General features: G+C 39.6%; 2 long non-coding RNA genes across 4 annotated transcripts; both read left to right on the top strand.

Moving 5' to 3' along the window:
• The first annotated feature begins 12,368 nt into the window (after positions 1-12,368).
• On the top strand, positions 12,369-23,663 carry LOC108531159 (POTE ankyrin domain family member A). Its single transcript, XR_014485089.1, has 7 exons — positions 12,369-12,669; positions 17,001-17,115; positions 17,277-17,450; positions 18,404-18,510; positions 21,297-21,434; positions 22,680-22,730; positions 23,588-23,663. It is a non-coding gene; the product is annotated as a POTE ankyrin domain family member A (long non-coding RNA).
• A 2,327-nt stretch (positions 23,664-25,990) lies between these two features.
• On the top strand, positions 25,991-49,547 carry LOC108531171 (uncharacterized). Of its 3 annotated transcripts, none has more exons than XR_001886073.1 (6): positions 25,991-26,073; positions 35,084-35,232; positions 37,987-38,059; positions 42,009-42,129; positions 42,413-42,474; positions 49,068-49,547. It is a non-coding gene; the product is annotated as an uncharacterized LOC108531171 (long non-coding RNA). The 3 variants fall into 3 exon arrangements; XR_001886075.1 differs by lacking the exon at positions 35,084-35,232 and adding an exon at positions 34,874-34,904 and having other exon boundaries at positions 25,993-26,073; XR_001886074.1 differs by lacking the exon at positions 35,084-35,232.
• The last annotated feature ends 22,542 nt before the right edge of the window (positions 49,548-72,089 follow it).

Genomic DNA, 72,089 nt, shown 5'->3' with positions numbered 1-72,089 from the left:
TATATGTGCAGCTTTAGTCACATGTGTGTATTTTCAGCTATGCCTTTACTTGTGTCTGTATGTGAACCACTGCATAGTGACAGACAGCAATGTGTGAATGTGTCTGTGGTTTTTATTTATAGATAGTATTTATATATATTTTCTACATACATATTTTATTTACAGGTATTACATGTATATGCATACATGTAATCATATATGTATAATATGTTTTATTTCTGAATATATATAATATGCCTACACTAATGGGTGTCTATCGATCTGTATGTTTTCTTCTCACCTGCCTGAATAAAACTGCTCTAGACTGGCAAACAGCACTGCAAGTTCATATATACATATTTTAAGTACATTTTTACCTATTTGTAGATGTGTGTAAGTTAATGTTATATATTCCTTTACATATTTAAAGTACACAGCTGTGTTCATGTGTGTAGTTATAGTTTTAGTTATATCTTTACTTGTGTCTGTATGTGTGAAGTACTCCAGAGTGACAGTGCTACACTGTTTCTGCAGAGCAGCAATTCTAAAACTCTGAGACCCCAAAGAGATTTGTCCCACTGATCTAGTGTGAGGGCGCAGAAGTTCATTGGAATCTTGATTGCTGAGCCATTTGTTTTCTCAGTGTTTCAGTGCTGTCTAGCTCCAACTCTAGGAGAAAGCAGGGGACATTTGGGGGGTGTTTGAGGACAAATAAGGTCTCCTGAGCCTAACAGACTCAGTGACAACAAGTGGCCTTTCACTCAAATTCTATCTAATTGCAACCTCTCTGAGCTTTTAAGTAGAGAAGAAATGTGGCTGTATTTTCTAGTGATGTCATACACTTTTCAGCTTGGGTTGGAGACCAAAAGTCCTGGTCTATAGATCACAGTGCCTCTGGCCCAAGGCCAGATGGCTGACCCAGGGTCTCATGGTACCTTTTAGTTCTGTCACCTGCACAAACACTGACTCTATTTTCCAAGAGAAAATAGCGGCCTCCTTCCCAGGTTTGTGGTTCATCACTAGTGTCAGTTCTCTGACGTGAAATCTAGTAGGAGGTTCTGCATAGTTACAGTATGACTGGTATCTCTTTAGTGTTAGAACATTAACATTGACTAGAAAGTAAGTGATACCTGAAGACTTCCCTTCAGTCTTGACACTGAGAGAGATTTTCCCAGGGTGAAGGCTTACATGTGCCATCACTATTGCTCTAAAAATAAAAGATTTCTCATAATGTTTTGAATAACTTTTCAACTAAGAAATATTTGATATTTATCAAGAGGTTCCTAGTAAGACTTTCCTCTGATTTCCTGTTTAACATGGGATTCCTTAATAAGTTTTATTGTGCACAAGAAGGCTGGTGCTTGGCTGAACGTTTGTTTAAAGTGATTCTAGACCTAGATGTTCTACCAAGTGGAGTTTTTCTCATGTTGCTGAAAAATGAATTATAAATAAAGACACTGTCATACTGATGATAGAACCGAAGGTTCTCCCTCCTGATTCCCTAGTGTGTTTGCAGTTTTGATTTGTTGCTAAAGACTCACATTCATGACATTCGCAGTTTGCATTTTCTCATGTCATTTATGATCCGACCACTTGTGTTAGTCTATTCTCACATTGCTATCAAGAACCATGTGAGACTGGGTAATTTATAAAAAGTAAAGTTTTGCTTGGCTCTGGGTTCCACAGGCTGTACAGAAAGCATGGCTGGGGAGACCTCATGAAACTTACAATCATGGCGGATGGCAAGGATGAAGGAGCCACGTCTTACATGGCTGGAAAAGGAGGAAGAGACAGAGAAAGAGAGAGTGGGGGAGGTGCTGCACACTTCTAAACAGCTAGGTCTCATGAGAACTCACTCACTGTCACAGGAAGAAATCTGCCCCTGTGATCTAATCACCTCCCATGAGGTCCCTTCTCTAACATTGGAGATTACAATTTAACATGAAATTTTGGTGGGGACACAGATCCAAACCACATCATCACTTAATAAAGGCTTTGGTGCACAGTTATAAGTGTAGATGAATGTGTTTATGTCAACTCAGGAGTAGGGATAACTGAAAAAATTTCCACACTGACTGTAGACAGTGTTTCTTCAATGTTGTGGTATTCCACTGTGGTTAACTATTAAAACTATGGCCGAATTTTCATCCACACTAATTACATTTCTAACGCTGTGTCATTGAAGTTCAGAATATTTTCTGAAGATATTTCTAATTGTCTCTTTGGTGTTGAGTTCTCTCATGCCATCTAAGGAAAGAATGGTGACTGAAGGATTTTCCACATAGATGACATCTACAAGGCTGCTCTCCAGTGTGAATTCTCTCATGTCATTCCAGGACCCAACTTTCACTGAAGCCTTTCCCACATAGCTTAATTCATATGGTTTCTCTCCTGTGTGAGTTTGCTCATGTTGTGTAAGATGAGAACATTGAATGAAGGTTTTCCCACGTGGAAGGTGTTCGTATGGTTTCTCTCCTGTGTGAGTTCTCTCAGGTTGCCTAATAACAACACTCTGACTAAAGCCTTTCCCATATTGTTGACATTCATATGGTTTTCTCCAGTGTGAATTTCAGTGTGGTTTCTAAGAACAAAACTGTGACTGGAGGCTTTCCTACATAGATGCCATTCATATGGTTTCACCCTGGTGAGATTTCTCTCATGGCCTCTGAAATAAGAATGACTAAAGGCTTTCTCACATAGAAGGCATGAATGTTATATCACTCCAGTGTGAATTGTCTTGTGCTTTCTAAGGCCAGAGTGTGACTACAGAATTTTCCACATTAATGGAATTCATGAAATGTATCTCGAGTGAGTTATTTCTTCTTGCCTAAGGTTAGAATGTTGACTAAAGGCTTTTCCACACAGATACCATTGACATAATTGAACTTTAGTGTGAATTTGCTTATATTTATTGAAATGATTGGCTACTATAAGAATTTCCACTCTCTTTTCTGATACAAGCTTTCCTTCCTACCTTCCCTCCCTCCCTCCCTCCTCCTTCCTTCCCTCCTCCCTCCTTCCTTTGCTCCTTCCTTCCTTCCTTCCTTCCTTCCTTCCTTCCTTCCTTCCTTCCTTTCTTCCTTCCTTTCTCTCTCTCTCTCTCTCTCTCTTTCTCTCTCTCTCTCTCTTTCTCTCTCTTTCTTTCTTTCTTTCTTTCTTTCTTTCTTTCTTTCTTTCTCTCTTTCTCTCTCTCTCTCTCTCTCTCTCTCTTTCTTTCTCTCTCTCTCTTTCTTGTGTTAATAAAGTTTGAGTCAATATGGAGCTGTGAGTAAAATCTTCTCTCAAATCACAGCCTACAAAAGAATACTTTATGTGTGGTATTTCTGGTTTTGCATAGAGAGTGAAAAGTTATGAATGGTTTGCACACCTACATTCCATACATTCGTTTATCTACATATGAGTTCTAGAGTCATCATTCAGTGACATGGCACAGTCAAAATTTTTTTCATGTTACTTGCAAATACATGTTGTGCTACTCTTTCGTAGTCATGGAGATGTTCTCTTTTGTAGCATGCCAACTACAGAGGTAGCAGATTAATTGGGAGGCCTTCAATACATTTCAAAGACTAGGAATATAAACAATGTTTACAGAATTCTCCCTTTTTTAAGATCGTAGGTTATAGTTTTGAGCACAGGTTAGTTTCTTCACTAAATTTAAACTGTGAAAAACTGTTGTTCAGAAAGCTCTTAATCCCAGCATAGTAAAGCTTAAGCCATGTGCTCAATTCCTAACTTCTTCTATTCCCAAGTCTTTAATTTGGATAACCAGTGTTCATTCCTATACAGCTTACCACTAGCATGATGGTGGATGAGTCTTTCCTGCTGATATGATACATGAATATAATTCCTTGTTTTTAAGCATATTTTCCCTTCCCAAAATTGAAAAAAACATGAATAGTTAGAATGGCAACATGGAGATAAAAATGTTTGAAAAGCACCAAGGACTTTGTAGGTATATTTCAAAAATTACACTTAGATGTGGCAAGGGTGTTAAATGAAGGAATACTTTAGGTGGAAACAGGTTATATACTTAATAATTAGAAGAGATTTTCAAGATTTTAACATAACAAAAATTCACTGAGGATAATTGTCTTCAGCTCTGTCTATGTTGCTGCAAAGGACATGATTTTGTTCTCTTCATGGCTGCATGCTATTCCACAGTGTATATGTATTAATACTATATTTTCTTTATACAGTCCACCATTGATGGACTTCCAGGTTGATTCTATGACTTTGCTATAGTGAATAGCGCTATAATGATCATACATGTGTATGTCTTTTCAGTAGAACAATCTCGATTCCTTTGAGTATACCCAGTAATAGGAACGCTGGGTTAAATGGTAGCTCTATTGCTTAAGTACTCTGAAAAATCTCCAAACTGGTTTTCACAGTGGCTAAACTAACTTACATTCCCACGAACAGTGTATATGTGCTTCCTTTTCTCTGCAACCTTGCCAGTATCTGCTATTTTCTGAGTTTTTAATAATAACTATTCTGACTGCTGTGAGATGGTATTTCATTGTTGTTTTGATTTGCATTTCTCTAATGATGAGTGATGTTGAACATTTTTTCATATGCTTCTTGGCCATGTGTATGTCTTCTTTTGAGAAGTGTCTGTTCATGTCCTTTGCCCTTTTTAAAAAATGGGATTTTTTTTGCTTGTTGATTTAAGTTTCTTAGATTCTGGATATTAGACTTTTGTTGGATGCATGGCTTGCAAATATTTTTTCTCATGTGTAGATTGTCTGTTTACACTGTTGAGAGTTTCTTTTGCTATGCAGAAGCTGTTTAGTTTAATGCAGGAACAGAAAACCAAATATTGCATATTCTCATGTATAAGTGGTAGTGAAACACTGAGTATCCATGGGCACAAAGAAGGAAACGACAGACACTGGGGCCTTCTTGGGGGTGGAGGGTGGGAGGAGGGTGAGGATTAAAAACTACCAATTGGGTACTACACTCATTACCTGGGTAACAAAATAGTCTGTACACCAACCCTCTGCAACATGCAGTTTACCCGTGTAACCTGCGCATGTACCCCCTGAACCTAGAACAAAAGTTTGAAAGAAAAAAAGCTAGATCAATATAATAAAATCTTATGCACATAAAAATTTAAAAATAAGATGAAGGCAATATTTCAAATTAATAGGAAAAGAATGTAATGTTCAATAAATGATGTAAGAATTAGTTGGATTTTGGAAAATTTAATAAACATTTCTGCCACATACAATGTACAAAATATTCCAGGTTGATTAGAAATTTTAATATTAAAATAAAATATAAAATAGTCTAAACAAAGAAAAAAATTAAAATGGAGATGATGTGTTGGGTAGGAGAAGCGAAGGAAAATATCCAATGGGAAGATCTGGATGAGAGGTAACTATGTGTTAGTTTAACTTCAATGGGTACAGGAATATTTTATTTTCCAAAGCCAAAGCCAATGGCAAGAAGATACATAAAGATCAGCATATCAATAGAATAGTGATCACATTTCAAAAATTTTGATTGAATATTCTCTTATATGTTAGAAATTGTCTTACTTAAAATCATGAGTTAATATTTTTAAGAACATGCTCATTCACTGACAAAGTACCTCCTTGCATTGAAGCACGTGTCTCTTTTGTTTATCTAGAATGTAGCCTTGAGAAACCCTATTTCTTCCCTCCCAAGCTCTTCCCTTTGCACCAACTGCAAATTCACATTTATTTGCATAAGTGGCACCATGTTTATGGAAAAAAGATATGTGGATTTTGAGTTCACTGTTAATAAATGTCTATCATCATCAAATCTAGGGCAATGAAGAATAAAAGAATTGTAGGTTAGCCCGGGCAAAAACACCTAGAACAAAGAAAACATTGGAGATCTGTCTTCAGACTAGAAGCAAATCCAGACCAAAGATCCCTCCTCAGATCAGGAATAAATCCCTTAAAGAAACAGCGAGAACCTATGGATGCTGATGTTAATAACCAATTTCAAAAGAGAATGCAGAATTCAGTCTTTTCAAATAGAAATGTCTTCTCAGTATCTTTAATACAATTTTCAAAAGAAATGAATAAACATAAGCTTCCCAACAATAATCCATGGTCTATGTGGACCAAGTCATGTCTATTATTTTTACTAATTTGGTCTCAGTCTTAGCATAGTGGCTATAGTAAAATAGTTATTCAGAAAGTACTTTATTTTATACACTGAAAATATGAATTACCTTCCCAGCTTTGCTCTGTGTCAGAGATTGAGTAGCAAAGAAAATATGAAAATATTGTTACCTGTGGGTGTCATCTGTATTGTGGATGTCCCATCAGTATTGTGGGTGTCCCCCCGGTCTTGTTGGTGTCACAGATGTCTTGTGAGTGTCACATCTGTGTTGCAGGTGTCACATTTGTATTGGGGTGTCACATCTGTATTGCAGGTGTTCTATCAGTCTTTGGATGTCATATCAGTATTGTGGGCATCATATCAGTCTTATGGGTGTCATATCAGTAGTACAGTATGTCATGATATGTCACAGCAGTATGATACCTCTTCTGAAAACACCCTCACAGACATACCCAGACATAGTGCTTTAACAGCTCTCTATGTATCCTTTATCCAGTCATGTTGACACCTAGACTTAACTATCACAGTAATTCATGGCAAAAATTTTAGAATTTAAAAAAATTGTATAATGAAATCTGGGCAACATAGCCAGACACTGTCCCTACAAAAATATTTTTAACAATTAGCTGGTTGTAGTGGCACGCATTTGTAGTTCCAGTTACTCTGGAGGCTGAGGTGGGTGGATCTTTGGAGCCCTGGAGATTGAGGCTGCAGAGCTAGGATCGTGCCAGTGCATTCCAGCCTGGGCAACAGTGTGAGGCTCTCTCAGAAAACAATCAGCAATACTAATATTCTTAGGAATAAATGTAACCAAGGTACAAGGCTTGAACATGGCAAATGTCAAAACATTGCTGAAATAAATTCAAGAAAGCATAAATAAATGGAAAGACACCTCATGTTCATCAACTAGAAGACTTAATTTTTAAGATGGCAGTACTACACAAAGCAACCTACAAATTTATTGCAATTCCTGTTAAAACCCCAAAGTCCTTTTGGCAGAAATCCACAAGCTGATCTTAACATTTGTATGGAATTTCAAGGGATCCAGAATAGTCAAAATAATGTCAGAAAAATGACCAACTCAGAGGCTCACATTTGCAAATTTCAAATCTTACTACAAAGCAACAGCAATAAAAACAGCATGATGCTGGCATAAGGACACATGTATAGATCAATGGAACCAAATGTTGAGTCCAGAAATAAACCCATACTGATTTTTTTTTTTTTGAGGCGGGGAGACTCACTCTGTCTCCCAGGCTGGAGTACAGTGGCACGTTTATGGCTCACTGCAGCCTCTGTCTCCTGGGCTCAAGTGATCCTCCTGCCTCAGCCTACCAAGTAGCTGGGACTACAGGTATGCACCACCACATGTGGCCAATTTTTTTATTTTTTTGTAGAGGTAGAGTCTTTCTATCTTGCCTAGGCTGGCCTCAAACTCCTGGCCTCAAGTGATCCTCCTCTCTTGGCCTCCCAAAGCATTGAGATGATGGGTGTTCTGGCCCGTTGATTTTTAAAAGTGGATTTTTTCTTTCTTTTCCTCTCCTTCTCCTCTCCTCTCCTCTTTTTTTTTTTTTTTTTTTTGAGGGCAGGGATTCACTCTGTTGCCCAGGTTGGAGTGCAGTGGTGTGAACACGGCTTACTGCAGCCTCGACCTCCCAGGCTCAAGCGATCCTAACCTCCTCTGTCTCCCAAGTAACTAGTACTACAGACATGAACCACCACACTCAGCTAATTTTTAAATTATTTGTACAGACAGGGTTTTCTTGAGTTGCCCTGACTGGCCTCAAACTCCTGGGTTCAAGCAAGCCTCCAGCCTCAGCCTCTCAAAGTGCTGGGATTACAGGCATGAGTTACCACCTCCAGCCGGGAATTGTTTCCATAATTACATTCTTATGTTTGTTGCTAGTGTCTAGAAATACAACAGATTACCGTGTGTTGACATTTTGTGCTGTAACTTGGCTGAATTTATTCACTGGTTTAAATAATATTTTGGACGTTCCTCATGATTTTCTGTACATAAGATAGATTGTGTGGTCTGTGAATGGACAGTTTTACTGCTTCCTTACAGGTATGAATGCTCTTTACTTCTTTTTCTCTCCTATTTGTTCTGGATGGAACTTCCAGTACAGTGTTGAATGCAGTGATGAAAATGAACATTGGTGCCCTGTTCCTGATCTCAGGAGTAAGGCATTGGGCCCTAACAATGGAGCTGGTGCTAGCTATGGGTTTGGCACAAAGGCCGATTGCTGTGTTAAGAAAATTCCTATCCCTAGTTTGTCAGGTGTTTTTATGATGAAATGATGTTGACTTTGTTGAAAGTACTTCCTGCATCTATGGAGATGAGTATGTGGGTTTCTTCATTCTGTTTATTTGGTGTTTATTTGCAGGGATGGCTTTAGTATGCAAAACAAGCTTGATTTTCTGAGAAAAGTATTTAGTGATCATGGTGTGTAATTCTTTAAATATGTGCTAGTATCGATTACAGTTATTTTGTTGAGCATTATTAATTGTATAATTATACCAGACATTGATCTATACTTTTCTGCTCTTGTGATGTCATGTCCTAGTGTGATGTAGTCTTAAATTGGGATGAGATTGAAAATGGGTTGGTTTAGTATTTAGAGTATTAAGGGTTAGAAGTTTGCAAGATAAAATTTAGCAGAAATGGGACGTACCTAACGGATTGTGGGGAAGCGTGGGATGAGGTCAGGGTCAGAGTCTGGATGTAGGGGTGGGTAGCAAGACAGTGCCTGTAGCCTGCACCAACAGTAAATTGCAGCAGTCCTTTTTAATCTTGCAAATCAGGCAGGCACAGATGTTGCAGTGTTGTTTTAATTGTCACCTCCTTGAGTTTCTTACTGAGGCTCAAACTCAACAGGAGTGCCTGGGAAGAAATTAGCATGCAAGAAGTGCGAAGACTGGAGTGCAACTTTGTGACAGTGCACCAGCCAGTGTCTGAACTGCAGGGGTTCCCAGCTTATCTTAACTTTAGAGGAAAAATAACATCTTGTATACTGTTATCACACAAATAAGCTGGAGTTTTTCAAATTTATATGGCTAATTTTATATACTTTCGTTATTATATCATGTAACGAAAAGTTGTTTTTTTTTTTTTCCTGCTTGGGAAGTTGGCAGAGGGCATGTCTTTGCCGGCGAGTCTGCTCCATGTAAGACTTTCTGTATACTTTTTCATTCTTGTTTGATTTTAAGATTTTTACATAAATGCTGCTTCTTAGTGTCCTAAGATGTCATAAAATTATCTCACATAAAATTTGAAGAAACAGAGTTGTTAGAGGATTATGTAGAAGGCAAAAAGAATGTCGTTATTGAAAAGATTTTATAAAACATTCATTTCTAAAAAGTGAGATGTTACTACTAGGCTATGCTTCTAACTATCCCTAATCATAAATTTTGTTTTATCCACTTTTGTTCACTCTGAAAATCAATTATATTATTAACATTATATTTAAGAAGTTACATGTGATACCAATGCAATATTTTGAATTTCTGTTTAACTTTGAGGAAATATATCTTAAACCAAAATAGGTAAAACTGATTTGGTCTGAGTTTGACCTGAATCATAAAACAGTGGAAAAAAAATTTTTACCAGGACTTTCAAACTGTCTCCTATTTCCTGGGTGCCTAAGTACATGAATTCATGCACATAATGGGTAAACTTGATGCCCTGTAAGGTGGTGAGAATATGAAGGTCCCATTGAATTAAATTATGACACAGAACTGAAAAGCAAATGTCTTGAGGCAAGATGGTGAAGTTGAAGTGTTGTCCTTATCAAATAAGAGTAGAAAGTTTGTGGTACTTATGGTTGCTTTGTGAACTGATTATATTCTTTGATCATGTATCAGTTCTTTTATTGTAAAAATACATGAGTGTTTTATTATTTATGTATGTTAATAAGTTTTCCAATAAGGTCAGTATATCAATATTGTCTTTTGTAATTTCTGTTGTTTTCTTTGAAGAATCTTCTACCACTTATCCATAAATGTTAATCTATATTTTCTTCTGAAATGTTTATTTGTATAATGGTTTCATTTAAAGGACTGAACACTTTTGTTAGTCTAAAGTGCTTTTTTCCAGAAGTTAGTTTATGTTAACACTGATTTACAAATGAGAAACCAAAACAGTGAAATTCAGAAATATCACAAATCTGTTAAGAGGTGGAATAGGCTTTGGTCTCAGTCAATATACCTTTAGTCCCAGGCTGTGTTCTTAGACATGAGGCTTAGCCCCAATAATCTTTTTATTTGTGAAGTTAACAGAGCTGCACTGCAGAATTTTTAAAAATTTTTTTAGACTTAATTTTAAGTTCAGAGGCACATGTGCAGGTTTGTTATGTAGGTAAACTCATGTCATGGATATTCATTGTACACACTGCAGAATTTCAGTCTTCAAACTTCAGTTCATTTGAAATAGGGCCTGCATACTATGACTATAAAACTATTATAAAACAAGACTTTTGTGGCTTAAGTTACAGATGCTATATATTTTCGGGTACATTTTCAGTGACAGAGTAGACAACAATATTAAGGCTTAATATATAACATTAGGACCAGACATTCATTTTATTTTTCCTCTTTACTGAGACTTTACCAATATTCCTGCGCCAGAGAGCATAGCACAGTAAGAAATCAGAGCTGTGAAATTCCAGAGTCCTTAGATATTCATCCTAAAACATTCCTGCTCAGCTATTTTACTATCTCTTTTGGAGTTTATTTTGGTGTATGTGTTGTGACGTGTGTAGTCATGCCTTCTTCTTAGTTGATTTTTTCCTGAGCCATTTGTTTAATAATTCCTGTTGTATCTCATTGGTTTGTATAGCTTCTGCTATGTTAGTAAGTTCTCGGTCTCCACATTGTTTTCCGTTGTTACCTAGTCTGTTGGCAACCTGTGAAACCATGGAGATCTTCTGCGGCCAGGGATGTACAGCGATCAACAGGGGGATAAGGAGATAGAGCGAGACTGCGTCTCCAAAAAAAATAAAATAACATGGAGTCTCGCTCTGTCGCACAGGCTGGAGTGCAGTGGCTCAGTCTCGTCTCACTTCAACCTCTGCCTCCCGGGTTCAAGCGACTCTCTTGCCTCAGATTCCTGAGTAGCTGGGGACTACAGGCGTCTGCTACCACACGCAGCTATTTTGTATTTTTAGTAGAAACGGGGTTTCACCATGTTGCTCAGGCTGGTCTCGAACTCCGGACCTCAAATGATCCGCCCGCCTTGGCCTCCCAAAGGGTTGAGATGACAGGCGTGAGCCACGGCGCCCGGCCCCACTTTCCACTCTTAGACCAAAGCGCCCACAGTCCGGGTGAAGCAGCCTCCGGGGGCGGCGTGGCCAGGAGGGTGGCGGCCCCGCTGTGGGTCCTGCGCCTCATCACCGTCCGCAGCGGGGAGCCGGGTGTGGCCTCGCAGCACTGGCAGAGTTCCGGGTCCCAGAACCTCCGCACCCGGGCGCCTTCTTCCTGTCGCCTCCTGCAGCTGCTCCTCGGAGCTCACCGGTGCCTGCTTACAGGCTGGGCGGCAACCCCGCCGCTATCGCGCGCACGGAGCGCAGACCCCGGGCCGAAGCCCAGGCCGTGGCCGAGCCAGGTGGCGGCACGAGGCGGGAACCAACCGCCCAGCCCCGACTTGGTGACCTCCGAGCGCCCGGCGCCCACGACCCCTGTGGTCTGGGCGGGGACCAAGCAAGAGCGGGCCCTTAGGCCGGGCGGGCTGCGCACCCGACTCTGAGGCTGACCGAGGCGAGCCCTGCCCGCCAGTGACGCGGCAATTGCAGCCTCGCCGGCACGCAGAGCCACCGCCAGGATGTCTGGGTCTTTCTCCAGAGGAGGCCTCGGCATTCTCAAGTTCCAGCCGCTCTCGCCCCGTCCTGCGTCAAGACAGCTTTCCCACGCGCCGCCTGTCCTTCTCCATGGCCCGAACGCTGGGCCGGCTCCCACGAGGTTTGGCGGAACGCAGGGCCGGTGACAAGCTGTCGCGGACACGGGTGGCGCTAGAGCCTCGCGCGGGCACGCTCAGCTGCCGTTGACCGGCTCCGAGAGCCGCTGAGCACCGGAAGTTGCTGCCACGTGCAGCGAGGCCCCCAGCGCTGCGCACGCCACTCGCTTGTAACTGCTGGGTTTGGCGTTCCTCGCTCGGCGAGGGCTTGCTCCGCTGGCGCTGGCTTGGCCTTCCTCGCTTGGTTTGGAGCTACTCTTCGGCCAGTTTGGAAACTGCGTTTCCTGCTTGGAGGTGGTGGCTGAGGTGATCCGTTCGGTAGGAGGCTCCCGAGGCTGGGAAAAGCAGATGGGGACTGAGGTTTCCCAGAAGCCGACAACATCTGCCTTGAAGGCCTCTGGCTTTGGGAGCAACGTGGGCAGGTGGTGCTGCCGCTGCTTCCCCTGCTGCGGGAGCTGCAGGCAGGACGGCGGGGGCTGCGGAGTAGAGCACTGTGACAGCGCCTTCCTGGAGCCTGGGTACCACGTCTGTCCGGAAGATCTAGGCGATCTCCACAGAGCTGCCTGGTGGGGCGCAGTCCCCAGAGTGGAGCTCATCCTCATGCTCAGGGACCCTGGCTTGGACAGGAGAGACAAGAAGAAGAGGTAAGGGGCCGGGCGGGGGCTGGGAGGGTGGGGAACTGGGAGAAGCCCCTCCCCTGGGGATGGGATGGGGCGAGCCCTCCTGTCACCGGCCCAGCTTTCTCTCCTCCGCCTCTGCAGGCCCCGCAGCACCTGGGATGTGGGAGCCTTGGAGGGGTCAGGGTCCAGGCCTCTTCATGAGCCCCAAAATGAAAACCACACGCTGTCATGATTTCCCTAGAATGCACTTCAGAGACAACTTTAAAGTGATTTAACTTCCAAAATTAAGTCTATGTATTTTATTTTTTGTTTATTTTTTGAGACAGAATCTGGCTTTTGTCACCCAGGCTGGAGTGCAGTGGCCTGATTTCGGCCTCCTGGATTCAAGCGATTCTCGTGCCTCAGCCTCCCAAGTACCTGGGACTACAGGTGCGCACCAACATGACTGACTTTTTCCTGTTTTTAGAAGAGACGGGGTTTCGCCATGTTCGCCAGGCTGGTCTCGAACTCCTGACCTTCAGATGATCCCCGGCCCCCACCCTCAGCCTCCTAACGTGCGGGGATTACAGGCGCACACCAACACGCCTGGCTAACTTTTTCCTGCTTTTAGTAGAGACGGGGTTTCACCATGTTAGCCAGGCTGGTCTCGAGCTCCTGACCTTCAGATGATCCGCTCCCCCTCGGCCTCCCAAAGTGCTGGGATTACAGGCGTGAGCCATCGCACCCGGCCCGATATTTTATTTTTAAAGTGCACACTTTAAAACATGTTATTCACATTATAGAAAAGTGTATGTAATGAGAGAAATAGTTCCCATAATATATTAGCTTCTGGGCTAAAAATTCTTTGGATAAAATCCAATATCCATTTTATATCCATGTACCCCTATGTAAATATATACTTTACTGAGGAACCTTAGAAGGAAACATTAAAGTGGGAAGATGGTTCGTGTTCTTGAATAGGAAGAATTATTTCTTTCAAGATGGGAGCTCTGTCTGTGTTTATCAATGTCACCTACCCCAAATAAAAACACCAAAGTTTTAACATTTAAAAATTGCACATGCTATATTTTATTGTTATGATGACATTAAAATTTTTTTGTAATGCATTGAAAACCAGTTTGCCTTCGTAGATATCAAAATGTGCTTTTAATTTCTACAAATGGTTTACTAACAGCTGGAAGACGTACATGAATGGAATAGAATACAAAATCCAGAAACACCCAAATACAAAAAAGAATATAGCACTTGATAATGGTGGCATTTCATATTAGTAGAAAAAGATGAATTATTTATAAATGGAGTGCCTGCTGTTTGGAGAAAGCTAGCTAAATATGTCACAAAAATAGGTTCCGGATGGAATATAGATTAAAAAATTTTAATATACAAAAAGAAAACTACCAGAAGAAAACACAAGTACCTGTTTACACAGACACATTTTTATGTTGACAAAGACCTTCCTAAGGAGCTCACAAGCAAGCATTTTGAAGGTTGGTTTAGCAAAATAGAAATGGAAACATGCCATATATAAGAAAAAAATTGATAAAACACAACATATTTGCAATGTATTTACAACATACATGTATATACACATATCAGATAAACCATGTATTTTCATTTTACAGAGAATTCTTTGAAATCAACAAGGAAATAAGCTTAAAATTGGGCAAAGTACTTTTTTGCAGCTCTACAGTTGACCTACACACATAGGAAAACACAGCTCTACAGCTGACCTATGCACATATTTAGTGTTTCTGGTAAGAGAAGGAATTTACGTTAAAAGAAGAATAAAATACTGTTTTCTATCTACAAAGTTGTGAGGATGAAGAGCAGTGGTACTTATAAGGCTGAGTAAAAAGCCTTGCTGATGGCTTTTCAAATAGACAGTTTGGTGGTAAGTGCTACATTAAAAATGTATCTGCCCTTTATGCACCAATTCCATGATACTGAAGCATCTTTAGGATATTATTAGATACATCCAATTTGTTTTCCTTAGTACTGCTGAAAATAGCAATGTTTTAAGAAGAACTCATAGAGTGGATTTTATCAACAAATTTCAGTGCACGCACACGATGGAATAATATGTAGCCATCGAAGGTGCCAATAGATGCAGACATAGTGAGGGAGAAGAAAAGGAAGAAATAGATGAACAGTTAAGGCTGGTCCTCAGGAATGCTGTCTGCCTGAAAAATCACAGCTACAGTGCACAGCTGCAAAATAGAGCAGCTTGGAGAAAAACTCAGACTGCAGAAACTGCCTGCCTGCAGAATGACAGCCTGCAGTGCACCTGCACAGATAAGCAGACAAGGCAGGCAAAGTCCCTTTGTTCTTTGTGTGTGAGGTCCCAGGAAAAAGTTTCCTCCACTTTTGAGGCATATACACGGTGGGAACTTGCACAGGGAGGCGGGGTGCCTACCTAAAACAAACCTACAGTTGTACAAACAAAAGAAGCAGTGCTTTATGCTTGTCTAGAGACATACCCACACCTACATAGATGAGGGGGAGTTGTGAAGACAGTTTTATAGTTAAGAAAAGTTACTCAAGCAGTTACAGAAATGAGAGCAGTTTTTTATAAAATCTTTTTAATTCAACTGTAACCTGGTAGTCCACTCAGACACCCCTCTCCACTACAGAGAGCTTTATTCTTTGGCTTATTAAACTTTTGCCCCAACCTCACCCTTTGTGTCCGTGCTCCTTAATTTTCCTGGTCATGGACCATAAGCTCTACTACTGTCAGGACCTTCCATCCTTAAAAACGTTGTGTGTACCTGCCTAGGCTGAGCAAGCTGAAGAGACTTAACATTGCAGTATGAGGACTTCATCCCAATGGAAGCTTTTCCTCCCTCCCTTCATACAAAAGTATTTCTGAAGGTAGAAAATAGTAAAAGAGAACCTTCAATTGCCATTTTGGAAATTTAAATCCTAGTATTAGTCATTGGAAATATCTGATTTACATACATTCTGTAAATCTAAATACCGAATTAAATGAACCGTAAGTATTCATTTGAATCCAGAGTTTCTGTTGGCTTAAATATTTTGAAAATAAAATAAGAATTACTTGTTTAAAAAGTTTGTTGTTGTTTTAACTCCAGCCCTCTTTTGCTATAGTACTTTTTAGAACTAAAATTTATTTAAATGCCCGTCATCTTGGTAGAACTGTCCTAGACCTATTATATATATCATCCTCTACTTAATGTGAGGCACCATGAATTGTATGATGCCCCATTAGTCTTATGTATTATTAATAAGGGAATTTTTAAAGTATTGCCAATTATAGTTATAATAAGTTATGAATTATAAGTGGCATACCAATGTGAGAAATGTTAAAACAGAAAATGAGCATGTTAGAATTACTGACATACAGCGTCAGCTCTAATCTTTAAAACATACCTCAAAGTGTAGGTATAATTGTATTATTTTACTTAATTAAACTGTCTTTGTTAAGTAGTAGTAATGCAGCAGGATGAGTCGCAGACAAAACTCCTCAGACACTGAGTTAAAGAAGGAGGGGGTTTACTCGGCTGGGAGCATTGGTAAGACTCCTGTCTCAAGAGCCAAGCTCCCTGAGTGAGCAATTGCTGTCCCTTTTAAGGGCTCACAACTCTAAGAGGGTCCACGAGAGAGGGTCGTGATCGATTGAGCAAGCAGCGGGTACATGACTGGTGACTGCATGCACTGGTAATCAGATCAGAGCAGAACAGGACAGGGATTTTTACAGTGCTTCTCCATACAATGTGTTGTATTTATAGATAATAGAACCGGTTAGGTCAGGGGTCGATCTTTAACTACTAGGCCCAGGGTGTGGTGCTGGGCTGTCTGCCTGTGGATTTCATTTCTGCCTTTGTAGTTTTTACTTCTTCTTTCTTTGGAGGCAGAAATTGGGCATAAGACAATATGAGGGGTGGTCTCCTCCCTTAGTAATAGCAAAAATTATAATATCTAATAATTATTGAGCTGTTACTTGTGCTGGGAACTGTTCTAAATGCTTTGCATAGAGTCTCATTTAGGCATCATAGTGGTTTTCAATGAGAGAGCTACTATTTTCATTCTCATTTTATTGATGAGGAAATTCAGGCACAAAATAGCTAAGCAATAGCTAGAAAGTGGCAGTGTTTAATTTAAAGTGGGACTGCAGCCCAAAGTGAATGGAATCTGAGGGCCACAATCTTTCTGTTCAAATTGGCTGCTCTTTTATTAATGTAGCGAGTAGTAAAAGCTGATAAATACTGTGTTTTTTTCACAAGAAAATTAAATAGTTGTTTTGAAGACAGAGGAATAGCAAGCTATTCAGTGTTTACAATGAATCACTGTATGTTTTTAGATAATGCACTATGACTAAAAAGTCTTTCCACTCTCAGGACTGCTCTACATTTGGCCTGTGCCAATGGCCATCCAGAAGTGGTAAAACTCCTGCTGCACAGAAAATGTCAACTTCACATCTTGGATGGGGAAAAGAGGACAGCTCTCATAAAGGTATACAGTAGCCAACTATTTCAGCATGAGCGGATTTGAATTCAGTATATAGAATAAAAATGTATTTATCTCATTTGAGTATAACTAGTTGGTCAAACCTGTGGAATGTTTGTTTTCACTTCCTAGAATTTACGATATATTTCTTGGTCTAATACTGACAGGCTGTCCAATGTCAGGAAGAGGAATGTGCAACTATTTTACTAGAACATGGCACTGATCCAAATATCCCAGATGTCTATGGCAACACTACTCTACATTATGCCATCTATAATGAGGATAAATCAATGACAAAAAAACTACTTTCTTATGGTGCAAATATTGAATCAGAAAACAAGGTATAGATCAACTAGTTTTGTTTTCAAAATATGTGAAATGCATTTATTTATTTTTAAACTTTTAATTTCCATAGATTTTCAGGGAACAGGTGGTATTTTGGTTACATGAGTAAGTTCTTAGTAGTGGTGATGTGTGAGATTTTGGTGCACCCATGTCCCGAGCAGTATATACTGAACCCAATTTGTGGTCTTTTATCCCTCACTCCCTTCCCAGCCTTCCCCGCTGAGTCTCCAAAGTCCGTTGTGTCATTCTTATGCCTCTGCATTCTCATAGCTTAGCTCCCATTATGACTGAGAACATAAGATATACGATTTTCCAGTTCTGAGTTACTTCACTAAGAAAATAGTCTGCAATCCCATCCAGGTTGTGGCAAATGCCATTAATTCATTCCTTTTATGGCTGAGTAGTATTTCATTGTGTGTATATATATATATCACAGTTTCTTTATCCACTCATTGATTGGTGGGCATTTCTTTTAACATTGACCTATGTTGAGGGTCAGTTTTACATATTTGGAAGCAAAACCTGAATAAAAATATTTAGAAATAATTAAGATTTTACTTTAAATATTGATATTTTTATTTTATTTATTTATTTTTGTACATGAATAAGTTCTTTAGTGGTGATTTCTGCGATTTTGGTGCAGCCATCACAGCTTAGCTCCTACTTACAAGCTCATAGCTTAGCTCCTACTTGTGAGTGAGAATATGTAATGTTTGGTTTACCATTCCTGAGTTACTTCACTTAGAATAATGCTCTCAAATTCCATCCAGCATGAATGCCTTTATTTCATTCCTTCTTATGGCTAAGTAGCAATCCGTGGTGTGTGTATGTGTAGATATCTGCTTGTTGATTAATGGACATGTGGGCTGGCTTCATATTTGTACAATTGTGAATTGTGCTGATACAAACATGAATGTACAAGTATCTTTTTGTTTCTGCTCTTTCACAGGGTGGACTTACACCATTTTTACTTGCCGTACATGAACAAAAACAGCAAATGGTGGAATTTTTAGTAAAGAAGAAAGCAAATTTAAATGCTGTGGACAACTTTAAAAGGTACACTATGTTGACAAAGAGAGTCAAACTGTAAACTATTTGAAGAAATTTATTCTGAGCCACATGTGAGTGACCATGACATAGCCTTCAGGAGGTCCTGAGAACAGGGGCCCAAGGTGATGGAAGCACAGCTTGGTTTTATACATTTTAGGGAGGTGTGAGCCATCAATCAAATACATTTAAGAAATACATTGGTTTGATCCAGAAAGGCAGAACAATTCAAAGGGCTGGGGGTTCCAGGGTATAGGTAAATTTAAACACTTTCTGGTTGACAATTGGTTAATTGGTTGAGTTTGTCTAAAGACCTGGGAAATGTTCAGGTTAAGATAAAAGATTGTGGAGACCAAGGTTCTTTTGATACCTTATAGTGGTTGCCCTTAGAGACAATAGATGACAAATGTTTCCTATTCAGATCTTTTATTTTTATTTTATTTTTTTATTTTTTATTTTTTGAGACAGAGTCTCACTCTGTTGCCCAGGCTGGAGTGCAGTGGCGCGATCTGGGCTCACTGTGAGCTCCGCCTCCTGGGTTTACGCCATTCTCCTGCCTCAGCCTCCCGAGTAGCTGGGACTACAGGCGCCGCCACCACGCACAGCTAGTTTTTTGTATTTTTAGGAGAGGCGGGGTTTCACTGTGTTTGTCAGGATGGTCTCCATCTCCTGACCTCCTGATCCTCCCACCTCAGCCTCCCAGAGTGCTGGAATTACAGGTGTGAGCCACACCGTGCCCGACCCAGATCTTTAAAAGATTGTAGACTATTAGTTAATCTCTTTAGAGTTGGGAGGGCCTGGAAGAAAAAGATCTTGCTGTGTTAATAGAGATTCTTTACAGATGCAGATTTTCCCCCACAAAGGACAGCTTTGCAGGGCCATTTCAAGGTCTTGCAAAGAAATGTTTTTGGGGATAAAATATTTTGATTTTTTCCCTTGTCTCATAGTGTTATGCCAGAGTCAGGTTGGAAAGTAAGTCCTGATATATAGGGTTCAATAAAACCCATCTGATGAGAATTTATGGTTTGTAAGGCATGACTCACCAGACCCCTTAGATAGGAATTCGGGAAAGAAAAAAAAATCAGAGCTTAGTCCTCAACTAGTTGTTGTTGTTGTTTTTAAACTTGTATTGCTCTAGAGTAGTAACAGTCACTCAAGTCAGAAATAATAAATTAATAAGATTAACTTATTGGGATATAGTAAAAAATACCAACACAAATTATCGGTTAAGTAGCAAGACAATTATTTGGACTGGGGAGTGTAAAGAAGGGCATATATAGGACTCATCTTCCCTTATTATGTTGACTGATGTTTGTTATTTGTGATGTGATGTTTTTGTCATATGAACTTACATTAGCTAAAGGGATTTCATATTAGTTTTGTTAGTTTTCTGAAGTGCAAACTTTTACTTTCTGACTCAGTATTGAACGGATTCATAACCCTTTTATAGTGGCTTTTAACTTCTGCTTCTTATATTCTTTTCCATTAAATATACTCTATTAAACATAAATACGAGTAGAAAATCATTTTGCCTTTTGGAGGACTCTGCTCTAAGTTGCGTTCTTTGAAGAATATTGATGACAAGTTATTTCTACATGACGGTTAATTGCTATTACCAGATACTGTGGGTTCATCTTTTTTTTTTTTCTTTTTTATCTCTAGTGTATTTTGATGTTTTTATTTTTAGTTTGTGTGGGCAGAGGGAGTTAAGATAGTTTTAAGTGGATACACTTTTCCTTTAACGAAGGAAAATTGTAGGTGGGTGATAAAGAGAATAGAGCTAAGCTTTAGATTCTTACAAGACTGGGTTTAATTCCTAGCTTTCCCACTTGCTAGGTATGACGTTGCTGTTTGCATGCTGCTAATAAAGACATACCTGAGACTGTGTACTTTATAAAGGAAAGAGATTTAATTTACTCACCATTCTGCACGGCTAGGGAGGCCTCACAATCATGGTGGAAGGTGAATGAGGAGCAAAGTCTTACATGGCAGCAGGCAAGAGAGCTTGTGCAGGGGAACTTCCACTTATAAAACCATCAGATCTCATGAGACTTACTGTCTACCATGAGACAAGTATAGGGGGAAGTGCCCCCATGATTTAATTATCTCCACCTGGTCCTGCCCTTGACATGTGGAGATTACTACAATTCAAGGTGAGATTTGGGTGGGGACACAGCCAAGCCATATCACCTTGGAAATATTACTTATCACCAAATATGTTGCCCTGTATGAAGAGGATAATAAAGGAGGATAATATATCCTTCATGGGTGGCTGTGTGTAAGAAAGAAAGATTATATATATAGCATTTAATGTGGTTCCTAGCACATGCTAGGTTACTATCATCATTAACTGAAAATCCTATGACTACTATTATTACCATAATTATCAATGTTACTGCTTTCACCTTCCAGACAGCTCTTACTGATAGGTCCCTTAGTTTATTTTTAATTACAACATGTAAGTCCAGGAAAGCAGTGGAGAAATCTTTACTTAAAACTTTGCCTACTTTAGATAAGTGACCACAGCATGGTTTCTTGCCCGTCAAAGGACTTTATTTAGCAACTTCTATTATGTAATAGTTGACTGGGAAAAGAGGCCTCCTCTTTGTCCCTTTCTTTTAGCCTTGGTGGTAATTTACAAAGACAAATGCTTCTGCACCTCTGATGCTTATGTATGTTAACACATGTAAATGTTTAATTCTACATGGACAGGTAAGATATTAAATTGGTAAGGCATACCAAATTAGCTTTTAAAATTTAGAGTCCCTAAGAGAAGTTTATCTCTGTTATTTTAGAACAGCCCTCATACTTGCTGTACGTTGTGGATCAGAAATTATGGTCAGCATTCTTCTTCAGCTAAATATTGATGTATTTTCTCAAGATATATATGGACGAACAGCAGGGGACTATGCTGTTTCTAGGCATTATATTAAGTAAGTGTTTACATTGAAAGGCTATTAACACTAAAATGTTAAGGTTTACAATACTTATAAGTATCAAATCTTGTATGATATTTCTTAGTTCAGTTCAGGAGAGGCAGTGATTTAGTCTACTTCATCAGCCAGAAATCAAGCAAAAGGCTAGACTGGATAGAAGTGGCAATTGATGCAGGATTCTTTATCTCAGGACTTTTAACCTTTATCTTTAGGAATCTCAATGTTGTCCATTTTATTCCAAGAGTAACCCTTGTACAAGGGATACAAATAGTGTAACATTTTTTATTTTTCTAATTAGTTATTTGGGTCTTGAAATGGACAGTTTAGCAGAAAGTCTTGTACTGTCTTCTGTGGGCTATCTCCTATATCCTCCTCTTTGATTTTTTCAAGAACCGAAGGGGTTCCCTAATTCCGAGGTAGAAAATCTTTTTACAAGTCAGAAGGAGGAGAGAAAAAAGACATTCTAGTCAGTCAGTTCTTTCTGTCGATCCTGTTGCTGCATCGATACCATTGAGACTGGTCTTGCAGTCTATTAATGATTGACCTTTGCCACCAGGATGCCCTTACTGGATTCAGAACCCTCAGTCCTCGTGGTGATACATGCATAGACTTCAGAGTTACAGCTGTTTTAGTTCACATACCTAAGCTTATGTGTTCCCATTGTTCCTACAGCATTGTTCCCAAAGCACCAGCACCCTGTTCTGGCAGCTGGGCCTTCCAGCTTTCACCACAAACAGCACAGTGACCCTTCCCCCGACACGTAAAACCTGTGTGGAACCCACAGCTTAGCCTAGACATAGCTAAGACCTTCATGGTATGTTATCCTTTGAAGCCCTTGTTGACCTTTTCTTTAGCGTGAATATTAGTTAGGGTTGTTCTAAACTGTCAGAGAGGTTCAAGCAGAAAGAGATCAGAGTTTCTTTTCTTTGCTACCAGATCTGCATCCTGAATCTCCTTTTTATCCTAATAATGTCTTTTCTTGGGTGGTAAAAAGTCTCATATCACCCTGATGCAGAGCAGTGGGCCCCTCAAGACAGCTGTTTTCCACAATATTGAAAATCTCCCAAACTGCTTGCATCTCTACTTGAAGTTTAAAAAATGTTTTCAAATTCTACCTCATAGGAAGCCATTCAGTAGAATTCTCGGAATCTCAGTAGTTAGTTGGATTTATCGGAGTCAAGGCTGATCTGTGACTCATCACTATGCATATACAGAAGCAGGGCTTTGTGCTTCCTTTGGCAGCACATATCCTAAAATTGGAACAATACAGAGAAAATTTGCATGGCCGCTGCATAAGGATGACACGTAAATTTTGAAAGTGCTACATATCCTGCACAGTCACTGGAAGATCATTTGACTGTTTGCTGGCTAACCCCGAGGAGCCGGTGTGAGTCTTTGCGATTTACACTACAAAAATATTCATGTAAGGTGATCTATGAGATGAGAACGAAGCTGAGTAACACTTGAGATGTTGTGTGGAAATATATTGTGAATACGTCCCTCAGAAATAAGAAGATGTCAACATACATCTCCTTTACAAATACATTTTGTCTTCCATGTCAGTTGGAAATGAATGTGGGGATTATGCATCACTGTAATAAAGGTCTGCTTGTTCAGAGTTTGAGTCTGTAGAGAAGGAATAGTAGTGTAAGCCAGGTTTTGACATTCAGAGTTTCTTTTCTTTGCTACCAGATCTGTACCCTGCAGCTCCTTTTTATCCTTATAATGTCTTTTCTCAGGTGGTAAAAAGTCTCAAGTCTCCCTTATGCAGAGGGTGATATTGAGAATCCCTGAATTACAAGCCACAAAGAATAAGACAACTAATAAGCAAAATTAGGACTCTTATGTTTTTGTAAAATTAGGACTTAAAAACATTTTCTGAAGATCACAATATATGAATATTAGAACCTATGAAAAAACACACATTGGGTTTTATTTGGAATTCCAAGATAGTTTCAGCAATAAAGCTTAAGAACAGATTATTTTATTGCTTCAAATTTTAAAAATGTTAATCTCATTAAATCTCTGTAATCGCCTACCAAAATAAGGCAACAAAATCCTCACTTTTTAGAAGAATTTAATATATTTGGTAAATATTTTATATTGGTATTAAAATATTAATAGTAATTTTATTTATTTTTTATACTTAGAATTTGCCCGAACAACTTTCTGACTACAAAGAAAAAAAATACGCAAGAAACACCTCCAAATAGGCGATCTAGGTAAGACTTCGATATGTGAAATTACTCCTTGGTGGTTATACCAGCAGATAAAAAGTAAGAGAATTTGAGAAATTCCCTTGTAATTGCAGCATCTTAATTTTTTTCCTCCAGTAGATTTCAGAAATATTTTAAGAACTTGCATTGTAGGAAATTTATAATGGCAAAACAGTATTGTCCGAAAAAAATTATTAATTATTGTAATTATGATTTCTAAAATTCTGTATAAAATTTCTGTATAAATAAGAAAAAAATACTTTTAGGATGTTGTGTATTTTCTTTATAGTCATATTATAAATTGAAGTTGTTATAAAATTGAATATTCTATTTAATTTGTAAAATAAGTGGTTTGCATTTAGTAAATGAATATTATAGTTGGTCCTTGAACAGTGTGGGATTTAGGGTTGCCAATCCCTTATGAAGTTGAAAATTTGTGTGTGATTTTTTATTTTCCCCAAAACTTAGCTACTAATAGTCTACTGTTGACCAGAAACCTTGCTGATAACATAGTTAGTTAAGATGTATTCGATATGCTATATATAATACACTGTATTCTTAAGATAAAGTAAACTAGAGAAGATAAACTGTTACTCAGATAATCATATGGAAGAAAAAGTGTCCTATTCATTAAGTGGAAGTGGGTCATGATAAGTCTTTATCCTCATAGTTTTCAAGTTGATCAAGCTGAGGAAAAGGAGAAAGAGCAGTATTGGTCTTGCTGTCTGAGGTGCCAGAAGTGGAAGAAAATCTGTGTATAAGTAGACCCCTACAGTTTAAATTACAAACATTCAACTTCTCCAACACACTAGGTTTTTATTCAGCCACAATTCACCATTCAACCCCTGACTCAAGCCTATTCACAATCTAATATCTAGCTTCACTAGATAGAGACACTATTGAAACTGTGGAAAACAGTGTTTTCTGTCACTAAAAAGGTAACTATCTTTAAAATTGAAAACCCAACAATGCCTTTTTGTTACCATAAACAAATGGCAATAAGAACTGCAAAACTTAGCCAGTGTGCACCAATACCAATAGGAAATTATTTTTCAAAGATACCTGCTGAGTCCAGAAGTCAGAAAAGCAATTCCTTATTAAGAAGCATAGGCCATGTTACATATTCTTCTAGCAACAAGATCACACCATTATTGACTTCATTACTCCTAATTTAAAATTGAATGCCATATATTAACTTTCTTAGAACAAGATGTGTTCTTCTATCTGCTGGTCAATTGTCATGGTAAAAGTAATTTTGTTTGAACAAGATACTGATACCATTAGCCAAAAGATTATCATAATCAGTATTCAAATTGCCCAACTATAGGCTCAATAAATTATAACAAAAGTACAAAAATGTTTCACAATAACAAAAATGCTACTTTGCTATCTGCATGTAACACCTAATACACTGTACAATCTGGACAGTATCAGTACACCTTTAATTTCTTGCATATTTATCAAGGTACTTCTGTAAGTTAGATTTTGCATGTTGCAGAAGACAAAGATGAGGTAGACATAGTTTTGGTTTTTAAGGTGCTCATAATGGAATAGAGCTGTCTCTATTTCATTTGTGTTTTTTCAACAGAATTTCCAAAAATCAGTGTTTTATTCATTTATTGAGCTGTCCACTTAAGAAATAACTGTCAACTGTCTTTCAGATGTTAAGCATTTTTCTAATATCACAGAATACAAACATTTAAAAATACAGTCAGGGCCAGGCATGGTGGCTCACACCTGTAATTCCAGCACTTTGGGAGGCTGATGCAGGTGGATCACTTGAGGCCAGGAGTTTGAGACCAGCCTGGCCAACATGGTGAAATGCCGTCTCTACTGAAAACACAAAAATTAGCCGGGCATGGTGGTCCGTGCCTGTAATCCCAGCTACTTGGGAGGCTGAGGCACAAAAATCATTTGAATCTGGGAGGCAGAGGTTGCCATCCGCTGGGATTACGCCACTGCTCTCCAGCCTGGGTGATAGGGCAAGACTGTTTCAAAACAGAGACAAAAACTACAGGCAGGAGCTTGTTACTATCATTATCATCTACTCATGTTATCAAGTAATCAAGTAATAACTTGCTACTTTATTAAGTGCCTACTGTGTGCTAAGATGCCCTCTGGAAGCTTATAATTGTCCTTTATTACGTATTTATTGTTCAGTATGTGCCAGACACTTTATGTGGTGAGAAATGGGAGCGTTAAGTGAGTAGGATTTAAGGTAAAAGGCAGGGTTAGTTGAAATTTTATAGGTCAGGAAGCAGAGAATGATGTTTAAAGAAGGAACATCTAACAAGACTGTATGGCAGAACTAACATCTAATGAGACTGCACTTTTGGCAGAAGGAACATCTTACGAGATTGTGTGTTTGGCAGAAGGAACATCTGATGAAGTTGTGGCAGAAGGAGCAGCAAGTGCAAAAGGTAATATGCTTAAGTGAACTTTGCAGGGTTTACGAGCACTTCACTTTTGCTAGTGTGAAAAGTGTGAGATGTGAGTGGTTGGGAATAAAGTGAATACCTAGCTAAGGCAAATTTATGACTGCCTTTTTTATACTATAGAAGTGAGTAGATCTTATCCTGTAGACCATGAGAAATTTACCAGGTAGAATGCTTTGGGCTGCAAATACTAGAGAAATTTACCAGGTAGAATACTTTGGGCTGCAAATACTAGACGAGATAAATAAAAGTGGCTAAAACAGTAGGGACCAGAGTTGTTTTGGTGGTTCAGTGATATCATCAGATCCCACTTGTTCCTCTTTCAGCTATGCTGTTGTCCGTGTATTGTTCATGGCCCCTTTCATGATTGGCTAATTAGCAACAGCTCCAAAAATCGTGTTCTCACAATACAATATCCAAAGGCTAGAAGGGCTGATTTTCTTCACATGTTTTTTTGAAATAGAGAGAAATCTCAGAATTATGCAGTGGACTTCCTGCAACATTTTATGGGCTGAGTTACATCACATGTTCTTTCCTAACCAGGCACTGGGAAAGCAAATGGAGTTACTGTGATTAGCTTAGGATAACTGTTTCTCTTTTTGGAGCTGGGGAAGCATATTAGTATGGTAAATATCCCGATACTCTTGTGTTTCTCCAGCAAGAAAGAAAAAGAAATGGCGGTTGAGTAGGGAGCCAGCAATGTTTGCTGTATGGATTTATTGGAGAATTTTGAGCAGGGCAGTCACAAAATTTGATGTGAGTATTAGGGCATTCTGTTCATGGTATAAAGCAGAGATTGGCAAGCTTCTACTGTAAAGAGACAGGTGGGAAATATTTTACATCATGTGGTCTCTGTCATATTTACTTAACCCTGCCGTTGTAGTGTGAAAGCAATCATAGATAATATGTTAGCAAACTGGCATAACTGTGCTCTAATAAAACTTTATTTATAAAAGCATAAGGCAGACCAGATTTGGCCTGTGGGCCAGTAGTTTGCTAACTTCTCATATAGAGGATAGATGGAAGGTACCTATGTAAAGAGACTGGGTGACAAAGGAAGCTTTTGCAGTAATTAGAGCTATAGTTTCTTGTCACCAATTCTTGGACTAGTATCAATCTATTATGAGGTTTTTACCCATCCAGTGTTAGGAAGCTTAGTGTATTAGTCCATTCTCACATTGCTATATAGAAATACTCAAGACTGGGTAATTTATAAAGAAAAGATGTTGAATTGCCTCATGATTCCACAGGCTGTACAGGAAGCATGGCAGCACCTGCTTCTGGGTAGGCCTCAGGGAGCTCTGACTCATGGTGGACCACAAAGCAGGAGCAGGCATCTTCACATGGCTGTAGCAGGAGGAAGAGAGAAGGGAGATGCTGTACACTTTTAAACAACCAGATCTCATGATAACTCCTTCACTTACTATTAAATGAGAACAACACTAAGGGGATGGTGCTAACCAATTCACAAGAACTCTGTCCCCATGATTCAGTCACCTTTCACCAGGCCCCACCTCCAACACTGAGTATGACAGTTGACATGAGATTTGGTGGGGACACAGATCTAAACCATATTATTCCACCCCTCCCCTGGTCCCTCCAAATCTCATGCCCTTCTCACATTGCAAAATACAATCCTCCCTTCTCAGCAGTCCCCCAAGTCTTAACTCATTCCAGCATTATCCCTAAAGTCCAAAGTCTCGTCTGAAACAAGACAACTCTCTTCCCCCTGTGAACCCATAAAATAAAAATCAAGTTAGTCACTTTCAAGATGCAATGGAGGCATAAGCCTTAGGTAAACACTCCCATTCCAAATGGGAGAAAGTGGCCAAAATAGAGGGGATCCAGGCCCCACACAAGTCTGAAACCCAATGGGGCCATTATTAAATCTTAAAGCTCAAACAGAAATCTTCCTTGACCCCCTATCTCACATCCAGGGCACACTGTTACAAGGTGTGGGCTCCCCAAAACTTAAGCAGTGCTACCTCTGTGGTTTTGCAGGGTTCAGTCCCCATAGCTGCTCTCATAGGCTGGCCTTGAGTGCCTGCAGCTTTTCCAGGTGCATAGTACAAGCTTCTGGGGGACTTACCGTTCTGTGGTCTGGAGGACAGTGGCCCTCTTTTCACGGCTCCACTAGGCAGTGCCCCAGTGAGGACTCTAAACCCCACATTTCCGCTTTGCACTGCCCTAGTGAAGTTCTCTATGAGGGCTCTGTCCCCGCAGCAGGCTTCTGCCTAGACATTTAGGCTTTTCCATACATCTTCTGAAATCCAGGTGGAGGCTCCAAGCCTCAACTCTTGCACTCTGTGCACCTGTAGGCTTAATACCATGTGGATGCCATCAAGGCTTATGGTTTGCATCCTCTAAAGCAGTGGCCCAAGGTGTACCTGTGCACCTTTGATCCAAGGCTAGAGCTGGAGTGGCTAGTACACAGGGAGTCGTGTCCTGAGGCTGTGCAGGGTGTCAAGGCCCTGGGCCTGGCCCGTGAAACCATTCTTTCATCCTAGGTCTCTGGGCCTGTTATGGGAGGGGCTGCTGCAAAGGTCTCTGAAATGCCTATGAGGCCTTTTCCCCATTGTCTTGGATATTCACACTTGATTTCTTTTTGTTGTATGCAAATTTCTTCAGCCTCCTTGAATTCCTCCCCTGAAAATGGTTTTTTTCTGCCGTATGGCCAGGCAGCAAATTTTCCAAACTTTTATGCTCTGTTCCCTTTTAAATAAATATATTCTAAATATCTCATTTTCAGGTTTTTTTTTTTCTCATTCATATGAACATAGGTTGTTAGAAGCAGCCAGGCCACACTTGAATGCTTTGCTGCTTAGAGATTTCTTCTGTGAGATACATTATATCATCATTCTCAAGTTCAAAGTTCCACAAATCTCTAGGACAGGGACATAATGCAACTAAGCTCTTTGCTAACACACAGCAAAAGTGACCTTTGCTCCAGTTCTCAATAAGTTTTTAATCTCCATCTGAGACCTCTTCAGCCTGGATTTTATTGTCCAGATCACTGTCAGCATTTCAGTCACAATTTAACAAGTCTCTAAGAAGATCCAGACTTTCCCTAATCTGTCTTCTTCTGAGCCCTACACACTCTTCCATCTTCTTCTCCTTAACCCAGTTCCAATGTCACTTTCACATTTTCAGGCATCTTTATAGAAATACCCCACCCTTGGTACCAGTTTTCTTTATTAGTTCCTTCTCGCATTGCTGTGTAGAAATACCTGAGACTGGGTAATTTATAAATAAATTTAATTGGCTCATGGTTCTGCAGGCTGTACAGGAAGGATGGCAGCTTCTACTTCTGGGGAGGCCTCAGAAAGCTTTTGCTTAAGCAGAAGGCAAAGCAGAATCAGGCATCTTCACATGGCCAGAGCAGGAGGAAGAGACAGAGAGAGGAGGTGTTACACAATTTTAAACCACCAGATCTCATGATAGCTCACTATCATGAGAACAGCACTAAGGGGATGGTGCTAACCCATTCATGAGAACTCCGCCCACATGATCCAATCACCTCCCACCAGGCTCCACCATCAACAATGAGGATTACAGTTTGACATGAGATTTGGTGTGGACACAGATCCAAATCATATCACTTATTCGTTTTAACATGTTGGTTTTTTAAACTGGTATTATGCCTTTCTCATTTGTTTTGCTTAATTAAAAAATTAAGAAATATAATTGTTTTTTTCTATAAAAGCTTATGTTTAGGAAATAGTAACATAAAATGTAAACTTTTTTTTTTGCATTTATATTCCCAGTGGCAGTGCAAATATAAAGCAGAGACAGAAAGGAGGTACAGTTAATATAACTTAGTTATTATTGGAGGTAAAAGTTAGGGGCAGAGAAAATCTCAGATAATTACCAGATTTCCAGGTTGTACACTAGCATTTAACTTGGACACGAGTAAGAAGTAGGAAATTTTCAGGTGAATAAAGACAAAAAGCAGCAAGTCAACAGGAATGATTCTTTTTTTTTCTATGCATGTTAAGTTCAATGAAATATTCATATAGGATGTTTTCAGTAGGTAAATGGATAATCAGCTTTTATAGCTAGAGATAAGTCTGAGGTCAGAGATTTAGACTTGGAATAATCTTTTCATAATTATTAGGCAAAGTGGAAGTATTGAATGAGCTTATCCACTGTGGGAAAGATGTAGAATGAGGAGGCCGGTGACAAAACCCTGGGAATATGAACATTTCCTAGAGGAAAAAGGGTTAGTAAAGAAGACTTAGCAGTGGCTAAAGAAAAAAGGAGAGAAAGTGATGCTGCAAAATTTTGTTTTAAATGAGAATTTCGAGGAGGGAGCATCAATTCTGATAAGTGCAATAACTACAAAGTAAATTGGATTAACCTTTTGAAAGCTCTCTCGTGCTACTTTTTTCGAAAGAAAAATTTTAGAGTCACAAGATCTATTATTTATGATTGGTACTTTTGGAGTTCCAGCATGGAAGAATGCACCTACTGAGATCTTACTTAACTTTTTTAATAACTGCAGCAGCTACCTTCACAAGGTGAGGAAAACTGGTCTAGACTGGTGAGTTCACATGCCAACATTTTTTCAGAATTTTCAAAACCTAAAGGTCACAAGTAAGGAAAATGGAGTCTTTCTTATCTGGTTTTCATGGGAATATCTTTTTGTACTCAAGTCCCTGACAAGTTCTTCTGGGTATATTCTCAAAGAAAAATCTGGCAGCAACAACTGGAAGCCACAGTGAGATGCACATATCCTTCCTCTGACATGGAATTATAATACAGCCATTTCAAGTTTTGATCAGAAATAGTTTGCAGAGTATCAGCTTTGAAAAACTGACATCTTTTAAATATTGCAGAAAACTAATGTCACAGAGAAAAAAAAAAGAGGGAATATGCTGAATGTAGTAGTTCTCAGTATTTTGCGGTATTCTAGTGACATCAGTAGAAAAGTCAGTACCTGATTATTTTTGTTAGTGCAATTCCCTTTTCATTTGCCCTCTTGTGACATCTCTGCTTTTACTACCTCCTTTTGAACTTCATCGCTAAGGAAAATACTATTAGAACACATTTCTAACATATGTTTGTTTGACAAATGTGTATTATTTCCTTTTAAAATAATTGGCTACCTATCCTAATGTATATCTGGTAGTCTTTTAGTCCTAAGGCTAAATGAACTTTATAACTGCACTATAATGACAGTGTCATTGATGATGGCCTGCCAAGATTTTAGGTGTCTTTTAGATTGTCAAATACAAATTGTTTTATCTGACATTGTTTAAATGTGAGGTGCTTTTCTGGTATTACATGTTTTTCAGAAATTGGTAATCTCTGATTTAATTAGACTATGTGGTTAAGTGGATTATCACACTTCTAATCATCTATATATGAAAACTCCCTTCCCTCCAAATAAGTTACAAGTTGTATTATTCCTTGATGATCAAATCCACTATTTTGGGGGGAGCAGTGGATAACTCATCCTACATATTGGACACAATTTTTTTTGCACTTTTTGACTTTTTTTGTCAAGAAGTGCCTTTAAGAGGTGAATGCCGTTTAGTTTTATATGAAACTAAGACAGATTAAAAACAAAATAAACTCTATTATCAGTAGTGCAGTATTATACTGTATCTGATGGTCCTGTATTTTTCTACAATTATCCCAGTTACCTGAATAATGCACATTTTATTAATTAATTAATTATTTTTAAGAGATGGGGTCTCACTATGTCACCCAGGCTGAAGTGTAGTGGCTATGCACAGGTGTAATTATAACATACTGCAGCCTTGAACTTCTGGACTCAAGCAATGCTTCTGTCTCAGCCTCCCAATTAGCTGGGACTCCAGGCATGTGCCACTGTACCCAGCCTGATGCACGGTTATTACAAAAATTAATGAAACCCTCTTGAGTTGGAGAAAACTGACTGTGAGCTTTATATTTTTAAATTGTGAATATTGTGGGTACATAGTAGGTATATCTGTTCATGGGGTACATGAGATGTTTTGATACAAGCATACAATGTGAAAAAGCACATCGTGAAGAATGGGGTATCCTTTCCCTCAAGCATTTATCCACTGAGTTGCAAACAACCCAGTTACACTCTTAAGTTATTTTAAAATGAACAGTTATTGTTGACTATAGTCATTCTATTGTGCTACCAAATACTTGGTCTTTTTTTTTTTTTCTATTTTTTTGTACTGATTAACCATTCCCACCTATCCACTAACCTCCCCTCTGCCACTCCCCTTCCCATCCTCTGGTAACCTTCCTTCTACTCTCTATGTCCATGAGTTCAATTGTTTTGGTTTTTAGATCCCCACAAATAAGCAAGAACATGCAATGTTTGTCATTCTCTGCCTGGCTTATTTCACTTAATATAATGATATCCAGTTCCATCCGTGCTGTTGCAAATGACCGGATCTCATTTTTTTATAGTTAGACGGCGCTCCATTGTGTGTGTGTACTATATTTTCTTTCTCCAGTCATCTGTTGAGGGACACTTAGGTTGCTTCCAAATCTTAGCTATTGAAAACAGTCCTGTAACAAACATAGGAGTGCAGATATCTCTGATATAATAATTTTCTTTCTTTTGGGTACATACCTGGCAGTGGGATTCTTGGATCATATATTAGCTTAATTTTTAGTGCTTTGGGGTGCCTCCCAACTGTTCACTGTAGTGGTTATATTAATTTAAATTCCCAGTGGCAATCTACAAGGGTTCCCTTTTTTCCCACATCCTCACCAACTTTTATTATTGCCTGTCTTTTGGTTAGAAGCAGTTTTAACTGGGGTGAGATGATACGTCATCATAGTTTGGATTTGCATTTCTCTGATGATCAGTGATATTGAGCATTTTTTCATATACCTGTTTGCCATTTGTATGCTTTCTTTTGAAAAATGTCTTTTCAAATATTTTGCCGTCTTTTGATTGGATTATCAGATTTTTTTCCTATAGAATTGTTTTAGCTCCTTATATATTTTGGTTATTAATCCCTTGTCAGATGGCCAGTTTGCAGGTATGTTTTCCCACTCTCTGGGTTGTCTCTTCACTTTGTTGATTGTATTCTTTGCTGTGCAGAAGCTTTTTAACTTGATGTGATCCCATTTGTCCATTTTTGCTTTGGTTGCCTGTGCTTGTGGGGTATTGCTCAAGAAATTCTTGCCCACTCCAGTGTCCTGGAGATTTCCCCCAATGTTTTCTTGTAGTAATTTCATAGTTTGAGGTTTTTAAGTTAAGTGTTTGTTCCATTTTGATTTGATTATTGTATTTGGTGAGAAATAGGGGTCTAGTTTTACTTTTCTGCATATGGATATCCAGTTTTCCCAGGACCAGTTATTTATGTTATATATTTATGTCTTGTTATTATTGATTGGTTTATTGTTTAGTCTTTTTACTTAGGATAAGAGTAGTTTACGCACCACAGCTACAGTGTTGTCATATTTTTTGTTTTTCTTATGATTAACAGTGGGTTTTGTACCTTCAGAGGAGTATCTATTGCTCATTCATTTCCTTTTATTTCTGATTGAGGTCCTCTTAGCATTTCTTGAAAGATGGGTCAGGTACTCATAAAATCGCTCAGCTTTTGTTTATCTGGGAACATCTTTATTTCTGCTTCATGTTTGAAGGTTTTTGTTTTGTTTTGTTTTGTTTTTTAACCAGATATACTGTTCTAGGGTAATAGTTCTTTTTTCCTTCAGCACTTTAAATATGTCGTGCCAGTGTCTCCTGGCCTGTAAGGTTTCCACTGAAGTGTCTGCTGCCAGATGTTTTGGAGCTCCATTGTATGTTGTTTGCTTTTTAAAAAGAAATCTTGCTGCTTTTAGGATCCTTTCTTTTTGACCTTTGAGGGTCTGATTGTTCAATGTCATGAGGTGGTCTTGTTTGGATGGAGTCTGCTTGATGTTCTACAACCTTCTTGTACTTAGATATTTGTATCTTTCTCTAGATTTGGAAAGTTCCCTGTTGTTATCTCTTTAAATAAACTTTCTATCCTATCTCTTCCTCTACCTCTCCTTTAAGGCCGATAACTCTTAGATTGACCCTTTTGGGGGGATTTTCCCGATCCTGGCAGTGAGCCTCTCTGTTCTGTACGATTTCTTCTTTTGTGTCCTCCGTGTATTCTCAAATAGCCAGTCTTCAAGCTCACAATTTTTTTCTTCTGCTTGATTTATTATTTTACTAAAAGACTCTGATGCATTCTATAGTATGCCAATAGCATTTTTCTATTTCAGAATTTCTGCTTGATTCTGAGTTAATCTTTGTGTTATTATGAATTTTTTTGCTATTTGAGTTTGATACTGTTCGCTTACAATACAGATTTTGCGAATAATGCCAGTCAATTTGACAGAGATAAGTTAGGATTATGATTATTGAACATAGCAGTTCACTTGTAGGTATCACATTTTTATAAATCCCATTCTCTATTGAATTTGATAGATGCAAAGAAGGGAAAGTAAGAATTCTTAAATTATTAATTGGCTATCAATAATGTAATTAATATTAATTTTAGTATAGTCTCCAGGTATAATCTGAAAAAGAATACTTGGTAAGAAAGCATTAATCTTATGCTTTAAAAAACAAGTCTAAAGCATTCATCAAAGTGTGCATAATTTTTAAAAATGAAGACGGCAGAGTCTTGTTGTATTATCCACTTTGGTCTCAAACTCCTGGGCTCCTCAAGCAATCTTTCAGTCTCAGCCTCCTGAGTAGCTGAGATTACAGGCAGGTACCGCCAGGCCCTTTTAGGCTTTCAATATTCTAAGTTTTTCTATTGTTGATTAAAATGCATTTCACTTTTTTTAAAAATAGTGGATGGGCGTTCTGAAGACTCTGCTATCAGGTAGGATTCACAGATTTTTAAAAATTGTGTGTTAACTAAGGTAATACAAAGAAAAGAAACTAACATCTGTTGAGTGTTGTACTCTGGGCTAGAAACCATATTATATGCTTAACTCATACAGTCATCACAACAGCTTTGCAAACTATCCAGGCTGTTATAACCAACTTTTTACTCATTAGGCAGCTGTGGTTCAGAGAGGTTAACTGGCCATGATCCGATAATTAACAAGCAGCTGACCCATGATTTGACCATCAGCTTGCTGGACTCCCAAGCTCCTTCTCTGTCCCTCAGCATAGACTGATAGATACCGTGCAGCCCTGCGATCAAGGTACAGGTACAGATTAGATGAATTCAGAAAGTCAGATCTGGTTATATATTAACTCTGGCTCACACACTTTTCCTTAGAAGCCTGTTTAATTCAAGAGTTTGTCCTAATATACTGAACAATTTCGGTGGTAACCAGTGCCTCGTTTTTACCCTCAAAGGTTTCAGGGCAGGTCTCATTTAGCTATAGCCACAGGACCATGGGTCTTACATAAGCAAGACCAGGCAAGTCCTGAAGAGGAATTATTTTCTTGTAAGTGAAGGGTATCTACCTATAGACCATGTTATGATAAGTATATTTCACATCTAGTCAGAGGCTGTTTCTAACTGATTTCTCTACTTACTGACTTCCCAGTTTTCTCTTTAGTTTGACTTGCTTGGTTCCATGAAGCTTTTCCTCAAAATCTGATTTTCTATAATCTTTTCTTGCGTTTTAACCTTCCTCTCTGCTTTCCTTGTTTATTTTCTATTTTTTTTTCCATTTCTTCCAGCTAAGCATTCCCCCTTTCTCTAGAGACAGAATCAAAAGCACATAGAATTTCAGGATTTTAAGGAATCTTAGTGAGAAATTGAAATATCCTCTAGTACTTCAATCTGTGGTTAACGCCCTGGTCAATTGGTCGCTCAGATGGAGAACCTGAAACTTAAAGAGGTTAAAGTTACTTATTTGTTTATAGGAAGTGGCAGAAATGAGAGTGGAACTCCTGAGCTCCTTTGAAAGCTCAGTGCTCCTCCTTTTTTTTATCATCCTGTTGGTGGGTTTTTTTAATAATAGAAAGGGAAAGTGGGAATAGGGAAAACAGTGGAAGAGGAAACGATAGAATTAACTGGTGAACCTAATGGTAGAGGATAAGAATGAAATTAGTAGAGAAAGGCCTAGTTTGAAGAGAAGCAACACTGAGTTAGGTAGGAATAGGGGTTATAGAAAAGAGATCAGAATATTAGAGTTTATGACAAATTTGATAAAGATAAGTTATAGGAATGAAGCATACAGGATATTGGGAGTTATCTAGAAAGGCATATTAAAATAGGTTCAAAGGAGTCCTGGACAAGTTGCTGCCTTTTTGTTTGTTAAATTGGAGCAAGTGACACACTTCAAGGTTTCACCACACCTTGCAGAGGGTGTCTCAGAGCCCCTGCAGTACCAGGGGCCTGGAGGTTGCTGAACTACATAGATCTGTGGCCCAGGACAGCTGTCCTCCCACCTGCCTCTTTTTCTAATCCACTGACATCCTTCCCATGCCCGTGTAGGCTAGGGCAGGGGTGGGACTGGCTGGCAAATAAGTCACGGAGCTTCAGTTGAGTGGTTGTTACCACATCTATGCTGGGGCAGATGACAGATTCCCTTTAGCTTGTTTTCCAGGAAATAGAGAACTCCTGGTTTTGGTAATTGGAACCCACCCCTTTAGGAGTTTGTACTTTCACTGGCTGAGTATTTAAAGGTGGAGGTTGCCACAGAGCCTTGCAGAAGAGGAATCTACAAGTGGGAACCCATAGGAAGGAAGATAGATAGTCCTTAGGGAAACAGAGGTACAACTACCAGGACTGTGTTTTTCCAGCAGTCTCTCTCCTCGGTTATCTGAGAGCCTCTGAAAGTTTTTAAAGGGCTTGCTAGTTTATGTGAACCTGAATAGGGCAGGACTTATACAGGGAAAATAATTGGATTTTATAATTTTTACTGTTTTAATCCTTCTGGGAATAGTATTTTTAATAACAACATACATTTGTCCTCTGCCTTTTGTATATTTAGCTTTTAGGCTCCTTGTACTGTTTCAGGGTAAAGGGAAGCAATAAGGGCCTTCTGAACTGATTTTCACACTGAAGAACCGAGACGGCCACTGTCAAGTGACACAGATTAATCTTTGAACCAGAGATAGATAATGGAGAAAAGACAGTTTTTTTCTTTTTTCTTTCCTTCTTTTTTTTTTCTTTCTTTGTTCTCTCCCTCCCTCCATTTTTCCTTCCTTCCTTCCTCCCTTCCCTTTCTTCCCCTCCCCTCCCCTCCCTTTCTGTTCCTTTTTTCCTTCTTTTCCCTCCCTTTCTTTTTTCTTTCTTTCTTCCTCAGAGTCTCACTCTGTTGCCCAGGCTGGAGTACAGTGGTGTGATCTTGGCTCACTGCAGACTCTACCTCCTGGGCTCAAACTGTCCTCTCACAGCAGCTTCCCAAGTAATTGGGACTACAGGTGGTATGTGTGTCACCATGCCTGGCTATTTTTTTTCAGGGCTGGGTTCTCGTCATGTTGCCCAGGTTGGTCTCCAACTCCTGGTCTCAAGCAATCTACCCACCTCAGCCTCTCAAATTGCTGGGATTACAGGCATGAACTACTGTGCCTGGCTGAGACACTGTATCTTTCTACCTTTTTTAAGGTTATCAGATTTGTTACAGTTCAGATAACAAAAATTATGTAAGCCGTTAATTGGATTTTCAGTTCAGCCTCCAGGACATACAGTTTGTGAAGACCTATTATTCTCAGGCTCTGCCAGTAGCTCTGGCTGTCATGATTTGTTCTGGAACTAAAGGTGTCTTCATTGACTATATTTGATACGTTGGGAGAGGTGGAAGGAGGTAACTAAAATCTTTTATAACAGGTTAAATTTTAATTGTATTAAGAAATATTATTTAATATACAGATAGCTGACCTCTCACCTGATTTGTTTGTTTGTTTGTTTTTTTTTTTGGAGGAGACATCCAGATATGATTTTGGAAATTATTTTAAAGAAATGAATGCACTAATTTTATGTATATTTTGCTCCAAAGGTTTTCTGGCAAACAAACTATTGATTATTTATTGCCTACATCAGATTATGAAGACATTGATTCTGATATCAAGGTAAAAATCCTCTAATGAAATTAATTTTCTCATTCTGAATCTAGGTTTCTATATTTACTTTTAAAATTTAGCAGTGGTCTACTTATTGTTTTATGTTTGTAATGAATAGTTGGTTAGAGAAAGCCTTTTTTAGAAATATGACTAGTTAATTTTTTTTTTTTTACTTTGGTAAATAAGAAATGATCGTTAAATACTAAGAGGGTGAGGGTAAAACAAGAATGGCCTGGAAAATACAATGTAGCAGGAAAATTAGGTTAAGCTTTCTTACCATAGAGGAAATTTGACACATGGTCAAGGTTTATTTTGATAAGTATTCTTACTGTGACTTTTAAATCATGCACACCTTTATGATACTTATGGCTAATGAAATCTTTAATGGATCCAATTACTTATTATAGTAATCATGGAATCTCCCAAATGCCTTTCATTGTCAAACCTATACAGGAGATAGCATATCAGCATATCATTTCTTTTTTTCCTTGGACACTTACTATTTTGGTATCATGTACTTGTTAAGAGAGAGCTTTTTCTCTGTTTCTATCCTTGATTGAGTAGTTAGACTAAAATAATATTAGAAATTACAGAAATTTGGCCAGGCGCAGTGGCTCACGCCTGTGATCCCAGCACTTTGGGAGGCTGAGGCAGGTGGATCACTTGAGACCAGGAGTTTGAGACCAGCCTGGGCAACATGATGAGACTCCAACTCTGCAAAATATAGCCAGACTTGGTCACATACACACCTGTAGTCCCAGCTACTTGGGAGAGTGAGGTGGGAGGATAGCTTGAGCCCAGGAGGTGAGCCAAGATTACAGCAGCCTGGCCTACATGTTGAAATCCTGTCTCTACAAAAAATACACAAACTAGCCAGGTGTGGTGGTACACATCTGTAATCCCAGCTACTCAAGAAGCTGAGGCAGGAGAATCACTTGAACCCAGGAGGCGGAGTTTGCGGTGAGCTGAGATCATAGCCCTGCACCCCAGACTGGTGACAGAGTGAGACTCTGTCTCAAAAAAAAAAACAAAAAAAATGTGGAAATTTAGTTGAGTATTGTGGCACATGCCTGCGGTTCCAGCTATTAGAGAGGTTGAGGTTGAGGTGGGAGAATTTATTGAGCCCAGGAGTTAAAGACCAGGCTGGCCAACATAGCAAGACCTTTTCTCTAATTAAAAACGATTGTGGAAAATTAGAAATGTACATTTTCTTCTCAAACTCTGTATTACAAAGAGATTCCACTGTGTTTTCCAAGTCATTTCATTAAGAATACACTTTTAAAACTCTTCATCTAAATGAAGAATACATATTTTGCCCAATATAACAGCCAGTTCTAGAAGCAGAGACTCTTAATAACCATAGAAGACTTTAATTTCATTTTTTTCATTGTAGTTTGTGAAAATATCAACTCAAAATCCTTGTATTATATACTTAAATTTTAAATTTCAGAAGTTTTTGTATTTAGCTACTTAAATAATCATTTAAAAACTCCTGCATTAGTGTGAGCTACTGGAGGTTAGGAAAAATATTTGTTTGTATCCCGGAGTACCTAGAATAACATCTTGCATGTAACAAGCTTCTAATATTTTGGAATGTAAATAAATTCATGGACAAATGGATTTCTATACAATGGAGGGTTACAAGTAACATAATATACATAACTAATAAATCTATTACATTTCTAAAATATGGCTTATATTTGTATTTCCCTTTTTTGCGTGTGAGACAGAGTCTTACTGCGTCAATCAGGCTGGAGTGCGGAGTGGTACAATCTCGGCTCACTGCACCTCTACCTCCTTAGTTCAAGTGATTTTCCTGCTTCCACCTCCTGAGTATCTGGGATTATAGGCGTGCACCCGCCATGCTGTCCAGGCTGGTTTCAAATTCCTGACTTCAAGTGATCTACCCGCCTTAGACTCCCAATGTGCTGTGATTACAGGCATGAGCCACCATGCCCGGCCTGTATTTCTTTTTAATGTATACGATGCATAAATTCAGATGTGTTATATTGTAAACATATGCCATAAAAAAGAAGAAAATGAGTTAGAAATATGCCATCACTAGAAAAGATGATCACAGTATATTTTCTAGTATCTTTCAACTCTAAGCTTAGATTAGAATTTTAGATTTAAAAATTTAAACTTTTTTGAGCTCCAACTCATGTTCTAGCCATCTTTTCAAGCCATACGTTACTCTGTAGAATTCCAGTTACTAATTCTTTGTCCAAGTGGAACATTTCTTTTTCCATTTTTCCCTCTCTATAGTAATAATGTTCCAGCTTTCAGGTAGTGGTAGCTGATCATGTTTAACTAATTTAATATATCGTTTTATAGTATAAAATTAAACTCTTTATTACAGCAATATTTGCGAAACACTAATTTTGGAGTAAATACTGCTCAGTATTGTTAGGGATATACTATGAACAGAGGTCTCTATGATATATCTGTATTTCTCCATGAACCTTCCTGTACTTGATGACATTTCCTTGGTTCCTGCTTGAAAATTATAGATGTATTTGAAAACTTAAATCATCAGCTTGGATAAACTTAGCCTAATTTTTTATACTAGATCCTTTCTCCAATTTTTAGCTACCATTCTATATGGTGTAAATAGGAGATTAGAATTATTAGTATGTTTTTTACAGAGGAATAAGAAAGCTATGCAATTTTAAAAACAGGGCTTTACATTTCTCTCTTATGTTATACTAGTGCTGAAAAATGCCTCATCATTCTGTAATCACAGAAGCATTTCTCTTCTACAGTTTCAAACTTCAGAATTTTTAAAAGGGGATATTCTGGCAGCATTTTGAATTGATGTTTTAAAATTAAAATTTTCACTCAATTTTAAGTGCATGTTACCACAATATTCCAAAATAAATGTTTGCATGCATTAATAAAAGTATATCTTATATTTTGAAAAAAATGTTGAAATATGTAATTGCAAAATTGAATCTCATAATTTATTTTCTGTACTTATTTTCATTTTCAAAATTTCAGAGTTCTCTATAGGCTTGCATGATTTAATTCTACTGATTTTGACCCTTTTGACTTTTTGTGACCTACTGTCATCTGGTTTTCCTATCCTAGTAAATAACACCTAGTAAGTAGCACTGAAATGTCGAAGCGGGAGAAATTTTGGGTTCCAGCCCTCCCTCAAGTCACCAGTCCAGTCACTCACCAAGCTCCATATTTTCCACGAGCTTACTATTTTTATATCTTACTACTGTAATTCACTCTCTGACCCATAATTTTGAAATACTCTTGTCTAGTTTTGTCCCCCTCACCATATTCTGTTTGTGTAACTTTACATTGCTGCCAAGGTGACCTTTCTAACATGTTTTTATTATGATCTAACTCATCTACTTTTGCGTGGATCCTTATTACATCCTGGGGAAAGCTCACAGTGTAGTGAGATACATAGGATGCATATTTTTATGTTTTGGCCTGATTCTCCCATTTTATCTCTTTATCTCATTCACTCTGTGTTCCAGTTTTATCATTACTTTGGTAGCCCTCATTTGCCATGCCATTTCAGGCCTCTTTTTTTTTATTTTTTAATTTTTTTTTTCTCATGCTGTCCTGTATAGGCACCCTAATGTCCTCACTCTACACTTTGTCTCTCTTTCAAAATCGTCCCTATCTTTGCAGCATTTCCTGAACTTCTCAGGTAGAACTGACTGTTAGCCCTTTTGTGCCCTTACTGTACTTTGTTCACTTCAGTTGTAGAACTAGTGAATTATACTTTTCTGTTTTTATTTGTATATATTTCTACCCTCAATCAACTATGAGGCAGACTCTATCTTGTATATACATATTCAACTTCTCCCAGGATATTGCCTATGATTTGATAGACACAGTGAATGTTTGAGGTCTTACTGGTTGAATGATTGAGTGGTGGAGTGAATAAACACAATGTTTCCTGAAGTTTGCTGTTGTTGTTGTTGTTGTTTTTTAATAGGATGGAGCAATTAAGCCAGCAAATGGACAAAGACAAAATGATACTGGTGTTATTGCAAGTGCCCCACAAGAATACACAAATAATGACAGTTTAATTTTGGTTCACAAAAACAACAGAAGTGGTAAGTTAGTGAATATCTGTGAGAATTTTTTAATGCTTACATGCCATTATAAAAACACATTAAAGTATGTCAGACTCAAATACAATATTCAGTTCTTTGAAATATTTTCCCTGTCTTTCTTCATATTACCAATTTCTTCCTAAATCTACTTTAATCCTCTGAATTTCTATTTTGCTCTTCTACTTTATTGAAATATTTGTGAATGCATACAGCCTTGTATATGTATTTAAAATTCAGGGTGATGAGTATTCTCATAACTCTCTTTGTTCATAATGTTTTACAGATACAACACCCACATCAGGATCCGGACAAGACAGAAATATGGAATCACTTTTGGATTCTGAGGTATTGTGTGTTGTTTTTGTTGTTACCATTTTAAAATACAAGCATTGAGTGATGTTAAAACGTAAAAGAAAATGCTTTCACTTTGCTTTCTCACTGCTGTTTGTGCTTATAAGGAATTATTTTCTTACATTTTCAGCCCCTAACTAATAAAGCAGTAATGGACTGAGTATATTGCTACTGCATAGTACAATTCTGCTAATTTGCAGAATTCATTTAAGAAGTCAGTGTAGTACGGTTCAAAAACAAAGCTCAGAAGTCACAAGGAATGAGTCTGGATTCTTAAGTAGAAGGGTTGGTAAATGCTAAGAGCGGGTAGAGATGAAGATAATGGGCTTTTAAATACATTGTCATGCAACAATTATAGTGGCTAAGCTTTCTTACCGTAGAAGAAATATGAAATGTGGCCACGGTTTATTTGGATAAGTATTTTTACTGTGACTTTTAATTCATGCAAACAGGTCCGGTGTGGTGGCTCACACCTGTAATCCTTGCACTTAGAGAGGCCGAGGTAGGCAGATCACCTGAAGTCAGGAGTTCGAGACCAGCCTGACCAACATGGTGAAACCCTGTCTCTACTAAAAGTACAAAAATTAACCAGGTGTGGTGGCGGGTACCTGTAATCCCAGCTACTCGGGAGGCTGAGGCAGGAGAATCACCTGAATCCAGGAAGCAGAGGTTGCAGTGAGCCAAGATGGCGCCACTGCATTCCAGCCTGGGCATCAGAATGAGACTCCATCTCAAAATCAATCAATCAATCATGCTAACATGACTTATAAAACTTACCATTAACTAAATCTTTAATGGACACAGTTACTTACAGTAATCATAGAATCTCTCTAGTGCTTTTTATTTCTAAAACTGAACAGTAGATAGCATATTCTTTTTTTCTTGAACGCTTATTATTTTGGTATCATATACTTTCAAAATGTTTTTATTTTAATTTTTGTGAGTACATAGTAGGTGTATATATTTATGAGTTACTTGAGATATTTTGATACAGGCATGTAATATGTAATAATCACATCAGGATAAACTGTATTGATCACCTTGAGCGTTTATCCTTTGTGCTTCATATAATCCAATTATATTCTTTTAGCTATTTTAAAATGTACAATTAAGTTGTCTTTTACTGTAGTTGTCCTGCTATGCTAGCAAATCCTGGGCCTTATACTTTCTGGTTTTTTGGTACACATCAATCGTCCCCCAACCCCACACTCTACAACTATACTTCCCGTCCTCTGGTAATGATCCTTTTTCTCTCTATCTCAATATATTGAATTGTTTTGATTTTTTGAACCCATAGATAAGTGGGCAATATTTTTCTTTCTGTGTCTGGTTTATTTGACTTAACATAATGATCTCTAGTTTAATCCCTGTTATTGCAAATGACATTTTCCTTAAATTTGAAAAAAAAATTTCAATAGTTTTTGGAGTACAGGTTGGTTTTGATTACATGGAAAAGTTCTCACACAGTGATTTCGGAGATGTTAGTGCATCCGCCACCTGAGCGGTGCACACTGTACCCAGTGTGTAGTCTTTTATCGTCCAACACCTTCCACGCTTCCTCCCCAACTCCCCAGAGGCCATTAGGTTGTTCTCGTGCCTTTGCGTCCTCATAGCGTAGCTCGCACAGAACATACAGTATTTAGTTTCCCTGAGTTAACTTTACTTAGAATAATGGCCTCCAGCTCCATTCAAGTTGCTGCAAAAGACATTATTTCCTTCATTTTTATGTATGAGTAGTAGTCCATGGTGTCTATATGCCAGATTTTCTTTAACCACTCATTGGTTAGTGGGCACTTAGGTTGGTTCCGTATCTCTGCAGAAGTGCTATCTGGGAGTCAGGGACTAGAGTGAAAAACCTCAGAACTTTACTTGGTGTTCTGTTGTACTGTGGCTGAGCTGGGCCTCATACCACAAGGTGCAGTGCTTCCCACTCTTACCTCTCCTGTCCGATAGCCGAGGAGCCTCGCCCTATGGCCAGTGCCACCACAGGTTCTTAGGGGGCACTGCCAGGCTACCGCTGATGTCCACAGGTTCTTAGGGGGCACTGCCAGGCTACCGCTGATGTCCACAGGTTCTTAGGGGGCACTGCCAGGCTACCGCTGATGTCCACAGGTTCTTAGGGGGCACTGCCAGGCTACTGCTGATGTTCTGGTAAGGCCTGAGGGCTCTTCAGTTAGCTCGTGGTGAATGTTGCCTGGCCTGGCACCCTTCAGGGGAGTGGGCTCCCATTTGGCCCAGGGATGGTCCAGAAATGCTGTCCAAGAGCCAAGGACTGGAACTGGGGACCCCAAGGGCCTGCTTGGTGCTCTAGCCTTTGTGGTCCAGCTGGTACTTAAGATGCAAGTCAAAGACTCCTTTACTTTTCCCTCTGCCTTTCTCAAGCAGAAGGAGTCTTTCCTTCTAGCCATTACAGCTGGAAATATCCTGTCTCACTTGAAGCTAGTGTCAGTGTTTCACCCAAGACCTCAACATAATACCTGTGTATCACTGCTGGTTATTCAGGGTCCATGGGCTCTTCAGTTAGTAGGCGATGACTGTTGCCACGAATGAGTTCTTGCCTTCTCCAGGGAGCTCCCTGTGGCCCAGGGAGTATCTAGAAACACCATATCAGAACTGAGGCCTGTAAGGGGGGACTCATGATTCTGACCAGTGTCCTGTTCTGTTGTAGCTGAGCTGGTATTTAAGATACAAGACAAAGTCTACTCACTGTTTCCTTTCCACTCCTCCAGCGGAAGGAATGGGTCTCTTTTGGTGCCCCAAGCTGTAAAGCCTGGGATTGGAGGAGGAGTAGCACCAGCACTTTTGTACATGCCCCGCCCCATTGTCCTCTGGCTTATAGCACAGTTCAGCACTTGGACCCACCTGGGAACTGGAGTCCTTGTGGCTTAGACTACCTTTCAGGTTTTATGTAGGGCCCTGGTACAATTTAGCATGGCGGTGACAAGGCTTGTGGGAACTCAAGTTGTGGTTACTGGGATGGGTGATTCCCCTCTGGCCAGGGCTGGTTTAAACGCTTTCTCTGTGGGTGGGCATCAGCTGAGTTTATTCCAGTTTTGCTTTTTGCTATAATAGGGCAACACTGAGTTTAATGCAACATCTCACAATTGCTTTACCCTCTCCCAAGTGCTCAGATTCTCTCTGTACCATGCTACCACTGCTGGGGGATGTGGGAGTGTTAACATCGATGATTCCAGACTGTTTTTCCTACCTCTTCAGTGCCTCTTGTAGTCGTCAGAAGTTAAAACCAGGCACTTTCAGTGTTCACCTGATTTTTGGTTCTTACAAAGGTGTTTTATTTCTGTAGGTAGTTGTTAGATTGGTGTCCTTGTTGGGAAATAATTGATGGAGCCTTTTATTCTGCCATTTTGCTTGCCTCCTTTTTTTGGTATCATACACTTCTTAGAAGAGAAGTTTTTTATTTTCTGTTTCTATCCTTGGTTCTGTAATTAGAATAAAATCATATTAGAAATGATGGAAATTTAGTTGGGAATTGTAGCACACACCTGCAGCTGCAACTATCCAGGAGGCTGACGTGGGAGAATTTCGTGAACCCAGGGGTTAACAGAGGAGTTAATTTCTTGAACCCAGGAGTAATCAGACCAGGCTGATTAACACAGTGAGACGTTTTTACTAATTTAAAAAAATGTGGAATTTTAGAAATGTAAATTTCCTGTCTCAAAATCTGTATTACAAATATATTCCACTGTGTTTTCTAAGTCATCTCATTAAGAATATACTCAAAATTCTTCATCTAATTGAATAATACATATTTTGCCCAAAATAACAATTCTAGAAGCAGACTCTTTGATAATCATATGTAAGACTTTAATTTCAGTTTTTTTGTATTGTATCTTGTGAAAATATCAACTCAAAATTCTTGTATTCTTAAATTTTAAATTTCAGAAGTTTTTGTATTTCACTATTTAAATAATCATTTAAACACTCTTGCATTAGTATGAGCTACTGGAGGTTAGGAAACATATTTGTTTGGATCCTCGAGTACCTAGAATAACATCTTGCATGTCACAAGCATTATAATATTTTGAATGTAAATACATAAATGGACAAATGTATTTTTATGTAGTGGAGTATTACAGGTAACAATATGCATAACTTACTCAATAATTAAATCTCTTGCATTTCTAAAATATGGCTTAATCTGATATAGCCTTTTAATGTTCAGGATGTATACATTCAGATGTGTTATGCTGTGAAAATATGTCATAAATAAGAAGGAAGTGTGTTAGAAATACACCATCAATAGAAAAGCTGGTTACAGTGTATTTCCTAGTATCTTTCAAGTCTTAAGCTTAGAATTTTAGATTAAAAAATTTAAACTTTCTTGAGCCCCAACTCATGTTCTAGCAAATCTATCTTTTCAAGCCATACATTACTCTGTAGAATTCCAATTACTAATTCTTTGTCCAAGTGGAGAGTCGATGGAACATTTCTTTTTCCATTTTTCTCTCTCTGTAGTAATAATGTTCCAGCTTTCAGGTAGTGGTAGCTGATCATGTTTAACTAATGTATCATTTTAGAGTGTAAAATTAAACTCTTTATTACAGCAATATTTACAAAACACTGATTGTAAAGACTGAACAGTATTATCTAGGTGATACTATAAACAAAAGTCTCTTTTGTGTATCTGTTTCTCCATGAATCATACTGTACTTGATTATTTTGTCTTGGGGCTTGCTTGATAATTATAGATGTATTTGAAAACTGTTCTGTTTTAGAAACTTTTATTTTAAGTTTAGGGGGTACATGTGCAGGTTAGATATAGAGGAAAACTAGTGTCACGGGGGCTTGTTTTACATATCATCACCCAGGTATTAAACCTAATAATCATTAGTTATTTTTCCCGATCCTTTCCTTCCTCCTACCCACAGTACATTCCAGTGTCAGCTGTTCCCCTCTCTGTGGCCATCTACTCTCATTATTTAGCTCTGACTTATAAGTAAGAACATGTGGTATTTGGCTTTCTGCTCCTGTGTTAGTTTGCTAAGGATGATGTCCTCTAACTCCATTCATGTTCCTGCAAAGAACATACATAATCTCATAATTTTGTATGGCTGCATAGTATTTCATGTGTGTATATGTACCACATTTTCTTAAATCATCAACTTGGATAATCACAGCTTTATTTTTATGCTAGATTCCTTCAGTTTTTATTTTGATTATTTTTGGGGGAACAGGTATTGTTTGGTTACATGAATTAATTATTTAGTGGTGATTTCTGAGATTTTGGTATACCCATCACCCAAGCAGTGTACATTGTACCAAGAATGTAGTCTTTTATCTGTCACCCTCTACTTTCTCCTGAGTTTCAAAGTCCATTGTATTATTCTTGTGCTTTTGAGTCCTCATAGCTTAGCTCCCACTTCGGAGTGAGAACATACAATGTTTGGTTTTCCATTTCTGGGTTACTTCACTTAAAATAATGGTCTCCAACTCCATCCAGGTTGCTGGGAATACCATTATTTCATTCCTTTTTATGGATGAGTATTATTCCATGGTATATATGTGCCACATTTTCTTTATCTACTCATTGATTGATGGGCATTTGGGCTGGTTCTATATTTTTGCAGTTGTGAGTTGTGCTGCTATAAACGTGTGTGCAAGTGTGTTTTTAACATAATGAGTTCTTTTTCTCTGGGTAGATACCCAGTAGTGGGATTGCTGGATAAAATGGTAGATCTACTTTTAGTACTTTAAGGAATCTCCATGCTATTTTCCATGGCGATTGTATTAGTTTACATTCCCAGCAGAAGTGTAAAGATGTTCCCCTTTCACCACATTCACTTCAACATCTATTTTGTTTTTTTAATTTTTAGATTATGGCCATTCTTGCAGGAGTAAGGTAGCATCGCATTGTGGTTTTGATTTGCATTTTCCTGATAATTAGTGATGTTGAGCATTGTTTCATTTGTTTGTCGGCCGTTTGTATATCTTCTTTGGAGAAATGTGTATTCCTGTCCTTTGCCCACTTTTTGGTGGGATTATTTGATGTTTTTTCTTGCTGCTTTGTTTGAGTTCCTTGTAGATGCTGGATATTAGTCCTTCACTGGATTCGTAGTTTGTGAAGATTTTCTCCCACTCTGTAGGTTGCCTGTTTACTCCGCTGGTTATTATTATTATTGGTTTCTGTTGCTGTGCGGAAGCTTTTTATTTTTGCTCATGCTGCCCTGTCTAGGAACCTTCCTACTTTGTCTTTGTCACTCTTCCTCACTCTGCTTTATCAAACCTTCCTCACTCTGCACTTTGTCTCCCTTTCAAAATAGGGCCTATTATATTCGCAGCAGTTTTTCAGCTTCTCAGGCAGAACCGACTGTTGTCCCTTTTGTGCCCTTACTGTACTTTATTCACTTCTCTTTTATTACTAGTGAATTAGACTTTTGTTTCTGTTTTTTTTTCTCACTCAAATATAAGGCAGAATCTGTCTTTTATATGTATGTTCAGCTTTTCCCAGGATGTGGCGTATGATTTGATAGACACAGTGAATGTTTATTGTCTTAACTGGTTGACTGAGTGGGGGAATGAGTGAATACATTCCTGAAGTTCTTTTTTTTTTGCTTTGTTTTTAATAGGATGGAGCAGCTAAGCCAGCAAATGGAAAAAGACAAAATGGTACTGATATTATTGAACGCGCCCCATGAGAGCACACAAATAGTAACAATTTAATTTACTGAATGTCTCTGATAATTTTTTAATGCTTAAATGCTATTTTAAAAAAACTTACTTAAATATGTAGACCCAGATATAAAATCCATTTCTTCTGGATTTTTTCATGCCTTTCTTCACGGTGCCGACTTCGTTTTCATAAATCTGCTCCAACCCTCTGAATTTCTTTGTCGCTCCTTCAGTTTATTGAAATATTTATAAATGGATATTTGCATATGTATTTAAAATTCAGAGCGATAAATGTTCTCTCATGAATGTATCTGTGAATAACATCTTATGACATTTTACAGCTGCAGTGTCCTCATCAGGCTCAGGACAAGAGGGCAATGTAGAATCACTTTTGGATATGAAGTATTAGCTGTTGTTTTTTGTTGTTATATTAAAAAATAAAACCATTCTGTGATGTTAAATCATAAAAGAGGATGCTTTGACTTTACTTTTCGCCTCATAGTAGAATTCTTCTAATTTGCGGGGTTCATTTAAAAAGCCAGGGTAAAACAGTGAAAAAATAAAGCCTTAAAAGTCAGAAGGAATCAATTTGGGTTATGAAGTTGAGTTTATGTAAAAACTAAAGAATTATTCCAGGTCAATGTAGGGCCACATGTATGACTGTATGGTATATCTGGGTGTGTATGGTATATCTCATCTCTAATGAGATTCAGAGAAAAACCGTTTGGACTGTAGTTTTTCACAACTTGGAACTTGAAGAGGTAATGCCTGGGACTTGAAAGCATTAGTGCATTTGGATTATCCAGCATAGATCTGCAAGGAATATTTCAGGAGAAAGAAAAGCATGGAGAATAGTAAATACTTCATGCTGTAATAACAGCAATTTGGTTTAATGTTGTTTTAATACGTAGAAATCTTTTTTAAAAATAGAACACATTGGGTATCTTTGTGGCAAATGATGACATTCTAAGGTGACACCCATGGAAAGACATGGGGAAGGCTCGACCTCTTAGATAGAAGCAGCTGCTGCATATTGCTACCCAGCACCAAGCTGAAGTCAAAACATGTTACTGTCTTTGTTCTTTTTCTTAGTATCAGTGGATTCTTGTAAAAACTTATTTAACCTATTTGAACATCAGTTACTGCCTTTATAAAAACAATACTGGAATGTACCCTTTAGGTATGTGTAATGAGCAAATATGGTAAGAAATAGAAAAACATTTTGTTAACTGGTAAGTGTGTATATAAATGTAAGACAAAATGGTCCCAGTGGCATTCAGTGACTTGATAAATATTGGAGATGTTTTGTGTAAACCTGAAGGACAGTAAATTGGCAGCAGTGTCAAGAAAGAATGGAAAGTTAGAATGCACAAGTGGATTTCTAATTCGGGGTATTATAAGTTTCAACAGACTATGGTTAGAGATATTATATAGCAATACAGTGATTTAGCACTTGAGATCTTCCCAAGAGATTTTAAAATCTTTTGAGATTGAATACCTTTCTGTTTCTGAGTACCAACTATGTGCTAGGCAGTTAGACACGGAATATACAGGATGAGGGCTCATGCTATAGTACTAAGAGAAAAACAAGCAAACAGCTAACACTTGTAAGTTACTGTACATGCTTTCTATAAGGAAAACAGAATTTTAGGTTAGATGTTATTGAAGCAGTGTATAGTTAGGATGGGAGTGGGAGTGAAATTCTGTAGTCAGAGAAGATCTTTATGCATGTGAAATGTAATCTATCAATTAAAAATTGAGAGTCAGCCATGTGAAAGCCTAGGAAAAGGAAACCTGGACAGAGAGAAAAATGGATCATATCTGTTCATTATTTTATTCTTACATCATAGAATGACCAGGAAGTGGGGTAACCATCATTATAATCATTTTTATTATAATGTTTAGGAAAGAAAATATGCAAATAAGTGCCTAGTGGATTTTTGATGATTCATAAATAAATGTTCTTACTCTTCCTTTCTTAAAATGAAGGCTTACTCAGGAGATCGAGACCATCCTGGCTAACACGGTGAAACCCCGTCTCTACTAAAAATACAAAAAATTATCCAGGCACGGTGGTGCGCGCCTGTGGTCCCAGCTACTCCGGAGGCTGAGGCAGGAGAATGGCGTGAACCCGGGAGGCGGAGCTTGCAGTGAGCCGAGATCGCGCCACCGCACTCCAGCCTGGGCGACAGAGCGAGACTCCGTCTCACAAAAAACAACAAAAAAATAAGGCTTCCTATATTTTTGAGATGATTTCTTATTTTGGAAAGAGTTGCTCAGTATTGCTAATATTTGCTTCCTTTTATGTAAACATAATCTAAGGAAGTGTTTACTGCTACTTTGTCATTTTATTCAAGCACTTTTTCTGTCAGTAAATATTTTTTACCAAAACTATTTAGATTTTCCAACTCCTCATGTGCCTAAATGAAGCAGTTTCTATAATGTTCTGTTTATACTCAACATGGCAAATGCTGAAGTTTCCTGTAATGCTAAGTATCTTATTTTAACACTAAAAATTCTATAGTTAGAACAATTTTAAATGTTTAATGCTGTAAATATTATAGTAAGTGTATTATGTTTTTTAAATGTCTATTTTTGGTGGGGAATGCAAAGTAGAGTGAGGTATTTTGAAGTCAGGTTTTTTGTTTTTTTTTTTAGCTGAAATAAGCACACAAGCTAATATTTGACTGTGAATGTGTTTCCTTTGGCCTTCCATGCTTGGTTTACAGAGTCAGTAGCCACATAAAGATAAAAAATAACCTTGATTTGTGAGCATATATGAGGTTCTCTATTGAAATGTTTTAGTTTTCAATATATGCTTCTCTTATTTTTTAGCCTTTTAACATAGGAAATTCAATTGTTCAAGAAAGTTATTAGAAAATTTTTGTGGAACTTGTATTATCTTTTAATTGAAACTCTTTGTTGATATTAATTTGAACAGAGTATCTCTGAGAATCTTTCACAGAAGTATGTTGGTGAATTATCTGGGGCTGCAGAACAGAAAGGAAAAATCACACTAAATGAACAGCTAAGAGGTAAAACCGTATTTCACTTAAAATCATTTACAGAATATTTGTTTTAAAACATCATCACTGATATATTCCAATAGCCGAAGAAAATCACCTATTAAATGCATAGCAAGAAAAAAGAGAGGTGAAATGTTAAGTTATATGTCTTATTAGGTGTCAGCAAGAAATTAAATTGAGAGTGGTAATAAAGGAGCTGAACTATTAGTTTCATTTCAAGAAGCTGTAAACCCTGAGGAAAGTAAGGAAAGAAGAAAGAGAAAAGGAGTAAAAGAGGAAATGTTGAATGAGGAAGGCAGAGAGTACAGGGAGTAAAGGGAAAAGAATGAAGGGAAAAGAAGCAGATATATATTATAGAGGGTGGTACAATGAAATAATTTTTCAGAGCAAGGAAGTGTGGAGTATTAAAAAGGCAGAAACAATACAAGGTGAGCTTTCGCTACCGAAACTTGTCAGGGAAGGGGCACAACATTTTCTTCTCTTGCTGTCTTCCTCACCATTTTGACAGTATTAAGGATCCAGGTTCCCGATCATGCAGAGCTCTGCATCTACCATAGATGAACATAAGCATATATGGTCAGCCATACATGTCTATAATTTAATGTCATAAAATGTTGTTACTTTTAGGCTGGGCGCGATGGCTCATGCCTGTAATCCCAGCACTTTGGGAGGCTGAAGCAGGCAGATCACCTGAGGTCAGGAGTTCGAGACCAGCCTGGCCAACATGGTAAAACACTGTCTCTTTTACTAAAAATACAAAAATTAGCTGGGCATGGTGGCAGGCACCTGTAATCCCAGATACTTGGAAGGCTGAGGCATGAGAATCATTTGAACCCAGGAGGCAGAGGTTGCAGTGAGCCAAGATTGTGCCACTGTACTCCACCTTGGGTGACAGAGCAAGACAGTCTCAAAAAAAAAAAAAACAAAAAAAAAAGTTATTTCATAGGATACCATCATATAAGCCAAAAGAAGATAATTGGAAAGAAGAGCATAGTGTTAGTTACGGAGAATTCAAGGAAGTCATAGCCGCGTAAAGAGTCCATTAGAAATTGTATGACTTGTAACGTAGTCTCAACTCAGGGAACATGTTAGGGAAAACTCGAAAATAGAATCCAAAAAGGTAAAAGGAATGTGGAAGCACATTCAGTGTAGACCAGAGCATCTCTCTCAAATTTTAATCAGTCAGCTGGGGACCTTGCTAAGAATGCACAATCTGTTTCAGCAGGTCTGGGATTCTCCATCTCTTAAGTTTTCAGGTGATGCCAATGCTGCTGGTCCTTGGACCACACACTGAGTAGCAAGGGTATAGCTTCCCTTTAGAGAAATCTGGGAGAAGGGGCATTGACTAGCAGTTCAAGACATATCAGGATCAATGGAAAGCATTATTTTGCATTGATTTCTGAATGGATTTGTATTCAGAGGGGAAGGACCAAAGAGATAAAGAAATAGAAGCCATAGATGGAAGATCCTACCACTAAATGAAGAGGAAACTTGCCATGGGAATAGTCCATAAAAAGAATATAGAAGGAAAGAAATCATAACCACAGATCTAGGGATTACTTTTGAAAAGGAAGAGGAATCGTGAGGGTGGTAGAAAAGAGGAAAGAAATAAGGTTCTGGTAATTTTGAAGTAAATGAAGAGGGAACTTGAGAAAACACCTCCGATGGCTTCAGTGTATTCACACTTTAAACAGACAATGAGATTTCTGCTACTGCAGACATTACTGAAGGCAAGAGGGAGTGCTCAAATTGTAGTAAAACATAGTGACTCATCTCTTCCTCCATAACTTATCAGGAATGAACAATATATGTTGCATTGATGTTACTTAATCAAATGAGATTAATCTAAATACAGAAACATTGGCCGTTAGGTGATATTTTGATAAGATAGCTGTTTCATAAACATTCTTTAAATACTAACGTGATATACCAAACAAAGCTAATTTTAGAAACACAAATTATAGAGTTAATCCTTTGAACATTAAAATTATTATTTTCAAGGAATATTGCACTGAATTTGAAATTCAAAAGGTTATTAATGTCTAATAATTTTGTAACAATATTTTTCTTTCTGGAGAAATATATCTCTGTTGTTTTTTATATACCTTCTTACATTAGTTAATCAAGAAATTTAAAAATGGCTCAACTGGAGGATACAAGAAACATAGCATACCAGTAGCACATATGGGTATGGAAATAAATGAACTTTTAAAATTAACTGTTATTCTATATGTATATCCAGTGAGATCAAGTCAGAACACTTTCTTTGATGATGAATTATACATTCAACTGAACTGTCATTACAACTGTGTCCTTTCTAAATCACACGGGAAATTAAAGAATACAATAAATACTTGTAGTATAATGATATAAATTATTCTAATGTGTTGCATGAAAGGCATGCTGTTCCATTCCATTATCAACTTTGACATTTAATCTTCTCAGGATCATTATTTGCTCCTCTGGTTAAAGATAATTTTTCTTCTTATTATCAGATTCCTGTTGCCATATGTACACTTTTCTATTTTAGTTGCAGTCATTGGAAACCTAATCTCCCTTTTGATATGTTATCTGCATGTTTTATGAAATCTAAATTTATATTTTTTCTCAGTATATTTCTGTCATGTTGCTGCCATAACAAAAAGCGCATCTCCAGACCAAAAGTCATCATTTTTAAAGTTAACCTGAGGATTTAGCCCAATACTAATTCTGCATGAGTGTATGGCTAGCTAGTTTTTTCATATTTGCATGTAATTTTATTGTATGTCTCATTGGCTTTTTAGAGTCTCCTGAGAAATATCTTCATTTGAAGGTAATAACTTTTATGTTTTCGTCTTGAATTATTAACTAAATACTGTGTGACATACACATCATACATTAATTATTTTGTTTCAAAGCCCATTCAGCCTACCATTGAAACGAAACCTTCTGCTTCTAATAAAGCAGTCAAAATGAAGGATGTAGGGAGCTCCACATCAGGGAAATTTTTCAATATAAATTTAACTCTGGAAAGAAGTGCGTGCGTGCGTGCGTGTGTGTGTGTTTTATTACAGAGCATCTGAAAGATATACAAAATAGTGGAGTAGAACTGACACCCCAGCCTTAACAACCGTCATCATGTGCCGTTTTTGTTTTATCTATACCTCAACCCATTGCCCCCCCTCCACTTTATTATTCCTTTTACTAATTTTTTGGTGAGGTAAGATGTATATGCGTTGAGACATACAATCTTAACTGTATCTTTTTGACAAATCAGTATACCCGTATAATCTCTTCCCCTTTTAAGACTAGAATTCCTTCACTTAACAATCATTAATGTGCATGTGAATCAGCTGGAAATATTTAAAATCCAGAGTTTGATAAAATAGATTTAGGTTTTGCCTCAATTTGTAGCAACTAAACGTTCTCTTTTATCTAAAGTAAATAAAATTTGATGAATACAATTAAGGAAAGTTGACCTCAGGTCAAAGGACAAATCAAAACAGGTGCACAATATCGTTATATGTGGGAGCATTTAGTTAACAATGATACAAACCAGCCAACAATTTTATGATGATTTTAATCCCAAGTTAGCAAAAGGGCAGGGTGCGGGAGCTGGGAGTCAGGGCAGGGGTGCTGCTGTGCTGAGGACAGTGGAGAGGGTCGGGGGCTCCGTTTTGGGGGCAGAAGTGCTGCTGTGTGTCCTTGTCCAGGACAGAGTTCTCCTCCCATCCCCTAGCACAGCCTGGGAGAAAAGGCGGGGAACAAGGACGGAGTGGAGCGCAGCCCAGGCTCTCACATCCTCCATCTTGTGGAAGTGGCTGCATTTCCACTGTGGCAGCCCCCTTGTGCAGGTGCAAGGAGGCCACTTCTGGTGCTGGTGCTGTGTCCCTGACCCCGGGTGTGTCCTCTCTGTGGCCCCCACTTCCTTTCCTTTCTGCATTGGTTTCCCTGTGAGTGACATCAGAGAATCTTTAACAGTAGCTGTGGGCAGCCCAGGGGCACTCTTCGGGGAGCCTCAGCTCCTGCCGGGCTGCGCTGGGGCTGGGGACGCAGTGGGAAGACTGATGCAGGGACCTCAGGAGCTGTCACATGGCAGGGAGAAGCCTCCGTCAAGACCCTGTGTCATGATTTCTTCCACACACATGTGGCAAGGTGCGAGGGTCTAAGCAATGGCTGCCCCACAGGGAGTGCGCCCCAGCAGTGGCTGCAGGGGACCACAGCAGTGGGGCCCTCTCTCCCTGCCTGTCTTCCCCTGGGCCTGCCAGGGCCATCTTCTGTGCTCCATGGGATGGAGGTCTTCGGCCCCCAGGGGCCTGCGGGTCCGTGTGACTAGGGGAAGTTGAGGTCGGGGTCCCCTGGGGGCCGTCATGCAGGAACTGCACCCTTTGGTGCTGGGAGACCTTCCAGAGCCCATTTGGTTCCCCCTTCAGAAAGGCAGCCAGGCTTGGGGTTGAGGCAGGTAATGCTGTGCCCTCTGAGGGAGGCGTCACTTCTCCCAGGGGACCTTATAGGATGGGCCCTGTCCTGACCCAAGCTGGATGACACTTGGCAGCCCCTGGGTTTGTGCCTTCCCTCCCAGCCTTGGTCTCCCCTCCCAGAGCTCTAGGGTCAGGCCCAGGCCTGTGGATGTCTCTGAGCAGATGATCCCTGGGCCTCCACGGACCTCTGATCTCATAGCTGTGTGATCCTGGGGGCCTCAGGGACCTTGCTCCCCTCTGACAAAAATGGCAGCATCTGTATTAATGCAGTTTTTATACCTCATCAGTGCACCATTTGATTTAGTGATTCTTAAAGCTTATGATGAATCTGCAGTGATGGAAATTTGCACTGAACCATTTCGTGTCTTAATGGGTCTCTGCTCTGTTTTTTGTTGTTGTTGTTGTTTGAGATGGAGTTTTGCTCTTGTTGCAATGGTGCGATCTCGGCTCACGGCAACCTCCACATCCCGGGTTTAAGTGATGTCTCCTGCCTCAGTCTCCCAAGTTGCTGGGATTACAGGTGCCTGCCACCACACCTGGCTAATTTTTTGTATTTTTACTAGAGATGGTTTTGCCATGTTGGCCAGGCTTGTCTGGAACTCCTGACCTCAGGTGATCCACCTGCCTTGCCCTCCCAAAGTCCTGGGATTACAGATGTGAGCCCCTGTGCCTGCCTCTACTTTGTTTTAAACATGATAATGCTCTCGTTTTTATTCTCTTAATTTTCAGTTGTTCCATGTTTTGCAGGGCTTGTCAGTTGACTTCCAAGTGCTAATTCTCATGACCAGATAATAAGAATGGGTGTAACTGGGTGTTGATTGATGAGCCAGAAGACATTTAATCCTGGAGTTTGAGGTTATCAGACCTCTCCATTTAGAAAATCATGCTTTATATGTTTTCAAACAGCACATTGGTGAACATGTAATGCTTCTTTTTTCTTCATCTCTGGGTGAATTGCCAGCCTTTCATGAATACATTCAGAGAAATCTCTCAGTGAACTCAAAGAGATTCAGAAATTAGTAAGTATGCAAGCTTAGTTGCATACAGAGAAAAACAGTAGATAATATAGATAGCCGATAAGAGCAGATTTTAAACAATGACTGAGTTATATTCTTAGAGGTCGACTTAAAGATTGGATTTATACTAAGGCATTTTAAACTTTAGTCTGGAACAAATTTAAAATTCCTGAATATACAAATTTCTGATGACTCAGAAATAGTAAAAATAGGTGGGAATATGGTATTTCAAATCAAGGATGGAACCTCTTTCTTTTCTTCTGAACATGTTCGTTTTGACCCTCTTCACCCTGAAATTTTCACTCTCAAATATATTTGGAAGGCAGATCTTTTTTTTTTTTTTTTTTCCTCATGTAACATTGATTTCATACACAGAGAATAATACTGTGGATCTGGGATTCAGATTTTGAAATGAAGCATGGACTCTGAGTGGACCCCTTGTCCTTGTGAAAGCGCTCTGGTCTAGATAGCGGCAGAAGAAGTGAAAACTAAAAGGCAGAAATGAAATCCACAGGCAGACAGTCCAGCACTGCACCCCGGGCCTGGTAGTTAAAGATCGACCCCTGACCTAACCGGTTATGTTATCTATACATTCCAGACATTGTATGGAAAAGCACTGTGAAAATCCTTGTCCTCTTCTGTTCCGATATGGTTATCAGTGCATGCAGCCCCCAGTCACATACCCCCTGCTTGCTCAATAGATCACAATCCTCTCACACAGATCCCCTTAGAGTTGTGAGTCCTTAAAAGGGACAGGAATTGCTCACTCAGGGAGCTCAGCTCTTGAGACAGGAGTCTTGCCGATGTTACCAGCCGAGTAAACCCCCTCCTTCTTTAACTCAGTGTCTGAGGAGTTTTGTCTGCAGCTCGTCCTGCTACACTATGCGTCCATGTGTTCTCATCATTGAGCTCCTACTTATAAATGACAACATGCAGTATTTGACTTTCTGTTACTGCATTAGTCTGCTAAGGATAATGGCCTCCAGATCCATCCATGTACCTGAAATGAACATAATCTTGGTTTTTTTATGGCTGCATGGCATTCCATGGTATACATGTACCACATGCTCTTTACCTAGTCTACCATTGATGGAGGCCATTATCCTTAGCAGGCACTGCTCTCACAGGAAACCAGAGCATGACAATCCCTTCTGGTTTTGTCTTGGGACCACACACAAGGGCCTTTGAAGCTTGTATTTTTGGTAAGGATTTTATGTTAGCTATTTCTTCCTCCTTTCTTTTCCTTCTTTCCCCTTGTGAGAAAAGTGGGGGCACACATATGTGAGGACAGTAGGCCTGTTAGAACATCAATGTAAAAATAACATCTGAAACAATATTTCTGATGGTTAATTGTATGCATCAACATGACAGGGCTGAGGAATGCCCAGATAGCGGGTGACATATGATTCTGGGTGTGTGTGAGAGTGTTTCCAGAAGAGATTAGCACTTGAATCATAGACTGAGTACGGACTGTCCACCCTCACCAGTGTGGGTGGTCATCATCCAGTCCATTCAAAGTATAAATAGAACAAAAAGTCAGAGGAAGGGTGAATTAACTCTCTCTACTTGAACTGGCACATACAGTTTGTCTTTCCTTCAGACATTGGAGCTTCTGGTTCTTGGCCCTTGGATCTCAGACTGTCACTACACCACCAGCCTTCCTGGTTTCCAACTTGCAGACAGAAGATCTTGGGACTTCTCAGCCCCCATAATCACCTGAGCCATGTCCGCACAATACATCGCTTTCTGGGCCGAACATGGTGGCTCACGCCTGGAATCCCAGCGCTTTGGGAGGCTGAGGTGGGCGGATCACAAGGTCAGGAGATGGAAACCATCCTGGCTAACACAGTGAAACCCCGTGTCTACTAAAAAAAACAAAAAAACAAAAAAACAAAAAAACCACCAACAACAAAATTACTTTCTGTATATCTATATATATCCTGTTGGCTCTGTTTCTCTGGGGAATCCTAACCAGTATATTTCTCTAGATCTCAGAGGAAAAGTCTACAAGATATTTTATTTTTTTCTTTTTTCTTTTTTTCTTTCTTTCTTTCTTTTTTTTTTTTTTTGAGATAGAGTCTCGCTCTGTTGCCCAGGCTGGAATGCAGTAGCGTGATCTCAGCTCACTGCAAGCTCTGCCTCCCAGGTTCATGCCCATTCTCCTGCCTCAGCCTCTCGAGTAGCTGGGACTACAGGTGCCCGCTGCCAAGCCTGGCTAATTTTTTTGTATTTTTTAGTAGAGACGGAGTTTCGCCGTGTTAGCCAGGATGGTCGTGATCTCCTGACCTCATGATCGGCCCACCTCAGCCTCCCAAAGTGTTGGGATTACAGGCGTGAGCCACCGTGCCTGGCCTCTAGAAGGTATTTTCTTAAGAGAATGAAGTAAAGAAGGTGTAATCAGGAGCAGGGCAGAGTTGGGGATAGAGCTGTTGGGGCAATTGTGCTGCCGAGAAAGTTAATGCCGGGTGGTGGCAGTAGCTGGAGCAGAGAGAGGAGCAGGGGTGGACTTTGCCTTCCCCTTTCCTCTCCTTGCCATTGTGATGGCCTCTGTTGCTGTCATGGAAACCTCCACTGACTCGGGGAAAATGAAAGGAGGGAGGTAGTAGGACGACAAAAGGCAGCGCAGATCCCGGGAAACAGCAAAAGTTGAAGCTGTAAAGAAAATACCCTAGAACTTAAAGTATAATAAAAAAAATAAAATAATTAATTAATTAAAAAAAAGAAAATAATAGAGGCAAATCCTACAGGACAGATTTGGGAGGTATAAAAAATTTCTCTACCAGTTTTTCTGGGGCAGTTATTTCTGGGGCAATGCACACACACCAGCATAGATTGCATAGGCGTCCATGAGGACCTGTGTCTTTGTTCTACCCACTTGAAATTCAGTGTGCCAAATCCTTCTTTAAAAGCAATTAACCAGGCTGGGCGCAATGGCTCGTGCCTGTAATCCCAGCACTTTGGGAGGCCGAGGCGGATGGATCACGAGGTCCGGAGTTCAAGATCAGCCTGGACAATATGGTGAAACTCCATCTCTACTAAAAATACAAAAATTAGCCAGATGTGGTGGCGGGAGCCTGTGATCCCAACTACTTGGGAGGCTGAGGCAGGGAACTGCTTGAACCCAGGAGGCGGAGGTTGCAGTGAGCTGAGATCACGCCACTGCACTCCAGTCTGGATAACAGAGGGAGACTCCGTCTCAAAAAAAAAAAAAAAAAAAAAAAAAAAAAAAAAAAAAAAGCCATTAACCATTTCCCAAACTGTTTTATAAATCTATGTTTTCTTCTACCAGTTGAAATGAGTTGTATTTTGGTGGTCCATCTGGGCCTTTGCAATATTTAATAAATCATATCAACAAAGCGGCAGAAGGATAGAAAAACTGCACGATGCTGTCTAGAATTGTTGGTGTTTGAACAATCAGTCATATGCTTATATTCCAGTAAATATTTTCACTGGATGCATCCAAATTTATACTTGACAGCTTGGTTTGATAAGACTTGGAGGGCATCTTTATTAAAAACAAATGTAAGGAAAGAAATTTTGAAAATAGACAATCTGGGCCTCCTGAACAATGGTAAGAATGCAAGAGGAGATGATAGAATTGGATGAGGTCATGTTGGGAAAATGTGATTCCCTTCCCTCCGGTTGGGTCCTTTTCTCCGTGAGGATAAGGGTGGGGGTTTTTAGCTAGAGCAATGCCTGCCGGGCCTGCTGCCAGAGCAATGTGGGTTGCCTGCTGGAAGCTCACATCAACACTTGCACCCATGAGCACTGGCTACTTCTTCCAGATTTACTGTGGATAGTAAAATACTGTGTGTGTGTGTGTGTGTGTGTTTAAATTGTGCTGTAATTTTAAAATAATAAAACATGATTTGAAAATCAGGAAAGATCACATAGGAGCTAATTTTTTTTTTTTTTTTGAGACGGAGTGTCACTGTGTCGCCCAGGCTGGAGTGCAAGGAGCTAATTTTTTAGTGGTTTTGAGATAATAGGATGGTGATAATGAAGTTCTTTTCTGCTTCAGTGAATTCCTTTGCTTATGGTGCATATTGTCAATACTAATTTTGCAGATGCTCAATGGCGCAAGAAACAGAGTGCTTACTGTCCTTGGGTTTTATTTTTGTTGCTTTACAGAATCATCAGGAATGAGTAATGTTATCTTTGAACGCAGACGGCAGCCATATACATCTTTTCCCGTAAGAACTGTATAAGAAGCACTCCTGAATATCACTTTAGTTACAGGTTTCTATAATGGTACTAAAAATTGGTTGACAGATACAGTTTATGTAGGTGCATCTGTCTATACAGGCGACACACGCAAAGTGACGCACAATACAGTTGGCCACTGTGTCTGGTTCTCTGACTTAGTCACACTGCTAATGAGACCACACAGGCAGCTTCACTTTCAGTGGCAGCTATTGATCTTGTATATTTTATTGTCCTCAACTACCTAAGTTGAGCCTTCAGCCTCACAAATGCATCCCATTAAATCATCAGGTTTTGGACCTTGAGGGAATCTTAGTAATAATTGATCATTTTATAAATGGGAAATGGAGGTTTAGACCATAGCCCATGGTCAGAGTAAGGTCAGAATTCACGAGTGTCTGGGTTACGGTGTGGGAAGGAAGTGGCCTTCGTGGACTGCCATTTGCTAAACTGCTCAGAGGCTGTGTCCTAATTATGTTGTTTTGTCTGAATATGGACTATAGGCTATTGTTTAAAAGATTCAGGCTGATACAGACATATTCAAATTCAGCTGCATATTTATTTTCTAATTGACAGTTAAAGATTGTATATGTTTATGGTGTACAACATGATTTTATTTTGGGGGGCGTGTACAGAGTCTCTCTCACCCAGGCTGGAGTGCAGTGGTGTGATCTTGGCTCACTGCAGCCTTGACCTCTAGGTCTTAAGCAATCGTCCTACCTCAGCCTCCCAAGTAGCTGGGGCTATAGGTGCATACCACCATGCCTGGCTATTTTTTATATTTTTTGTAGAGACAAGGTCTTGCCATGTTGCCCAGGCTGGTCCTGAACTCTTGGACTTAAGGAATCTGCCCACCTCAGCCTCTCAAAAGTGCTTGGATTACAGGCGTGAGCCATGGGGCTTGGTCCAACATGACATTTTGATACGTGTATGCCTTGTGAAATGGCTGTCAAGCTAATGAACATATGCATTACCTTGCATACGTTTTTTTGTGGTGAAAACATTTAAAATCTTCTCTTAGCAATTTTCCAGAATACAATAAATTGTTATTCACTGTGGTCACTATAATGAACATTAGACTTCAAACTTACGCCTCCTTCTCACTGAAATTTTATACCTTTAGACGATCATTTCCGGAATCCACTGCCACCCCATCCCTGGTAACCACCATTCCACTCTCCACTTCTGAGTTTGACTGTTTTAGATTCCACATATAATACTTCACATATCTGTCTTTCTCTTCCTGGCTTATTTCACTTAACAGTGTCCTCCAGGTTCATCCACATTGTTGCAAATCATCTGCATATCTCTGAGTTGTTCTTACCTTTATTCCCCACTCCAAACACTATACACAGAAATGAATGGAAATGAAGCACATGAAACATGTGACTGCTATAGACAGTCCACAAATATCATCTATCATAATTACTGGATCCATGGCTGGATTTTCCTAGATGGCATTTGGATGCTTGCTTGGTGGCCTGAAGATAAACTGGAAAGTAGCACAGCAACTGCCATGAAGTGCCAAAGAATCTCACACCTAGTACCACCTCTGCAGCTGCACATGACTGTGAGCAAAGGGCAAGAATCATGCCCCTGAGTCACCATCCTGGCCTCCTGGCATTCCTTATCTTGCTGACTCTTAGGAGCCACTTATCCAGGTATGGTGGCTTATGTCTATAATCCCAGCACTTGGGAGGCTGTGGTAGAAGGATTACTTAAGCCCAAGAGTTCAAGACCAGCCTGAGCAGCATAGCAAGACCCTGTCTCTAGAAAAAAAAATTTTTTCTTTTAATTAGCCAGGCATAGTGGTACATGCTTTGGTCCCAGATACTTAGGAAGCTGAGACAGGAGAATCGTTTGAGTCCGGGAGGTTGAGGCTACAGTGAGCCATGATTGCATCAGTGCATTCTAGCCTGGGCAACAGAGTGAGACCCTATTTCAAATCGCTTTTTTAAAAAAAAGTCGCTTGAAAAGATTTATTATTAAGATGTGATATTCTTATCCAGGTTTCTTTTTTTTTCTCCTCCTCTCCCTTCCTCCTTATCCCCATCTTCCTCCTTCTGAGTGCATACTATACGTCAGGCATTTTTTTTTTTTTTTGAGACAGAGTCGCACTCTGTTGCCCTGGCTGGAGTACAGTGGCATGATCTCGGCTCACTGTAGCCTCTGTCTCCCTGCAGCCTCCACCTCCCAGGTTCAAGTGATTCTTCTGCCTCAGCCTCCTGAGTAGCTGGGATTACAGGTTCCTACTACCATGCCTGGCTAATTTTTGTATTTTTGGTAGAGACGGGGTTTCACCATGTTGGCCATGCTGGTCTCGAACTCCTGATCTCAGGTGATCCACCTGCCTTGGCCTCCCAAAGTGCTGGGGTTATAGGCATAAGCCACTGCACCCAGCCTCTATGATTGACTGTCTGATTCTCCATAATTTGTTGAAGTCTTTGCCCTTTATTGTTTCCTAAGGAAACCCCGAAAGAGGCTGTGGTCTAAACCTTCTCCTAACTCCTCTCTTCTGCCTCCTGATCACCCTGGTGCTTCCCTGTGTGGCCTGCATGGCATGTCCACTTCCTGNGCCCCCCCGCCCCGCTTTTTTTTTTTTTTTTTTTTTTTGAGACAGAGTCGCACTCTGTTGCCCTGGCTGGAGTACAGTGGCATGATCTCGGCTCACTGTAGCCTCTGTCTCCCTGCAGCCTCCACCTCCCAGGTTCAAGTGATTCTTCTGCCTCAGCCTCCTGAGTAGCTGGGATTACAGGTTCCTACTACCATGCCTGGCTAATTTTGTATTTTGGTAGAGACGGGGTTTCACCATGTTGGCCATGCTGGTCTCGAACTCCTGATCTCAGGTGATCCACCTGCCTTGGCCTCCCAAAGTGCTGGGGTTATAGGCATAAGCCACTGCACCCAGCCTCTATGATTGACTGTCTGATTCTCCATAATTTGTTGAAGTCTTTGCCCTTTATTGTTTCCTAAGGAAACCCCGAAAGAGGCTGTGGTCTAAACCTTCTCCTAACTCCTCTCTTCTGCCTCCTGATCACCCTGGTGCTTCCCTGTGTGGCCTGCATGGCATGTCCACTTCCTGTCCCTAGGACCTGTGAGTGCAATAAACTCTGTCTGCCTGAACCTCTCCTGTGCTTCCTTTTGTGGCTGTACCTGACTGACTATCTCCTAAAAAGTACAAAACACCTTGTCTCCTAGCCCTGCGTGACCAAAGCAGCCTGCGTACGCAACATGCAGCTGAACATTCCATTGGATTCCGAGAGGAACTCAGGTGTTGCATAGATACTGATGAGGCCATGGCAACCTTGCGCCTGATTTGGCAGTATAACCCACTGCCCAAACTCTGTTGGTAATTTCTAGGCAGTGTTCCCTGCTGTTATTCTTGCAGTCCCTTTTCTCTTGTTCTTGTTAGTCTGGAGGTCCTTCCTTTGAACTTGACATCTTCCCGTACTCTTTCAGCCTTCCTCTTTTCCCTTTATTATTTTACCAGCATAAAATATTAATTCCATAAACAATCCCCTATCAACCTGCTCTTGTCTTCCCTAAATTTTCACAAATATTATGAAACATGTCTGTACAGTTTAGGGCAAGATCAGAACTAGAAATATAAATTTTGGAGATATCAGATACATATTTTTATAGCTACATGTTTTGATGAAATAATCTGCAGAAGAGGGACTGATACAGGTTTTGTGATACTTAAATCTTTTATGCATGAGGGTTTTCTGCAAGACGATATATAATTATCAATCAAATTCAAGCATAAAAGTGGATTTTACTTAGGGTAAATTTAGAGTATTAGAATGAACATTTACTTAGAATCTACATGAATTATAATTTTTAACTGTTGAATAAAATACCACAAACATCATAAAATCCAGAAAAATAGTATTTGCATTAATTTACCACCTGATACACTCCTATAATATTTCCCCACCTGTTTTGGCTATATATTCTTTAGTCACATCTTTATACAACAATAATTTTGTAATATTTCCCATGAGGGAATAGGAAATTCAGTCTGTCCTCTAACAGGCTTATGGAACTTAATAACAACAACAAAAAAATAGTTAAAATGTTTCTTTTAACATCACCAGTTTTATTGGCAATGTGCAAATTTTAGGATTGTTTTCAAATGTGGGAAAATCTCCTTGAGTATTTCTTAAATATATAAACTATAAAATATCAGAGTATTTGAAGTTTTCATTCTCAGTGATTATTTTTTCCCTGATATTTGTTTATGTATTCATTTAATCCTAGAATAGTTCAGCATACCACAGATCACAAACCACATCTGCTTCTTGATTTTAAATGGCTCATAAGATAAAAATATATTGTACATTTTTAAATGGTTAAAGAAATCAAAAGAATAATAATATTTTGTGACACACAAAAGCTGTAGGATAGTCAAACTTCAGTGTTCGTAGGTAAAGTTTTATTGGAACACAGTCAAATTTATTTGCGTAGTGTCTATAGTTGCTTTCACATTACAATGGCCATATCGTTCATGAAACATGAAATACGTATTTTCTTGCCCTCTACAGAAAAAGTTTGCTGACCCATTGCCTAGAATATATGCATAAACAGAAACAACCAATTAACTAACAATTATCAAATCCTTGCCACAATATCAAATCCAACTATTTTTAAAGGAGTTTATAGTAGTTTATCTATTTTTTTAAATTATCATATACTCAGGTGGTCCATTATATTCAAACTTTGTTGGCCAACGTCACCAGCCAGCCAGTCACTGCTGTGGGTAGAGCATCAATCTTGAGACCCTTGGACCAACATACACTGATTACCCTTGTGCAGTGACTAATTTTAAATACTCTGGATTGACAAAATTTCATTAACCAATTGGTTGTTGATGGATGCACTTACTGTAAGCAGTGTATCATGCATTTTATGTTATTATTAATTAGATTATTCATGAAAAGCCAACTCTTTACTCTTCCCAAAATTCATTTTTACTCAATGAATTATTGCTTTTAATATGATCTGAACAATTTCTTGTTGCAATTCACTTCTTAAAGTCAAAATAATCTCTACTGATTTCACTGACCATCTTTGCTGATTTTGTTTCACATTCTATTCATCTGAATTTTATCACCTTTAAAATAAATAAATTTAAACAGGACAAAAACTGTCCTTTGTGTAAATTCAAATCAGGAATCTGTAATTTCTCACTTGTGTTATTGAAATAGTCAATGTGTATTTAAGTTGCGGGTAAATGGCATTTTCCCAGCTCACTTTTTCCTTAGCTGGCTTTTATTCTCCCACCATTGTCAACAAAATATAAATTTGAAAACTAAAATTAATATCACTAACCCTTTCAGTCTGGTTTCACTTAGCTGGATTCCCAAAGAAGTGCTTGGCTACTCCAGTAACCTCTGATAGAAGGAATGATGGAGGAAGCCACAGTGGAAAAAGACAAGGATTATCTGGTAATGATTAAAATATCTAATTTTTTTCTTCATATTTCACAAATACCATATTGGTGATATGAACACATTTTTAGGGCTTTTGCTCCTCATGTAACATAAAGTCACCTCCCAAAATGAGGCATTGTATATATAAAAAAAGTCCTACACTAATACTCCAGGGTATTTCTACTGTTTAGAGATAGTTTAGAGGAGATGTAACAAAAAATAAAAAATAAAAAGACTGAAAAGAAGATAAAAATATCTATCCAGTGGGATAAAATGAAGATGGAGGTATTAATTGCATTTGGGGCAGGCTACAGACATGGGTAGTATTTAAAATAGGTTTAAGGGAGTGGATAGAGTACATAAAAACTCACTTAAATTATGGAACATTTTTATTAGTTTCTTGTGCTTAACCATACATCCTTTCAACTTTACATTAATCTATCTAACCCTTTGTACATTAACAAATGAAAGTTGTTAGCACACTTGATATATTTATAAATTTGAGTATTAAACTAATTCAGAGAAGTCATACAACTTTTCACATCAAAGCATATTATTTATCTATAATTAATTATAATAAAACCACAAAGCATTAGGTATTGAAGCAGATTCTTAGGTATATAAGGTATCATTAATGGTGATAAAGTGCATTATAGAGAACGATAAGTAGGTGATGGCGATCAAGTCTCAGGGACGCCATTGCAGTTTGTTACACTGAAGACACTCTTTAGTGAGTTTTTACTTGTAGAGATCACACACTAGATATTAATTCCTCTATTACTGTCTGTGGAATATAATGTTTAAATATTGTAATCAATTTCTAATACTATTTGCTATTTCAGCCTTCCTATAATTATTATTAAATAGAGAAAAAAGATTGTAAACAAGAGAGAACTGTGAACACTTGAATCCACATACATTAACTATCAAGGCTGAGACTTAATCATTTGTTTTAGGGAATTGTTGGCCAAAAAGGTAAGACTTAAAGTCAGCAAAAAAAAAAAAAAAAAAAAAAACAAAAAAAAAAACCTGACTGTTTGCTTCAAGAAATTCCTGAAAACCAATTTATCTGAGTAAACATCTGGGCAAATAACTTTCCTATCAGCAAAATATGTGCTCACCTGCGCAAAGAGCTTGCTTAGCAAGGAACAGTTTAGTGATCAAGACTCGCTTGAGGCTGGGCACCGGTGGTTCAGGACTGTCATTCCAGCACTTTGGGAGGCCTAAACGGGCTAAGGTTGTGGGTACCAGATAAAATGCACCTTAAACAGCTGTAAACTGCTCAGGAAATTCTTGTACTCTCGGGCTCTTCTCTGCACTTGGTATTCTCTGCTCCTGTTTCCTTCCCATTCCCTCTTGCCTAGATTCTGCGTTCGGAGTGATGAGTAGTCAGTTATGTACCTGACTTGGACTTCACTCCTTCCCCCTACATTCAGCTTCTTAGACCATGGTCCTTGATGTCAGCAGTTCGAGACCAGCCTGGCTAACATGGTGAAACCCCGTCTCTACTAAAAATGCAAAAGTTAGCCGGGCGTGGTGGCGCATGCCTGTAATCCCAACTACTCGGGAGGCTGAGGCAGGAGAATCGCTTGAACCCGGGAGGCGGAGACTGCAGTGAGCTAGGATCTCACCACTGCACTCCAGACTGGGCGACAGAGCGAGACTCTGTCTCAAAGGAAAAAAAAAAAAGCAGACTCACTTGAGAGGCAGCGAGCAGGAGAGGGGAAAAGGTGATAGGGAAGAGTTTTGGGGTAGACTGAGAGGGGAAAAAGGGTAACGAGAGGGAGGGAGAGATGGGGAAAAGAGGGTGGCAAAAAGACGAAAAGTTTTTGGATAGATGGAGGCGGAAAAGAGGGTGGCGGGAGGCAGAAAAGACATTGGGGAAAAGACTGCAGGAAACTCTTCTTGGATAGATGGAGGAGAAAAGACTGGAAAGCAGGAGTGGGGAGAAGCTGTTGGGAAAAGACCGTGTGGAGAAAAATTTGGGTAGATGGAGGGGAAAGAGGGTGGCGAGGAGGAGCCGGGAGAAGGCATTCAGGAAAGACGGTGGGTAGATGGAGGCGCAAAGACTGATGAGCGGGAAGGGAGAAAACAGGATGGCGAGAGGGAGAGGGGAGAAGGCTTTGGGAAAAGACAGAGGAGAAAAGACAGTGGGGGAAAAGGGTTTTGGGTAGATGGAGGGGAAAAGAGGGTGGCGAGAAGGAGAGGGGAAAAGGCATTAGGAAAAGACAGCAGGATGGAAAGAGACTAGCTTAAAGACATTGCCTTATCCACCAGACTACTCTCTCACATTTTGCAGTGCCAGTCAGTTCCCCATTGTTAAGAACTGCATGTTTGTGTCACCCCGAAATGAATGTCACAGTCCTAACCCCCACTAGGTTGGTGTTAGGAGGGGGAGCCTTTGGGAAATAATTAGGTCTTGAGGGTAGAGCACCCCATGGATTAGTGCCCTCTACAAAAGGGACACTCTTATCAGAGAGACTGCTTCCTCTGTCTCTGCTCTCTGTCATGTGAGGCCACAGCAAGGAGGTGGCCAACTGCAGGAAGAAGGCCCTCACTGGAAACGAGCCATGCTGCATGCTGGCACTCTGCTTGCAGACTTCTAGCCTCCAGAACAATTGGAAATAAATGTGTGTTGTGTAAGACACCCAATCGATGGTAACTTACAGCTGCCTGAGCTCACTAAAGCACTCACCTTGAGCTGTCTACCTTAATCTACTGTATTAAGTTTTCAAGACTTCATACATTTCTTCCGTGGCCTTCACCCCTTTGCTAAGAAGCACTACTGTCTCTTATTGCCCACCCACCTCTCTCGGCACCTGGGAATAGGAAGCTGTCTGCTCAAACACACCTGGCCCCCAGGCACAGAACCCAGTCAGTGTTCCTGGGGCAGCGCCAAGGGTGGCTGGGTGCAAGCTAAGGCCCAGCCTTCCTCCCTGAGGTCGGGCGTGTCTGGAAGCTGTTTCAGCATTCATCAGCCCTTCGACTTCCCCCTCGGTGGCTCTGCAGGTAACTGTCTCTAGGTTGATTGGCGTTATCTGCCCTTAGGAGAATCTGGAGTCTGAGGCGACTCTCAGACTGTCAGGCAAACGATGCTGTCAGAGGTGTCAGACCCTCTCTCAGTGATGAGGTGCACACCTGGTCAGTTGCCACCCTGGAGTCAGGTCTGGCCCTGCCTTTTCTGCAAAGTGTGGACAAACCTCAGAAAGCCTAGAGAGAGAGGCAGCCAGGGACAGAGGAGGGGATGAGAGACGAACTGGCGTTGGTGGATCTGAGGGAGGAGAACAGGGCTCCTAGCTCTGTGACTTCCCGCTAACTCAAGACGGTCCCCTTGGTCCCATATTCAAGTCTCACAAAACACCAAGGAGCTATACATCAGCATCGAAAAGACAAACAACCCAACCGGGAACTGGGCATAAGAGTTTAAAAGACGTTTCTCTGAAGAAGACCTGCAAATGGCCATCAAGCACACGAAAAGACTCAACGCCATTAGTCACTAGAGAATCCACCAAAACCACAGTGAGATGCCACTTGTCACTCCTCAGGATGGTGAGGAGGAGTAGAAGGGGAAGGAGGGGAAGGAGGGAATGAAGGAGACAGGGAGGGAGAGAAGAAAGGAAAGAAGGAAGGAAGAAGGGAAGGAAGGAGGGAGGGAGGTAAGGAAGGAAGGAGGGAAAAAAGGAGGGTGGGAAGGGAAGGAGGGTGGGAGAGAGGAAGAAGGGAGAGAGGAAGGGAGGGAGGGTGGGAAGGAAGGAGGAGGGAGAGAAGGAAGGTAGAAGGGAGGGAAGGAGAGAAAAGAAGGGAGGGAGGAGGGGAAGAAGGAAGGGAGGGAGGGAGAGAGGAAAGAAGGAAGGAAGGAAGGAAGGAAGGAAGGAAGGAAGGAAGGAAGGAAGGAAGGGAGGAAGGGTCACTGGAGGAACTCCAAGGCCCTGGGCTCCCATTAGGGGCTGCTGGGCAGGCAGGTTGTGCGGGAAATGCAGGTGGAAACAGGCATGGGGACCCTGGAGGCAGGCGATGGTCACAGTCTCAACTGCTCTCTGTAGAAAATAGCGAGTGTTGGCGAGGACGTGGAGGAATTGGAGCCTCGCCTGCGGCTGGTGGGAATGTCGAACGATGCAGCCACTGGGTGGAACCCAGCAGGAACCTGGGAGGCCCTCAGTGTGATTTGGCAACCAGCAGAGTGAGGCACCCACCACACGCTAACAGGAGCTAAGCAGGACACGCTGGGTGAAGGGAGCCAGTCACAAAGGCCACACAGCAAACGGCCCCTTCTATATGAAATGCCTAGAACAGGCAAAGCTGTTGAAGACAGAAAGTAGCTTTGTGGTCGCCAGGGGCTGGGGCAGATGGGAAGTGGCCGAGATGGACATGGGGGTTTATTTATTTTTGAGACAGAGTCTCGCTCTGTCACCCAGGCTGGAGTGCAGTAGCCGGATCTCAGCTCACTGCAAGCTCCGCCTCCCAGGTTCACGCCATTCTCCTGCCTCAGCCTCCTGAGTAGCTGGGACTACAGGCGCCCACCAACACGCCTGGCTAATTTTTTGTATTTTTAGTAGAGACGGGGTTTCACCATGTTAGCCAGGATGGTCTCGATCTCCTGACCTCATGATCCACCTGCCTCAGCCTCTGAAAGTGCTGGGATTCCAGGCGTGAGCCACCGCGCATGGGGGTTTCTTTTGGCGGTAGTGAAAATGTTCTAACATCAGGTGATGGTAATGGTTTGAGTGTGCAGCTTTGTAGATAACTAAAAACCATTGACATTTGCATTGGCAAAAAGCCTGGGAGGTATGAGACAGTAGAATCAACATCTTACAGAGGAGGAAACTGAGGCCTGGGCATATT

Source organism: Rhinopithecus bieti, unplaced genomic scaffold, assembly GCF_001698545.2.
Source record: "Rhinopithecus bieti isolate Rb0 unplaced genomic scaffold, ASM169854v2 scaffold_8350, whole genome shotgun sequence".
Lineage (NCBI taxonomy): Eukaryota > Metazoa > Chordata > Mammalia > Primates > Cercopithecidae > Rhinopithecus > Rhinopithecus bieti.
The sequence above is the reverse complement of the archived record's forward strand: the minus strand, read 5'-3'. Positions and strand labels throughout refer to the sequence as shown.